We start from the raw sequence: 55,321 nt of genomic DNA on the forward strand, positions 1-55,321 counted from the left end.
AAAATGAATGAATCTTCATACTACATGTTCTTCTTGTGATATTTGGACTTTGTTCCCATAATATTTCTTTAATATTCAACATTCCCAAAGCTACTGTAATTCTAGATTTAGTTGGTTTATCATTATATTACAACTTTATGGCAACTTCTTTAATATTTCAACTTAGGTTAATTGGCGACTCCAAATTGTCCATAGGTATGAATGTGAGTGTGAATGGTTGTTTGTCTATATGTGCCCTGTGATTGGCTGGCCACCAGTCCAGGGTGTACCCCGCCTCTCGCCTGAAGACAGCTGGGATAGGCTCCAGCACACCCCGCGACCCTTGTGAGGGTAATCAGTAGAAAATGAATGAATAAATGAATATTAGTACTACGTTCTCTACATCGGTTCTCATCAAAATGAAGATCTCAATATAACTTGCTGCAAAATATAATACAAATATAATATGTAGAATTGCAATACTACTATCAATTTTCTGCCTGTTCTTCCTCATAGTTGATTGACCTAAAGGGGACCGGCCCCCTACCAACTAAGTGGGCTTGTTCTTATGGCCTGCAGGCAGGGCAGCTGCTCATTTCACTGCTAATGTTGTGACACTGACATCACTTTAATGAGACAGCACTAATGAGTGCTGACAGCTCAGCCGGCACACCGCTCACTGCTTTTATATGCCCAGGCAACAGTGGCAGAGGTCGACCTCTACTGGCTAATTAGCAGTATTACATACAATTCTGTCCACTAGAGGGCAGTATTGTATCATAAATAGTCTGTATTGGCTGTTCGGATGACGTCTATCCATTAGTAATTATGCTCAAAACAAGAGTTGCCAGAGTGGAATTAATCAAGTTAATCTCAACTACATATATAGTGGGGTGGGGTGGGACCCCCTGGGGGGGGGCCACAGAGCTTTGGGTACAAGTTAAATGTAAAATTAGATGTTGTGTTTACAAGTAAGGCTGGTGAACGTCACCATAAGCCTTTAATGTCACAGACAGGAGAAAAAAGGTGTGCTTGATTTGCTCACCTGCACCAAACAGTTAATCTCACCTCATTGGAGTTTTTTTTTTAATTAGTGGTTATTTTAGCTATTTTTGATTTTATAAAATTTATTGGTATTTAGGACTGTCAAATGATTACATTTTTTTAAATCAGATTAATCAGTTTTCAAATAATTCATCATGATTAATCACCTTGTCTGAAATATGCCCATTTTTACCTTACATTTTTAAAATCAGATTAATCCATTTTCAAATTAATTAATCATGATTAGTCACCATGTCTGAAATATGCCAATTTTTACCTGATTTTTATTGAAAAAAGGACAAGTTATAGGGCAGGATTATGTATTTTTGTATGTATTAACAGCGCCAAAATTTATAATTCTTGCTTGAAGTCAGCTGGGATAGGCTCCAGCACACCGGTATGCGGCACAGAAGATGGATGGATGGTTCCTTTAATAGCAGATTATTTGAATCATACTTGAACTGTTCTATGTTTTCCTTTTAATTGTGGTAATTGTTTTAATTCTGTGAAGCACTTTGTGTTGCATGTCTTTGCAGGAAAAGTGCTATACAAATAAAGTTCATTTGGTTTGATTTGATTTTATGAGCAATGATGAGTTGCATTCAAAAAACCACGTCATGTAAGATGAATTCCCATGTTTTTAGTGAATTCTATGAGATTTCTCAGCATCATTAAAAGCAGTAAAATGTACTGAGCATTAAGGGTTACAAACTGAGTGACAAGACTATCCACTTGTTGTTTTTATTTGCATTTCTGTTTTAGACCGGGGTCATTAACCTTTTTGAAACAGTGCGTTACTTCTTGGGTGCTGATGAATGCGAACGGCTACCAGTTTGATACGCTTCTCAAATAGCCTATTGACTCAATTTGCCTTTAACTATCTGTTATTATGAATAATTATATTTATCTAAACTACTGCAATGCTTATAAAGCTAGCAGTTAGCTAACATAACATCTCCGCTATGAGAAGTACACTAAACACACTGAAGTAGCATGCTAACAATATCCATTAGTGGCAACGCTAGCGAGGCTAACTTAGCTCCACAGTTAGCCAGCAGATCGGCGGCTGAATCCCAACACACTCCAATATCAAGGTGCAGACTGCGTTAAGCATCGAAGGAATGAAAAACAACCAGGTTACTCACGTTTTTAAGCGCACACTGTTCGTTGAACATCAAATGTTACGACAACGCTGAAGACCTGCACGGCTGCCGTGGTGCATTCAGGTGCCCGGCTCGTGTCGTAAATGGGAGCTGCGTTTAATCGTGTTCCCTTTAAGCAGGGGGGATGTATTTTTTTTTTGTAATTTCATTTTACATTGTGCTATATAGTTGTACGTATAGCAACAGTTTGACCCTTGAATAAAGTATTTATATTTATTTTATTTAAAATGTGTTTAAAATCATAGACATTATTGTCTGTCATAAAAAAATACATTGTAATTTGTATTTAAATTGCTCTCTACCATGTTAAAACAATATAGAATAGACTTGTTTATTTTTTAACCTCTTTGCATCAGGAAATAAAGTCAACTTGAACAAACAACAACAATAACTTCATCTCCAGCTGCCATCCCAGGAATGGTTTGTACCGTCCTTGCCGAAATAAATGAATTCATTTACATAACAATAACAACAAATCCACTCTGTACTGTTCTTTGACCTTCACCGACTCCACATTGACAACATCCCCTCCAGAGGATAGAACGTTTGCATGTTTATGAGCGTACTTATGTGTCTTCTCCTTTGTGAGTCAAGCGACCAATATTTGAAATTATGAATCATGACATGACCAAGCACACTCGCACATGTATGTATGTATGTATATATGTTTGTATGTATGTGTGAGTAAAGTTTACCCTACAGACAGTCCCGGCAATCACAAACACGCCATAATAATATGAGACGACAGCCTCTGAATTTGTGCACGAGCCAGTTGGAGCCGCAACCAGGCGTGTTTTCATCCAGCCACGGGCGTGAGTCATCCATCGCTGCTCTGCAAATGCATTTGCTTTGGTGCACACACCAAGCGCCTTCCTCGATTCCTGGATGATTTACAGGGAATTTACATTCCTGGGGTTTTTTTTCCGGTATGAGGTACATTATTTAAAAAAAAAACAAAAAAACTTAAAAACCTTAAACTGTATTATGGAAAGCAGGAAGTGAACAAATATTGACAGTTACTACGGTACCCATTATGTCATTGTATGGTCATATCACCTCGTACTTTGGTACGAGGTGCATTATTAAAAAACAAAAACAAAAAAAACCTTAAACTGTATTATGGAAAGCAGGAAGTGAACAAATATTGACAGTTACTACGGTACCCATTATGTCATTGTATGGTCATATCACCTCGTACCAAAGTACGAGGTGCATTATTTAAAAAAAAAAACACAAAAAAAAACCTTAAACTGTATTATGGAAAGCAGGAAGTGAACAAATAAGCGGTAGAAGTGGTAGAAAATGAATGAATGAATGAAAAACTTTAGTGTGTTTGAAACAAGTCAAACCATGACCATGATGCCAATTTGTAATTTTGCACAAAAAATCCAAAGAAAAAGCAAAATATATACAAAATCAGTTACATAAACAGTTACTATGGTACCCATTATGTCATTGTAGGATCACATCACCTCGTACTTCGGTATGAGGTACATTATTTAAAAACAAAAAAAAAACCTTAAACTGTATTATGGAAAGCAGGAAGTGAACAAATGTAACAGTTACTGATTGTAAAAGTACCAGATGGATGGGGTAGGATTTTATCAGCTTTGCTTCTTCCTACTCCTTTTGGACATGTGGAACTGTGAACTGATTATGTGATGCATTCAATTGTAATCTGATGCATGTTCAAATGAAATGAAACTATTACCATTACCATTTTTTTAGTAAAAACACCAGAATAAGCCCATCCATCAATCTTCTATCCTGCTTAATGAAGACCTTAGAGTGACAGGTGATCTGGATGCTTTCCCAACTTGACGTTCAGGAGATACCCTGCACTACAATGGCGCTTTGAAATAAATCGCCAGCGCAGAAAATAATGCAAACACTTGGGAATTACTAAAAAACTACATACAAGTGGAAGTGGAAGGCAACATCATCAGCCTAGTATCAAAAAATACATGCTGCTCTTCAAATCAAATCAAACTTCAAATCACAAAAGAGGGACAATTCTTCAGCAGGACGAAACTCCCTCTCACACCTCAGCCTCCACAATAAGATCCTGATTGTGAAGAAGGTCAAGATGCTCCAGGATTGGCTAACCAGACACCAGACATGAACATTACTGAGCCTGTTGACTTTATGTTCTGCTTGTGTTTTTAAAGATAAATCTCATTACCACATTTTTTAAAGAAGATTTTAACATTCATTTTAACTTAAATTGTGAGTAGTTACTGAGGAACCGATGAAGAACCAACAAGGAACTCATGACTAAGCCACATACATTTAGAGTGGTTACTGAGAAACTGATGAAGAGCCAATGAGGAACTAGTGACTAAGCCACATAAATTTAGAGTGGTTACTGTGGAACCGATGAAGAGCCAACGAGGAACTAGTGATTAAGCCACATACATTTAGAGTGGTTACTGAGGAACTGATGAAGAGCTGATGAGGAACTAATGACCAAGCTACATAAATTTAGAGTAGCTACTGTGGAACTGATGAAGAACCAATGAGTAGCTCATGACTAAGCCACATAAATTTAGAGTGGTTACTGTGGAGCTGATGAAGAACCAATGGGGAACTCATGACTAAGCCACATACATTTAGAGTAGTTACTGAGGAACTCATAAAAAACCAATCAAGAACTCAATGACTAAGCGACATAAATTTAGAGTGGTTACTGAGGAATTGATGAAGAACCAACAAGGAAGTCATGACTAAGCCACACCAATTTTGAGTAGTTACTGAGGAACCGATGAAGAAACAATGAGGAACTCATGGCTAAGCCACACAAATTTTGAGTAGTTACTGAGGAACCGATGAAGAAACAATGAGGAACTCATGGCTGAGCCACATACATTTAGAGTTGTTACTGAGGAACTGATGAAGAACCAATGAGGAACTCATGGCTAAGCCACGTACATTTAGAGTTGTTACTGAGGAATTGATGAAGAACCACTGAGGAACTAATGACTAAGCAATTTCAATTTAGAGTGGTTACTGAGGAACTGATGAAGAACCAACAAGCAACTCATGACTAAGCCGCACAAATTATGAGTAGTTACTGAGGAACCAATGAAGAACCAATGAGGAATTCATGGCTGAGCCACATACATTTAGAGTAGTTACTGAGGAACTGATGAAGAGCTAATAAGGAACTCATGACTAAGCCACATACATTTAGAGTGGTTACTGAGGAACTGACAAAGAACCAATGAGAAACCCGGGACTAAGTCACATAAATTTAGAGTAGTTACTGAGGAACTGGTGAAGAACCAACGAAGAACTTGTGACTAAGTGACATAAATTTAGAGTAGTTACTGAGGAACTGATGAAGAGCTAATGAGGAACTCACGACTAAGCCACATACATTTAGAGTGGTTACTGAGGAACTGATGAAGAACCAACAAGCAACTCATAACTAAGCCACACAAATTATGAGTAGTTACTGAGGAACCGATGAAGAACCAATGAGGAACTCATGACTAAGCCACATCAATTTAGAGTAGTTACTGAGGTACTGATGTAGAACCAATGAGGAACTCATGACTAAGCCACACACTGTACATTTAGAGTAGTTACAGAGGAAGTAATCATAAACTAATGAGGAACTTATGAGTACAGGTAGTTACTAAGGAACTAATAAACAGTATAATAATAGGAACTAATGAGTAGTATTTAGGATTAGGTAGGTTTGTTACTCATTAACTGTAATATTGTGTACTTTGTTGTGAAGTATCAGTGTTATTATTTACTGTTCCTACAACTTGGACAAGCGACAAGGCCCTGTATATACGTATATGCAGTACATGTGAACTGTACTGTAGTATGTAGAAATACACTGCTGTAGTCCTTCACCTGATTGTAAATGAAGTTGGACTTTAATAATTCTCACTGCTGTGTAAAGGGCACACTTTATTAAAAAAAAAGCCCCTCACTGTGGAATTCAATTAAGCATCTCCTTGCCAATTTATCATGTGTGATAATGTGTTGGTGTCCGGGCAGCTGATCTGTATGCTGCATTTCTAATGAGAAGGTCTTTATTTTATCCCGCTCAAATGAACAGAGTGAGATCTCCTTCAATTAAAAAGCAGATATTACGCCCATACTTTTAATTTGAGCCGTGGACCTAATCAGAAGCAAATGTTATATTTTTGGGTGGGAGTGAATGAGTAATTTCAACTTGTGCTCGTTTTGCTGCTCGCTCTCAACATGCTAATGGGAGGTTTGAAGGATCTGAGCAGATTGGTGGTCATTTGTGATGAATGAGACTAATCAGTTCTCGATGAAGAAACGTCGCTGATTATACAAGAAGCTATTGGACTAATGTAAGGAGCGTATGCAGCAGGCCTCACATGGACCCACCAGGGTCAAATTGCTTCAAAACAGATTTAGAGTACTTACTGAGGAACTGATGAAGAACCAATGAGAAACCTGTGACTAAGGCACATAAATTTAGAGTAGTTACTGAGGAACCAATGAAGAACCAATGAGGAACCCATGACTAAGCCACATAAATTTAGAGTAGTTATTGAGGAACTGATGAAGAACCAATGAAAAACCTGTGACTAAGTCACATACATTTAGAGTAGTTACTGAGGAACCAATGAGGAACTCATGACTAAGCCATATACATTTAGAGTAGTTACTGAGGAACCGATGAAGAACCAATGAGGAACTCAATGACTAAGCCACATAAATTTAGAGTGGTTATTGAGAAACCGATGAAGAACCAATGAGGAACTCATGACTAAGCCACATAAATATAGAGTAGTTACTGAGGAACCGAGGAAGAACCAATGAGGAATTCATGACTAAGCCACATAAATTTAGAGTAGTTACTGGGGAACCAATGAGGAACTCATGACTAAGCCACATAAATTTAGAGTAATTACTGAGGAACCAATGAAGAACCAATGAGAAACCTGTGACTAAGTTACATAAATTTAGAGTAGTTACTGAGGAACCGATGAAGAACCACTGAGGAACTCATGACTAAGCCACATAAATTTTGAGTGGTTACCGGGAAACTGATGAAGAACCAATGAGAAACCTGTGACCAAGTCACATAAATTTAGAGTAGTTACTGAGGAACCAATGAGGAACTCATGACTAAGCCACATAAATTTAGAGTAGTTACTGAGGAACCGATGAAGAACCAATGAGGAACTCAATGACTAAGCCACATAAATTTAGAGTGGTTACTGAGGAACCAATGAAGAACCAATAAGGAACCTGTTACTAAGTCACATAAATTTTGAGTAGTTACTGAGGAACCGATGAAGAACCAATAAGAAACCTGTTACTAAGTCACATAAATTTTGAGTAGTTACTGAGGAACCGATGAAGAACCAATGAGGAAGTTATGACTAAACCACATAAATTTAGAGTGGTTACTGTGGAACCGATGAAGAACCAACGAGGAACTTGTGCCATGATGTCAGGTTGGATGTTAAGTTCAAATTTAATACTTTGGATGGAACGGGCGGGCCGTATTCAAACACTTGGCGGTCCGGATGTGGCCCCCGTGGCCGTAGTTTGCCCACCCCTGTTCTAAAGCATTCTGCTGTGATGTGAAGAGACAGGAAGGGAAAGTCTTGGCTTGTTGACCAGTCAGCATCTGTGCCGATTGGCGGTGAGTGCAACATGATTCCTTATTATACAAACTGTAAGCGGAGCTCGCAGTCAACTTGGTCGCCATAGCCACACACACACACACACACACACACACACACACACACACACACACATGTTCCCTGGTGTCGCTGCATGGCAAATGAAACACCCACCCACCCACACCAGCTATCACAATTGTTTATGTCATAAAAAACCATCCTGCCCTCAGCAGCTATTTACATGCTGTACTGCTCATGCCAAAGGCTGCAACCGCTGATGCTCCGGCTATGCAAGATGGACGAGTCAGGATGAATTTAAAGTGACATTTACAGCAACGCTAATGTAGTGTGTCGCAGTGAGAGCTACTGTAGATGAGGCTTGAGTGTTAGGGCACTTTAACCCTTTGTGGCACAAGCAAAGATATTTGGTAACTTAATTCTGCATCAATATGTCAGCTGGCAAAATATACAATAGTTACTCTTTAAAGTATGGTAATGGTTTAATTTCATTTCAACATGGATCAGATTACAATTGAATGCATCACATAATCACTTCACAGTTCCACATGTCCAAAAGGAGTAGGAAGAAGCAAAGCTTATTAAATCCTACCCCTCCATCTGCTACTTTTACAATCAATAACTTACATTTGTTCACTTCCTGCTTTCCTAATATAATTCATTCATTTATTTTCTACCGTTTATCCTCACAAGGGTCGCGGGGGTGCTGGAGTCTATCCCAGCTGTCTTCAGGCAAGAGGCAGGGTCCACTCTGGACTGGTGGCCAGCCAATCACAGGGCACATATAGACAAACAACCATTCACACTCACATTCATACCTATGGACAATTTGGAGTCGCCAATTAACCTAAGTTGAAATATTAAAGAAGTTGCCATAAATGTGTAAAATAATGATAAACCAACTAAATCTAGAATTACAGTAGCTTTGGGAATGTTAAATATTAAAGAAATACTATGGGAACAAAGTCCAAATATTACAAGAAGAACATGTAGTATGAAGATTCATTCAGTTTCTGCCTCTTAGCCTCACAAGGGTCACAGGGGGTGCTGGAGCCTATCCCACCTGTCTTCAGGCAAGAGGCAGGGTACACCCTGGACTGGCGTACCAGCCAATCACAGGGCACATATAGACAAACAACCATTCACACTCACATTCATACCTATGGACAATTTGGTGTCACTAATTAACCTAGCATGTTTTAGGAATGTGGAAGGAAACCGGAGTATCCGGAGAAAACCCACGCATGCACGGGAAGAACATGCTAACTCCACACGGAGATGGCCGAGAGTGGAATTGAACCCGGGTCTCAGTTCCAAATGTGAAATTTGTAAATAGTTAATGGTATTATATTAGTAAATAAATAGTTATTTTCATATAAAACAACTATTTTTGCGTTGTTTATGCTGGAGCCTATCCCAGCTGTCTTCAGGCGAGAGGCGGGGTACACCCTGGACTGGTGGCCAGCCAATCACAGGGCACATATAGACAAACAACCATTCACACTCACATTCATACCTATGGACAATTTGGAGTCGCCGATTAACCTAGCATGTTTTTAGAATGTGGGAGGAAACCGGAGTACCCGGAGAACACGGGGAGAACATGCAAACTCCACACAGAGATGGCCGAGCGTGAAATTGAACTCAGGTCTCCTAGCTTGCGCGATAACCACTTGACAACCGTGCAGCTACTGATGCTTTTAAAAACGTATTTGAACAGGTTTAAAATGATATGCTCTGAAAATATTCAATTTATTAATATTGACTCCTACTAAAAAATTCACTTATCACGCAAGTCTGGAACCAATTAACCACGATATACGAGGGACGACCATATATGGTGTCCCTCATTACCACTTGATGGAGCCTACGTTTGAAAATACTGGATGGGGTTTCCCAGTTTACCAAAACTCTCATACATCATTGACGTGCTGTACAATCACACACGCTACTGTAAGTAATGAAAAACGTTCATTGGATTACGACTTAATGTGACGTCATATGTGACGTCAGCCAGTGCGTCTGCTGCTATTTTTTTTTCTTCCAGCCAAAACAATCTATTTTTAAAACAGGGGGGTTGCACCCTTCTGTGATGCGCTGACAGGAAAGACATCATCAGAAGTAGCAACACACACACACACACACACACACACACACACAAGAAGCTTGAAGCATTTTTGCTTTTCCGGGATGCCTTTCGCGTCAGTGCGTATTTGCGCATGAGTCCACCCAGCTGCGGTTTTGCGCATTTCCATTTATCGCTAAAACATGCATCGGACTCCGGTGTGTGGAGTCGCTATGACGGCCGGCAGCGGATCTATGGGTGCTTTTATGGAAAGAGTGGATATCTGAGGAGGCAACACCATGCACGCCGTGGACGTAGCTGCTTCCGTGTTGCTCTCCGCCATCATTGTGGTGTCGCTGCTGTCCAATCTTCTGGTGCTGATCTGCTTCCTCTACAACCCGGAGATCCGCAAGCAGGTCCCGGCTCTTTTCATACTCAACTTGACCTTCTGCAACCTGTTGCAGAGTGTCTCCAACATGCCGCTCACTTTGGTGGAGCTCCTCACAGAGGAGCACCGCAGGAGCCACGCAGCAGGAGGAGGAGGTTTCTGTCAAATCGTAGGCTTCCTGGACACTTTCCTCACCACAAATTCCATGCTGACAATGGCGGCTCTCAGCATCGACCGGTGGGTGGCGGTGGTCTTCCCGCTGAGCTACCACTCCAGGATAAGGCACCGGGACGCGGTGATGGCGCTGGGATACACTTGGGCGCACTCGCTGTGCTTCTCCACCGCCGCCTCCTGCCGCTCATGGGTGGGTTACCACCAGCTTTACGCGTCGTGTACCCTCCGGGGCGTCAGGGCAAAGGCCGGGGGGTTGAACTTTGTTATCTTCACCGTGGCTCTCCACACCTTCACCTTCCTTCTCGCCTTGGTGGCGATGTGTGTGACCTACCTGAAGGTGCTCAAAGTGGCCAGGTTCCACTGCAAGCGCATCGACGTGATCACCATGCAGACCTTGTTGCTGCTTGTGGACATTCACCCCAGGTAAAAGCACCTTTGGTGATGAAATGAGATGTTATGTTATATGGGAATTATTACATCAAAAGTTTGGAGACACTTCTTCATGCTTCTCAATGGCAAGGTGTCTTCAAACTTTTGATGGATTTCAAAAATTATTTGATGTCCATACTTGTAATATAGTTGTATTATTCAACAAGGCCTGCCATTGGCTGGTGACCAGTCCAGGATGTACCCCGCCTCTAGCTCGAAGTCAGCTGGGATAGGCTCCAGCCTACCGCCACAACCCTATAGTGAGGGCATAGAAGACGGATGGATGGATGAATATTCAACAAGGCCTGCCATTGGCTGGCGACCACTCCAGTCCAGGGTGTACCCCATCTCTCGCCCGAAGTTAGCTGGGATAGGCTCCAGCACCCCCGCGACCCTAAGCGTTAGAAAATGAATGAATGAATTTGATGTTGATACTTGTAATATAGTTGTATTATTCAACAAGGCCTGCCATTGGCTGGCGACCAGTCCAGGATGTACCCCGCCTCTAGCCCGAAGTCAGCTGGGATAGGCTCCAGCACCCCCGCGACCCTAAGTGGTAGAAAATGAATGAATGGATTTGATGTCGATACTTGTAATATAGTTGTATTATTCAACAAGGCCTGCCATTGGCTGGCGACTAGTCCAGGTGTACCCCGCCTCTAGCCCGAAGTCAGCTGGGATAGGCTCCAGCATACCGCAGCGACCCTATAGTGAGGATAAATGGCATAGAAGACAGCTGGATGGATGAATATTTAACAAAGCCTGCCATTGGCTGACGACCAGTCCAGGATGTACCACGCCTCTAGCCTGAAGCCACCTGGGATAGGCTCCAGCATACCGCCGCGACCCTATAGTGAGGATAAACAGCATAGAAGACAAATGGATGGATGAATATTCAACAAGCCCTGCCATTGGCTGGCGACCAGTATAGGTGTACCCCGCCTCTAGCCCGAAGTCAGCTGGGATAGGCTCCAGCATACCGCAGCGACTCTAAAGTGAGGATAAACGGCACAGAAAATGGATGGATTGATGAATATTCAACAAGGCCTGCCATTGGCTGGCAACCAGTCCAGGTTGTACCCCGCCTCTCGCCCGAAGTCAGCTGGGATAGGTTCCAGCATACCGCCACAACCCTACAGTGAGGATAACGGGCATAGAAGATGGATGGATGGATGAATATTCAACAAGTCCTGCCATTGGCTGGCGACCAGTATAGGTGTACCACGCCTCTTGCCCGAAGTCAGCTGGGATAGGCTCCAGCATACCGCAGCGACTCTTAAGTGAGTATAAACGGCACAGAAGACGGATGGATGGATCAATATTCAACAAGGCCTGCCATTGGCTGGCGACCAGTCCAGGGTGTACCCCGCCTCTCGCCTGAAGTCAGCTGGGATAGGCTCCAGCATACCGCAGCGACTCTAAAGTGAGGATAAACGGCACAGAAGACAGATGGATTGATGAATATTCAACAAGGCCTGCCATTGGCTAGCGACCGGTCCAGGGTGTACCCCGCCTCTAGCCCAAAGTCAGCTGGGATAGGCTCCAGCATACCCCAAAGACCCTATAGTGAGGATGAATGGCATAGAAGACGGATGGATAGATGGATGAATATTCAACAACAGAACTACACTGATTTGTTTTCCAGGTGACAACACTTGTTGCTAGGCAGATTCTGGGACTCGATGCCAACTTCTTTATGCAGAGGCCAATAGAAATGCCCTTTTTCAGCAGTGTGAATGTCAAACTACAGTAGACACAAACAGCAAATTAAAAAGTTGCAGCACTTGCCGGTTGACCGTCCAGTTTTGTCATCTGGCCATTAAACCCCAAATTTCCCAGCATTCCTTGCTTCATGACATGACTCTATGATGCATGTTTTTCTTGGCAGTGTGCGCCAGAAATGCTTGGATGAACAGAAACGAAGGAGGCAGAGGGCCACCAACAAGATCAGCACATTCATCGGCACGTTTGTGGTGTGCTTCACCCCGTATGTCATCACCAGGTGAGCATGCGTCCTTATAGTAGGGGGTTATTTATGCTAATAGATGGGCGGATGTGTGGATATTTGTTGGATTTTTATTTATTTTTTGGGTCTTAATTTGCCAAGAAAACACATTTATGATGTACAGTAAAATTAAAAATGTAATTAAATAAAAAAAATGTCTAACCTATTAGTAATTAGTAATTTTAGCATATATAAAAATATAATAATAATAATAATATTAAGGAATGGGGCTGCACGGCGATAAAGTGGTTAGCGCTCAGGCCTCACAGCTAGGAGACCCAAGTTCAATCCCAAATGATCAAATCAAATTGTCCATAGGTATGAATGTGAGTGTGAATGGTTGTTTGTCTATATGTGCCCTGTGATTGGCTGGCCACCAGTCCAGGGTGTACCCTGCCTCTCGCCCAAAGACAGCTGGGATAGGCTCCAGCATAAACAACACAAAAATGGTTGTTTTACATGAAAATAACAATTTATTTACTAATATAACACCATTAACTATTTACAAATTTCACATTTGGAACTGAGACCCGGGTTCAATTCCACCCTCGGCCATCTCTGTGTGGAGTTAGCATGTTCTACACGTGCACGCGTGGGTTTTCTCCGGGTACTCCGGTTTCCTCCCACATTCCAAAAACATGCTAGGTTAATTAGCGACTCCAAATTGTCCATAGGTATGAATGTGAGTGTGAATGGTTGTTTGTCTATATGTGCCCTGTGATTGGCTGGCCACCAGTCCAGGGTGTACCCCGCCTTACGCCCGAAGACAGCTGGGATAGGCTCCAGCACCCCCGCGACCCTCGTGAGGAAAAGCGGTAGAAAATGAATGAATGAATGAATAACAATATTAAGGAATGGGGCTGCACGGCGGTCAAGTGGTTAGCGCGCAGGCCTCACAGCTAGGAGACCCAAGTTCAATCCCAAATGATCAAATCAAATTGTCCATAGGTATGAATGTGAGTGTGAATGGTTGTTTGTCTATATGTGCCCTGTGATTGGCTGGCCACCAGTCCTGGGTGTACCCCGACTCTTTCCTGAAGACAGCTGGGATAGGCTCCAGCACCCCCCCCCCAGCGATCCTTGTGAGGATAAGCGGTAGTAAATGAATGAATGATAAGGAATGAATGAAGCAATACCCTGTAATTAACCAAAACATCTAAAAAAAAAAATCGGATAAAAATGATTTTAAAAATTCAAAAGCAAGGGTGTTCAAACTGCGGCCCGGGGAAAACCAAAAACACAACAGCAGAAACAGCTGTAATTTTACCAGAATAATGTCATAATATTAAAAAATCTTAGTAGCGTTTCAACGATATCACAAATCAACGTGACCCTTGCATCCTTGCATTTTTTTCAGCATGCTAACCTCGCTGGGAAAAGGTTGAAAATTCCAACATTTCTGCACTAGAAATGGTTCAAAGTGACCTTCCATGAAGGTTTCCATAGCCACGGACAAAGGTTCCCTGTAGGGCTCAATGATAATTAATGTGAATGTCGACCAAAGTTAACCGAGACTGAATCAACAGCGCCCCTGCTGGTATCAACCCAGAACTGCATTGAGAATTCTTCTGAATTGGTTAATCATTGCTTATCATCCATCCCGTCTCGCAGCCATTAAAATGACTTATTTAAGGAGGATTTCTTTCGTATTCCGTCATCTGAATGCCAATGTTGACAATCAGACATCACTCTTCTCGCTCATCGATTCTGTTGACTCTTAATCCCGGCCGACGAGCCTCCCTCCGCAAGTGTGGAGATGAGAGTCGTAGGCAGTGCCGAGAAAGCAAATGAGTGCGCTCTCATTAGTATTTCGCCCCATGCATTAGCGTCGCCGACCTGTGACAAGCTGCTAGATCCGTGGGATGGAAATAGCCGCACGGTGGCACGGAGGAGGATCCGTGTAATTAAGAGGACAGATTAGCCACCAAACAATGCTTTTGGTTGTTACTTTCACTTCGACACCAAGTGGGCTTGACATTTCCAGGCACCGAGATGACATTTCCGTGAAAATCGGCGCCGCCGGGAAGCTCATTTGCGTCTTCCACTGCGATTAAATCGATCTTACAACTGACTGCTTTTTTTCCCCTCTCATCATGTTTGACTTTTCCATCTCTGTCTTTGAGGTAGAATTGTAGAGCTCTTCACCACGGAGCCCATCAACCCTCACTGGGGGGTGCTGTCCAAATGTTTGGTCTACAGCAAAGCAGCCGGCGACCCCTTTGTGTACTCGCTGCTGCGACACCAGTACAGGAAAACCTGCAGCCTCCTGGCTCATAAAGTCCTCCACAGGAGTCAGAGGGACTCATTCTCCCCCGGGCCGGATGGGAACGCCAAGAGAAATGACATCCAAGAGGCCACCAACGCCCCCGGAGAGCATACGAGCATCCGGCAACAAGCCATCGCTTGTCCGATGAGGCAGAAACCATGATTGTATTCGTTCCTACTGAGAGCGTCTTGGTGTTTGCTTTTGAGGTCCAACGAGTGAAATATGATAATTTATTATGTTCATGTATTACTGTTTGATGCCGACTTGGCTCGGCGCTATTCTTTTTGTTACTGACCATTTCCCACAGGCTGTTTCTAGTGCCTGGTTCAAGAGTTGATATCATGATGTACTCGAACCCGCTGCTGGTTTCTTATTGGAAAATATATGTTGAGAAATTAGAAAAAAATACATAAAATATGTATTTTTTGGGCTGCACAGTGTTGAAGTGGTTAGCACGCAGGCCTCGCAGCTAGGAGACTCAAGTTCAATCCCACCCTCCGCCATCTCTGTGTGGAGTTTCACTAACCGGGAAATGTAGGCGAACTGATGCCCAATTTTTTTTTACTTATGCTAGCATTGTTTCTCATTTATTGCTGTTAATTGGTTCCAGACTTGGCTGCACGGTGGTCGAGTGGTTAGCACGCAGGCCTCGCAGCTAGGAGACTCAAGTTCAATTCCACCCTTGGCCATCTCTGTGTGGAGTTTCACTAACCGGGAAATTTAGACGAACTGATGCCCAATTTTTTTTTACTTATGCTAGCATTGTTTCTCATTTATTGCTGTTAATTGGTTCCAGACTTGGCTGCACGGTGGTCGAGTGGTTAGCACGCAGGCCTCGCAGCTAGGAGACTCAAGTTCAATTCCACCCTTGGCCATCTCTGTGTGGAGTTTCACTAACCGGGAAATTTAGACGAACTGATGCCCAATTTTTTTTTACTTATGCTAGCATTGTTTCTCATTTATTGCTGTTAATTGGTTCCAGACTTGGCTGCACGGTGGTCGAGTGGTTAGAATGAATGAATGAACTAATAATCAACAATATTCAACCACAAAACAGCAATCATTCAAGTAAATTATTATTACTAGTATTAGCCTGCTTATTGGCTTGCTTATTAGCCTGCTTTTGCCCTATTATATGAAATTTGTCAGATTTTTTTGGTAAAAAAAAAAAAAACACAATATAAATAAAAACAATAAAAAATATCAAATTATTTAGGGGGCTTAGGAACATTTTAGGGGGCTGAAGCCCCCTTAAAATAACTTAAAAATAACCCTGCTTTTATTATTTCTATTATGAAATTTGTCAGATTTTTTTGTAAAAAAAAAAAAATTATAGAAAAAAATCTAAAAAAAATATTAAATTATTTAGGGGGACTTAAAAACATTTTAGGGGGGCCGCCTAATGATGCCACTGAAGTTCAGTATCTTACCCAAGAATACTTCAACATGATCACAACTGGGCGGAGTATCGAACCCACAACCTTCAAGTTTGGAGACGACCACTCCACCAACGGAGCATCATCATACTTCTTCTTCTGATTATTACTACTAGTACTACTAGTACTACTAGTAGTAGTAGTAGTAGGCTAGTATTAGCCTGCTTATTGGTTTGCTTATTAGCCTATTTTGCCCTATTATATTAAATTTGTCAGAGATTTTTTTTGTTAAAAAAAATCAATTAAAAAAATAAAATAAAATAAAAAATCTATTGAAAAATCAATTAAAAATTATTAAAAAATCAATTAAAAATTAAAAAAAAATCTATTAAAAAATCAATTAAAAATATCAAATTAAGTCCCCCCTAAAGCCTCCCTAAAATAGGCCTAATGACGCCACTGCTTCCAAATGATGTCAGTTATTATCTGAAACATGAAAAAAAATATGATTTGTTTTCCAGACGGCCAACAAATTGGAGATCCGTGCTTTTCATGTGCTTTGCGTTCCATGTATGGCGTCACTCACAGGAAGCTGGAGCATTACCGTTACTAGTTAAACACGACTCGTGGGATCGCACTAAAACATCCCAACTGGATGTGCTGATTAAAATTGAAGCATAACCTCAATGAAAATCCCCCCCTGGCCGGATTAGACATGCTGTATGTGTTCGTGTGGGGGGGGGATAATGTAAAATGTGATGGCGATTAGGGACGGTATAGCGCATTGCGAATGACATAGGTTTGTATTATTATTATTATTATTATTATTATTATTATTATTATTATTATTATTATTATTATTATTATTATTATTATTATTATTATTTAATAATAATAATAATAATAATAATAATAATAATAATAATTATTATTATTATTATTATTATTATTATTATTATTATTATTATTATTATTATTATTATTATTATTATTATTAATATTATGGAGCTGTCTGGCATAGGAGTTCCAAGTGCCTTTCAGACAATGACTTTTATTGGCGTGTAGTTTTAGCAGCTCTATGTAAGGTTGGCCAAACGGGATCCAGCCATGTGCAATTGACGTTCTACCTCATGCCACATTTAGTGTGACATTAGGTGTGCAAAAACAAAGACTCAGTATTGGTAGCGCTGACGATGAGTTCAGGGTGTTATGTATCAAGGAGCGGTGTGGCAATGAAGCATTTAAGTTGCGTTTATCTTTGTATTTTTACCAAACTGTCCATGAGATGTGGAAAAATGTTTCAATAAATGCTGTGTAATGTGACGTTTTTGGATGTGTATGTTTATTTTATTGTATTTTATTTTCGGGTCCCAAGCAGGGAGGCCCAGCCTCTCGCCCAAAGACAGCTGGGATAGGCTCCAGCAACCCCCCTCCCACGACCCTCGTGAGGATAAGTGGTAGAAAATGAATGAATGAATTCTAACAGTCCGTCTGGAATTATTAGTCTAATTTTATTTGTAAAAGTGTCATACTATCAGCTACCAGGGGTGGGTAAACTACGGCCCGGGGGCCACATGCGGCCCACCAAGCGTTTGAATCCGGCCCGCCAGTTACTTATTAGTATTTAAAGTTTTAACATGATGTCTTATTCAGTAAAGAAATAAAAAACTGTAAAATTAAATTTTAAAAAATTTAAAAATTGTGTTTTTTTATTTTTAATTTTTTTTTAGTTTTTTCTTTTTATAATGTTATAACTCTGACCCCATTTATTCTAGTTAAAAAATAAATAAATATTTGAACTTTTTTCTTTCGATTCAGTAAAAAAATGTAAAATTAAATTTTGTACTTTGAGGGAAATGAGAACATCATTTCCCTCCCATTTATTCTAGTTTAAAAATAAATAAATATTTGAACTTTTTTCTTTAGATTCAGTAAAAAAAATGTAAAATTAAATTTTGTACTTTGAGGGAAATGAGAACATCATTTCCCTCAAACTATGAAATTTAATTTTACAAATTAAAAAATTTAAAATTAAATTTTGTACTTTGAGGGAAATGAGAATATCATTTCCCTCAAACTATGAAATTTAATTTTACATTTTTTTTTACTGAATCTAAAGAAAAAAGTTCAAATATTTATTTATTTATTTATTTAACTAGAATAAATGGGTCCAGAGTCATAATATTACAAAAAGAAAATTTACCAAGAAAATTTAGGAAGAAAGTTGAAATATTTGGAAAATTAAACAGCGGTAGAAAAAAAAACAATTTTTTCTTCTTTTTTTTTTTTACTGAATAAGACATCATGTTAAAAGTTGAAATACTCCAAAAGTAACTGGCGGGCCGGATTCAAACACTTGGTTGGCCGAATGTGGCCCGCGGGCCGTAGTTTACCCACCCCTGGTATAGAACATATTCCCTTCCCAAAAGCACATAACACCTTTTACTCTCCCACACTGATGATAAAAGAAAGGGAATAATGAATAGTCTTTGAGGAAGTCTTCCACCCACCTCCACTGCTGCTGATGCTGCTGATGACGATGATGATGCTGCTGATGATGATGATGATGTGGCAGCAGAACAAAGACGTTTCATAAAGCGATAACAAGCTCTCTGGATTGCCGAGCTGCTAAAAGGGAGAGTGAGAAAAAAAGAAAGATCTGAGGAAGATGCCAGCACTTTGAACTTCCATCATGGTGCGCATCAAGGTGCGCCTTTCACGTTCCCCGTGGAAGCGGGTGTGCAAGATGCGGCAAAGAAAACAACGTAATGGATGTGTCACTTATACGGCCCGTGTCTTTTTATTTTTGCAACCAAGGAGAAGTGAAGGCTGGCACTTCCTGATAAATCGTGGGAATGTCGGAGGCAAATGTCACGGTACTCCCGAAGGGCCTCCGGGCAGACAGCCATTACGGAGATCATAAAAGATCTTCTATTTCTGTTCAGGAATGCTTGTTTTTGCTGGAGGCTGTTTTTTTGTCGTATTTTTACATCCTTGTAGGCTTTTAGGCATCTTCCAATCAAAAGCGTTTCAACGTCAGCGTGTTTTTTTTAAGGTTTGCGATGACAATAATTCATTTGTCAAGCGCTCTGTTGTTGAATACAACTTGATTAGAACACTGCAAGCAAAAAGAAAACAAAAAAGAACCCTGCATAAACCACCCCCCGCCCCCCCCCATAGCGCAAGAACAGAAGTTTTTTTCCCACCATATTGAAAAATGAAAAGATGCAAGGGCCAATTTGATTTATGCATATATTTTAATTTCAATATTTGTGATCAATGAGAACGTGTTTTATTAGTCCTAACTTTGCTTTTTTTTTTTTTTACCAGTTTCTTCCGCTGTTTAATTTTAAAAATATTTCAACTTTCTTTCTAAATTTTTTGGGTAAATTTTCTTTTTGTAATATTATGACTCTGACCCCATTTCTGCTATTTAAAAAATGTATATATATTTGAACTTTTTTCTTTAGATACTGTATTGTTGCAAATTTTCTTTTTATTATGATTATTTTTCCCCAACCTAAAATTCCAGATATTATTCTCATAAAAATTGTTTAAAAAAGTGATTTTTTTTGCAATAATGTGACTTTATTTTCTTAATATTTTGATATTTTATGTATTTATAATATTATTTTATAATATTATTATATATATATATATATATATTATATATATATATATATTATATATTATTATATTATTATAATATATATATATATAATATATAGAATATAATATATATATATAATATATATTATTATATTATTATATTATATATATAATTAAAATTAATTATTAAAAATTATTTGAATATGTATATATTATATTATATATTAGATATTATATAAATTATTATTTGAAATTTTCTTTAGATACAGCAAATGTTGTTTTTATTATGAATATATTTCCCCAACCTAATATTCCAGATATTATTCTCATAAAAATTGTAAAAAAAAAGTGATTTTTCTTGCCATAATGTGACTTTATTTTCTTAATATTTTGATATTTTACATATTTATAATATTATTTTATCATATTTTTATTCTCATAAAACTACAGCCATTTTTTCCATTTAATTAAAAATAATAAAACAATTTTAAATATAACATATATATATATAACATATATAATATATATAACATAAATAATACAGAAAATAATAACTATATATAATATAAAATAAAAAATATATAATAATAAATAAATAAATAATGTATTTAAAAAACATTTTAAAAACTTACATTATATTAAGAAAGCAGGAAGTGAACAAATGTAACAGTTACTGATTGTAAAAGTACCAGATGGAGGGGTAGGATTTAATAAGCTTTGCTTCTTCCTACTCCTTTTGGACATGTGGAACTGTGAACTGATTATGTGATGCATTCAATTGTAATCTGATGCATGTTCAAATGAAATTAAACCATTACCATTACTTTATTTGTGTAAAGAAGACACTGCAGCCCAATAAAAACTAGCAGCGGGCCACCCTTTGGACACCCCTGCTCTATAATAACATCCATAGTCTATAGAAGGGCATCTTTCTGCTCTAAATCAACAGCAGGCTGTGACATCCTTTTTCATTACTTTTCTGTCATCCGCATGGAAGGCTATGTGAGATAAAAAGCATCCTGACATGAGACACCCATCAGACAATAATTGAGACCAGAGAGAGGCGGACATCTTGACTGACACACACACTTTTAAAAGGTGTTAAAAGCCAGATAAGCCTGGAAGGTAAAAAGCATCCGAGGATCTGAGAGGGACGAATATAGAATGGCGCAGCGGGGACGACCAATGGCTCCTTTTTTTTTTTTTTTTGTTTGTCTTGTTTTCTTTCATCAACAGCAAGCATACAATGTGGGCAGATTACAGGCCGCCATTGGGGAGGGATTGGGAATCTATCAAAGAGAAAGACCAACCGCTGGCTTTTTGTTTCAGTCGGGCCTGGAGCACAGAGCTTAGCAAAAATCCATCAGAACGGTTTGATTAGAAGACGTCTCGTCGCTGAAAGGAGGGCGGCGCTCGGATGTGAATAAGAAGCGCCGGGAGGTCAAATGAACGATTCAGTCGGGCTGCTGTGAAAACGACAATTACTAATCGTTGGGAGAAGACTTCAAGTGTGCAGAGCGGATGTCGGACAGGAAATCCGGGCTTTATTTAGTTTATTATTTTTATTTGTTTTATATTATAACAAATAAAAATATATATATATATAATATAATAAAATATTATTATATTATATTATATATTTTTGGTGTTTTTTGTTTTTTCATGACAAATAAAAAATAAAATAAAATATAATAAAATATTATTATATCATATTTTTTATTAGTTTTTTTAACAAATAAAAAATAAAATACAATATAATAAAATCTTATTATATCATATTTTTATTGGGTTTTTTTTAACAAATAAAAAATAAAATACAATATAATAAAATATTATTATATCTTATTTTTTATTTGTTATATTTATATTTATATTTATATTTATATTTATATTTATATTTATATTTATATTTATATTTATATTTATATTTATATTTATATTTATATTTATATTTATATTTATATTTATATTTATTATGTTATTTATTTTATATTTCAAACCATATAAAGCATTGATTTTAGCTCATCAGATTGTGTTGTTCAACTCATTTGTGGACCCTGGTTTGATCTCCAGGGGCACAATAATTTGTGCCCGACCAAATCTGCCTAGCAACACACTATTTTTACCGTTAAAATGCTACATCGGTACATGATTTCATCATATTTTTCTATTTATAGAGAGAAAAAACAAGCTATTGAGCCCCAAGATGGACAGGGGCACAATAATTTGTGCCCTACCAAATCTGCCTAGCAACACACTGTTTTTACCATTAAAATGCTACATCGGTACATGATTTCATTGTATTTTTCTATTTATGAAGAAAAAAACAACCTAAATAATATGCTGAGGTAGTACCTTGTTACCTCCATATATTTTCTAAATATTTTAAATTTCTTCCTAAATTTTCTTGGTAAATTTTCATTTTGTAATATTATGTCTTTGACCCCATTTATGCTATTTAAAAAAATGTATATATATTTGAACTTTTTTCTTTAGATACAGTATCATTTCCCACTTTTCCCCAAGCTAAAATTTCAGATATTATTCTAAAAAAATTGTGACTTTATTTTCTTAATATTTTGATTTTATTCTCATAAAACTACAGCTACTTTTTTCAATTTCTGTTGTTTTTATAATTTTCTAAATATTTCCACTTTCTTCCTTTTTTTTTAATTTTGACTCTTTTTGTCATAATGTGACTTTATTTTCTTAATATTTTGATTTTATTTTCATAAAACTACAGCTATTTTTTCCATTTTCTGCTGCTTTATAATTTTCTAAATATTTAAACTTCCTTTTTATTCTCTCTAAATTTTCTAATTAATATTGTAATATTTTGACTTTATTCCCATAATAAAATGCGATTTTTTTTCTTTAAATTTGTTGATGATACGGACCCCAGGAAGACTATTTTTTTGCCATGTATGTACTTTCATCCAGAGTCCTACGCATCTGAAGTGCACACAATCACAAAACTACCTCTCCTTGTCACTTTGGTCCACCTTTGACAATCGTGAAGACGGCTGGCCATCAATTCCGCCCGGCGACGGCCAATCAGCCGAGCTTGATGACTATTTCTCTCGCCTCATGATCATCCGCCAATCAGCTTATAAATGCCAGAGCTCTCGCCAACCGCTGGGTAACAATCAGCAGACAATCGTCCTCGCTCAGTGACCCCGAGAGGGAAAATGGCGCCTTAACAGAAGTCTCAAATGACAAACTCCGTTGAGTCCCGTGTAGTTAAAGTGCAGATCAGGGATGATGAGTTTTAGGTCTCAGGTCACAAGATCTGAACGTTAATCAACACCTTTGCAATCTTACTAGCCAAAAACACGATATATGAAAACTACACATTAATTATGTTTTCATCTCTCGAAGGGAAATGATTGTGTGCCAATCTGGATAATCAGGAAAATTACCACCACGACTATGAGCATCAAACCCCTGGTGCCCTCCAGGCCGCCCCTTTTGGATGGAATCGCACTTAATGCATCATTTCTACACTCATCAGCCTCTCATTACATCTTACACAAGAACTAGCTAAATAACAGGTTCGCTTTTGATTGACACAGCTCTTCATTTATTAATAGAAGTTTATTATTGTGCAGCGGAACCTTGGTTAGCGTCATCGGTTTCGCCCAGAAAGTCCGACCAAACAGATGTTTTCCATAAGGAATCATGTCAATTCGACGAGGAATCTTAACTCAAATGTTTAAGATGGAGAAAGACAAAAAGAAAAATCAGAGTGTTTGAGAAAAAAATGTAAAATTCACACGTTAAAAAAGTCATAAATTTACAAGAAAAAGTAATTAATTAACGATTAAAAAGTCATAATATTATGAGAATAAGGTGTAAAAAAATGTACAAAAAATGGGCAAATTTACGATATTAAGTTGCAAATTTACGACTATATCCTCATAATATTACAAGAAAAAAGTGGTACATTTTTAAGAAAAAATGTACATAAAATTATGAGAATAAAGTGGTAAGTCTACCAAAAAATAATAAATTAACGATTAAAAGTAGGAAAATTTACAGGAAAAAAGTCGTAAATTTCCGATATTAAGTTGTAAATTTACTGCATTATTGGTTACAAGAAAAACGTTGTCATATGATGAGAATAAGTTTGTAAATGTATAAGGAAAATTGTAAATTTACTTATCATATAAGTAAAATAAAATTTAAATTTAATTATTAAAAATAATTTATATAAAATAAAATAAATAAAAAATTATATAAAATAAAATTTAATTATCGTAAATTTACGATAATAATATCGTAATATTACAAAACTATGGTCGTAAATTAGCCAGAAAAAACGTTAAAATTAAAAAGTTGTGAATTAAAAACATATAATATTACGAGAATACAGATAAAGTGGTACATTTCTGAGAAAATGTGTACATTTCAGAGAAAAAAAATGAGAATAAAATGGTAAATTTACAAAAAAAAAGTAATAAAATAACGAGAAAAAGGTCCCGATAATATGAGAATAAGGCTGTAAATTTACGACAACAAAGTTGCAAATGTACCACATATTATGAGAAGTGGTAAATGGCGGTAAGTGGTACATTTTCAAGAATAAAGTGGTAAAATTATGGTAAAAAAAAAGGTGTACAAGCACGGGTTTTAAGCCAATTCAAGAATGCAATAATACGTTTTTTTAATGAATGTAATTGTACTTTACAAAAGACTTTTTGTGATACCTGTTCCGTTCAAGTTGACCTGTATGCAAACGTAACTCAGAATTACTACGCTGGTCGGGTACCTGAATGTGTCACGGCAGCCCTTTAGCTTCGGGAGTCGTTGTATCCACACGGACTTTGATGCTATAAATAACTGTGTGCGTCTACAAACGTGAGTAACTCTTATATTCACTTCTTTTTAATATTAGACGCCGTTTGATTTGTATCATTGTGTTCTTTAGTGTCATGTGCTTTTTACATCCAACCACCAAGCTATTTGCTAACTGCCTGGCTAGTTAGCCTTGTTAGCATCGCCACCGGATGTGGTGCTGTTCACGTTGCTAACTAATGTGCGCTGTCGTAGGCCTTGTGCTTATGTTTAGTTTCGCTAGTTAGCCTTGTTAGCATCGCCACCGGATGTGGTGATGTTAATGATACCAACTAATGTGTACTGTAGTAGGCCTTGTGCTTATGTTTAGTCTCGCTAGCTAGCCTTGTTAGCATCGCCACCGGATGTGGTGATGTTAATGATACTAACTAATGTGTACTGTAGTAGGCCTTGTGCTTATGTTTAGTTTCGCTAGCTAGCCTTGTTAGCATCGCCGCCGGATGTGTTGCTGTTAATGATACTAACTAATGTGTACTGTAGTAGGCATTGTGCTTATGTTTAGTTTCATTGTATCCACTTTATAAGCTCATAATTGTTTATGCTCACTAGCATTGTCTTGTGTGCTTGTTCCCTCTTAGAAAACCACACACACACGCACTTACACCCTCTGACATACTAGCATCCCGCCATGCACGCCCGCCTAGCTGTGTCACGTGGCTATAAATAAATAAAAGAAGACATCAATGTGAATGTGGACAATTCCTCCTTGCTACTGAGCTCACCTTTACACAATTGCTGTCCTGACCCGACACCCTGGAGTGATTTCTGACCAGTACCACACCCAATGAATTTAATTCCCTTAATTCAGTCCTGATTGACCGATTGTCTTTTTTTTTTCATGTGTCTTCCTCCCGTAAGACGTCATCGTCCCTCCACAGGAAGGCGGTGTTGTTTAGCACAGCGGCCAGCTTCCTGTTAAAAGGTTGGTAAAACTCCCGAAGGAGATTCCTGGTGGACGGCAGCATGGGGCCGAGGTTCCTGTCGCCTAACCGCCGGGCATTGGACGGCGGGTTTTTAGTCAGCTCAGCCGCCACTTTTGGAGATACAGGAGCTAAGGAGAAAAGGAGAAATAATTTGACAGTATAGTTCTCTTGTTAGATGTTAATGCTAGGGCTGTCAAAAGCTAATGTGCTAATAATTGATTGGAGCCCGGCTTAATACCGTAACCTTTGACCTACATGCATTCAGAAAGGAGAACACACTCTCCAACGTCCCCTGAAGGTTTGCAGAGTAGTCCTCCAGGCGGAGAACCAAGATCTGCTCCCTGGGGAAAACGTTCAACCAGTCCAGCAGGTAAACAACGTAGAGCCCCGGGTTTAGATGCACCTGTGGGGATAAAGGAAACACTTTGAATCATTCACAGAGCACAAAAAGCTACGGAAGCCTGTCTGAAAAATATTCCAATGGTAAGTCATCACTTTGAGATAAAAACTCAAAATTATGTAATTACTAAAAAGTCATAATTGTGTGATACAGAAGTCATAATATGATATAAAGTCATAATTACGATTTCAAGTCATAATTTTGAGACAATAAATTAGCATTATGAGATAAAAAAGTCATAATTGTGAGATAAAAAACTCAAAATTGTGAGATAAGGAAATCATAATTCTCATATAAAATAATTTTGACACAAAAAAATTACATTATGAGATACAAAGTCATAATTATGAGATAACAAAGTCAGAATTACGGTATACAGTCATAATTATGATATACAAAACAATAAAAATGAGATAAAAGTCATAAGTATGTGATAAGGAAGTCATAATTATGAAGTCTTAATTATGAGATTAAAAACTCCAAATTATTACATAAAAAGTCATAATTATGAGATAACAAAGTCAGAATTACGATATAGTCAATTTTGAGACCAAAAATTAACATTATGAGATAAATAAGTATGATTATGAGATACAAAACAATAGAAATGAGATAAAAAGTCATAATTATGTGATAAGGAAGTCATAATTATAATATGAAGTCTTAATTATGAGATAAAAAGTGATAATTATGAGATAAAAACTCAAAATTATTACATAAAAAGTTATAATTATGAGCTGACAAAGTCAGAATTACGGTATAAATTAATAATTTGGGGATCAACAGTATGAGATAAAAAGTCATAATTACAATACAAAGTCTTAATTATGAGATAAAACGTCATAATTATGAGATAAAACATCATAATTATGAGATAAAAACTCAACATTATTACATAAAAGTAATAATTATGAGATAAAGTCAGAATTACAATAAAGTCATAATTTTATGACCAAAAATTAACATTATTAGATTTAAAGTCATAGTTATGAGATACAAAATAATAAAAAAGATAAAAAGTCATAATTATGTGATAGGGAAGTCATAATTATAATATGAAGTCTTAATTATGAGATAAAAAGTCATAATTATGAGATAAGAAAGCAAGTCTTTCGTAAAGAAGTCAGCACATGCTCAGTTTGTACCTCATAATTTTGACTTTTTATCTCAATTATTAGTTTTAAACTCAGAAATATGACTTGTTATAATTTCATAATTTGGACTTTTTATCTGATAATTATAAATTACCTTTTTTTTCGGTGCCGGCAATGGGCACCCAGTCCTTCTCCTTTTTCTATGTCATGTCAGAGTGCAGATGACGCTAAATATTATTTATAAGTATTTATTTCAAGTTGAAACACTGGACTGTAAATATGCTCAAGCGGTACCGAGAGTCTAAATCCGCAAGGGGGCGCCGTTGCTCATGAGTAGCCAGTGACAAGAGTGTGTGAAGTAAAGGGCTGTTGCACAGTATGCTATTCAAATGTAGAGGCTGTGTAAAAACATAAGAAACATACATGCATTGATTTGGCCAGGCTGGGGCTGTACACACAGGTCCGAAGAGACTTCCCCAAAAGACAGGACTGGAAGAGCTGCACAGCTTCTACGACCTTCTGATGGAAGTCCTCAGCTGACTTGTTTACTGTCTTCATGAAATTGAAATACAGGTAGTCGGAATACAGCCTGAAGAAGAGGAGCAGAGATTGTCAGACAGTACATTTAACATGAGCATCTACCTGCTGGTCCAACCTCTCTGTCGGATCTCGTAGTATCGTGATGATTTTGGCACCAGGCTGAATCAGGTGGATGAAGTCCTGGACCAGGAAAGGGGGTTCTGTCTCCTCCTCTTTGCCGCTGAGATAGAACCACACTTGGTTGTCCCACATGGTGGATGCACTGGCTTCGCCTTTGAACGACAATGCAGTGGTCACATTTAGAACAGGCAGGTGAAACTCCACTGGCACACCAATAAGGTGCCTAGTGGCGTGCAGTGGCTCAAACTGCCTCCCAACTGGCTCGTGGTGGCCCGTAAAATTGAATTTGGCGGCAAGAAAATTGAAAAATGTTTAAAATCTTTGTCGCGCCAATTGCTTGATGCAAGTGTTCACCAAGTGGAACCAAATGTCACAAACAATCCACCTATTGGAATCCAGTGGAATGTAATGGCGCGAGCCAAGTTGCGCCAATGATGCTAGGAGTCCACTGGGTCAGCGCCAGTTCGCGCCATTTCACGCCATTTCGCGGCAATGCCATCTGCTCTGGCGCCCAATGTCACCAATAAGGTGCCTAGTGGCATGCAGTGGCTCCAACTGCCTCCCAACTGGCTCGTGGTGGCCCGTAAAATTGAGTTTGGCGGCAAGAATATTTAAAAATGTTTAAAATCTTCGTCGCGCCAATTGCTTGATGCAAGTGTCCACCAAGTGGAACCAAATGTCACAAACAATCCACCTATTGGAATCCAGTGGAATGTAATGGCGCGAGCCAAGTTGCGCCAATGATGCGGAGGATCAGGAGTCCACTGGGCCAGCGCCAGTTCGCACCAGTTCGCGCCAGTTCGTGCCAGTTCGCGCCAGTTCGCGGCAATGCAATCTGCTGTGGCGCCCAATGTCACCAATAAGGTGCCTAGTGGCATGCATTGGCTCCAACTGTCAGTTTGCCGAATAACAACAACATGGCAACAGGCCGAGCGAACATTAATTCGGCTACAGGCCAATCACATAATCTTCGGCACTAACTGGCACCAACTGGCTCCGGCCCAGTAGACTCTTAGCATAAGCAACAGCATAACAAGCAGTTCTGATTGATTGATGGATGTTCAGTCAAAGTGACAAAGATCACACGTTCGTCCACACAAAGCCACGTTCACCTGTGTTCACCTGTTATGAGCTGCAGAGGGGACGACTTTCCGCTGCTTGATGCTTGGATTTTTTGGGCTGCCAAGTCAAACAGATCCAGGTAGTCTTCCACTGGGGAACTTTTCATGAAGAACTTTTGGTAGTTGATGTAACCTGGATTACATCAGAAGACCCAAAGCAGAGACAGGAATTTGACATCATGAAATATAAGTCTTAAAACCGGCTGCATGGTAGTCGAGTGGTTAGCGCTCAGACCTCACAGCTAGGAGACCCGAGTTCAATCCCACCCTCGACCGTGGATTTTCTGCGGGTACTCCGGTTTCCTCCCAGATTCCAAAAACATGCTTGGTTAATTGGCGACTACAAATTGTCCATAGGTATGAATGTGAGTGTGAATGGTTGTTTGTCTATATGTGCCCTGTGATTGGCTGGCCACCAGTCCAGGGTGTACCCCGACTCTCGCCCGAAGACAGCTGGGATAGGCTCCAGCACACCCCACGACCCTCGTGATGATAAGCGGTAGAAAATGAATGAATGAAAGTCTAAAACCGGTTGAACGCTGGTCAAGTGGTTAGCATGCAGACCTTGCATTCAATCCCACCCTCGGCTGTGGGTTTTCTCCGGGTACTCTGGTTTCCTCCCAGATTCCAAAAACATGCTCGGTTAATTGGCGACTCCAAATTGTGAGTGTGAATGGTTGTTTGTCTACATGTGCCCTGTGATTGGCTGGCCACCAGTCCAGGGTGTACCCCGCCTCTTGCCCGAAGATAGCTGGGATAGACTCCAGCACCCCCGGGACCCTCGTGAGGATAAGCGGTAGAAAATGAATGAATGAATGCTAACCAAAGAACTGTATGGAATCTACATTGCCAGTATGGGGACCAATTATGCTCGGCCCTTTGTATTGAGTTGTGAGATCTTCCAGAATCTGCACCTATTCCTTGGAAAAGTTAAGGTTTTATGATAGCCACAGTTGAAATCTAGTTTATTTCCAATGATAACCGTCACATGTCTTGATGCCTTACCAAAGCGTTTCCTGGTCCACCAGTGCGGCTCCTTCATGACCAGAAAATTGAGCTCGGGATGCTGCGTCAGCCTGAAGAACAAGTCTGTCGTGCCGCACTTGGGTTGGCCGACGATGTAAAAATAAGGCAGGCAGCGAAGGCGGAGAAGTTTTCCGTCTTGTCGGTGCAGCTGCTGGCGGAAGTTGGACCGTAGCGTTTCACACGTGTTGCTGAAGCTCTTGGAATACATGGCGAAGTAGTTATTCCTGTACGGATCATCAGTGGTTTTTCCCGAAAACTCCTCATACCAACAAGGGCTTTTGATCCCTGGCAGGAAGCTGCGTGGAATCACAGAGAACAACTGTGGACAAAATGAGAATCATAATGTTAGATTTCATAAAAACAGGATGAACTATAGTGACTTACATGAGGGTCCGTCTTGATGATGTCCTTCTCATCAGGAAGCTTCCTGGGTGGATACTCTAATTTGGACTGGATCCTCCTCACCAGCTTCTTCATGTCTACTGAAGTCTTTTGTGAGGAGACCTCTACCACCGTTGTCGTCGCTGCTGTCGTTGTTGTCGTTGCTGTGCTGTTGGTGGTCGGGACGTTGACAACGTGATGCTGAAAGGGCGGAGGGGTCAGCAGTGGTTTCTTGTCCCACATCAGGGCGTAGGAAGCCATGATGATGAAGGTCAGAGTCAAACCCAGCAAGAAGATAGTTTGGACTTTGGACAAATCCACTCTGGCTGACTTGACGTGGACATTTCCTGCTGTACTTGTGGGCCTGGTGTCCAAATGTGTCCTGAATAGTGTTTTGACTGTATGGCTGTAGGAGACAGACGGGGGGTCCAACTGGGTGCTCCCGTTATCCTTAAATCCCGATATTGACATGTTGACATGAAGTTGGGAGAAGCTCATTGGCTGGCCTTACGTCCTTCAGTCATTCTGTAGATTGGAAGCACTTTGTCAAGTCACCTTTGTCACCTTTCAAGATCACTGTCATCCACTCTAAGCGTACCCCAACAATGGACAGCGATAGAAAGTATTGCTCTTTTGAACTCATATTGTTTTGAGAAGCCAAACTTTTAATTGGCCCCACCAACTCACCAGAACTACGTTCCGACCAGTGGAGGGGGGTAAGTCACAACTGATGCACTACACTGCTGAAGGGGAAGTCATCAGCTTCCTGTCAAACAATCCAACTATTCAGCTGCGGAGACCCCATTACCTTAGCCCTTTCTGAAGGAATGAAGACTCTCACCAAAATGAACAAGGTCAAGTTCTCACGAGCGAACCATAACAACAGCAACAACAGCTGCAAAAAACACGAGGAAGGAGGAAGAGAGGAAGAGCTCAAGAGAGGAAGTCGGTTGCATCGGATGCGGCTGGAGGGACCCAGCAGAGGTGGATAAACCTGCGTTTCATTCAGGTTTTCAGTTAATAATGTGAGAAGACTATAAAGCATATTGGCTTTGTTTGGCTTAAAATTTTCATTTTCATTTTGTAAAACATTGGTGGCTTCTAATATAGCGAGTAGTACATTTAAACATTTACACTGCATGTATGTGATCGGTATCGGAGTATTTCAGTCATGGATTATCGGTATCGGCAGCATAAAATCCTGATCAGAAAATCCCTAATAATAATAACTTTTAATTTATAAAATAATATAAAAATGTAAATAAATAAGTTAAGCGCAAGTTAAATAAATAGAAAAATAGAAAAATTTTAAAATAGAAAAATATAAATTTATAAAATCATAATTAAATGGGACGAAGAAGTAAAAAAACAAACCAAAGTGATTTAGTCTCTTCTTTTTTGTTACTCTCTTAATAGGCAAACATAGAAAAAGCCAAGAACATTCTTACATTTGTGCTACCCAACAGAGGTATTTGAACCCAGCCTACACGCCCATGAAGCAGTCATGCTAACCACTACTCCACCCATTATTCAAGCATTTCAATTTTAATCTATGGTTATCCGGCTATTATTTTTCCATGTCGCTAATCCTCACTGGGGTCGTGAGGGTATGCTGGAGCCTACAACTGACTCTGGGTGAGATAGCAGGGCACGTAATTAAGCTAATTGCTTCTCCGGTTTGAGAATCAATAAACAGATATAATTGAAATTCAGTTTTTTGGCTTTTTTTGCGCTAGTCATTAATTAAATTTGTCAAAAAAACATAATGTAACATGCTAGCATACATAGCGTCTCATGTCGGATAAAAATAAGCATTGAAAATAATCATTGAAATAGATGACAGAAATGACATTATTAAACAAACAATGATGATGTGTTTAGCGAGTAATCAAAAAACTTACAGTGGCGTTGAGCGCTCAGCTGGCCAGACATGATCAATCAAGTGCATGTTGAGCGTGGAGCGTCTTGATGAGTCTGACAAACGTTGTTCAGTAGTTAGCCAGCATGAATGAATGAATAGCCTGCACGATGCTAGAACAGGTTTGCTTTAGAACAGCTTAGTTTGGTATCTCCTGCTGTTCAAGTAGCATTGTATCGTTAAATGTATGATTAAAACCACCCAACGCAACACCTTATTGGTTGGCCACCGTCCAGTGGGACCGGCGTTATGAATCTACGCTTGTATGATGCAAGAAAGACTTTTTAGTCGTTTAGCAACCCTAAATTGCTAGGTGTTTATCTTCTGCGGATAATTGAACTGCACCTTTTGGTAATGAGCCAATGCCAGGGTTGAGTCAGGGTTTTCGCTCCTTTCACCCCAGTCACTGTTTTTGTGTCCTTGGGCAAGGCACTGCTCACACTGGTGCAGACTTGGCAGCAATGTTTTTCGTCCGTGTAACCTAGAGCGGCTGTGACTACGGACGTAGAGAATCACCAACAGTGTCTAAATGAGGAGTCTAAATGAATAATGGCTTCCGTGATTATTATGAATCGCTGCTATTTTTATTTTACTGCGTTGTTACTCATCAGGACTTGAGCAGCAGCATTCTTTTCTTTTCTTCAGTTTTACAGCTCGTTGAAGAGCCCGGTGAGAAAGTTGTTACAGTAGTCCAGTCTGCCAGAGACGGAAAGGCAAGGATTATTCATTCATTCATTCATTTTCTACCGTTTATCCTCACGAGGGTCGTGGGGGGTGCTGCAGCCTATTCCAGCTGTCTTCAGGCGAGAGGCTGGTGGCCAGCCAATCACAGGGCACATATAGACAAACAACCATTCACACTCACATTCATACCTATGGACAATTTGGAGTCGCCAATTAACCTAAGTTGAAATATTAAAGAAGTTGCCATAAATTTGTAAAATAATGATAAACCAACTAAATCTATAATTACTGTAGCTTTGGGAATGTTAAATATTAAAGAATGTATATCATCAGTTGACGGAGGCGGTTTATTTGGTGTCTAATAGTGGCAGTTTTATTGTCAACAACTGTCATTGAACTCACCAGATCATCATCAGGCTTAATGATTGTCCTGTAAGAAGGCGGAACGCCACATCACGGGTACGGTAAATATACCACGGGGTAGATTTCTTTGGGTGTCTGCTGTCGGGAAATATGTAAATTTGTTTTTGCACTTATAAAACGTCCATTAATGTGTCCAGTATCCCGTTTGATTTTACCGAACAGTCCGAAAGAAATAAATAGCACAATCAAAAGCTGTCACATTCATCCATCCAGAGCTTCATTGACTGTCTTTTTAAGTTCCCCCTACAGGAAGTCATTGTCGCCCCACAGGAAGGCCTTGTTGTCCAGCACAGCGGCCAACTTGTGGTTGAAAGGCTGGTGAAACTCCCACAGGAGCTTCCTGGTGGACGCCAGCATGGGGCCGAGGTCCCTGTCGGCCGGACGCCGGGTATTGGACGACGGACTTTTAGTCAGCACCGCCTCCTCTTGTTGAGATAGCGGACCTAAGGAGACGATGGCACACGTTGTGGGGTAAAGTACAGTTCTTTTGGTCAATGCTGATACCTAAACGTTTACGTTTGACCTACCCGTGTTCAGAAAGGAGAACACTTTCTTAAACGTCCCTTGAAGGTTAGCGGCGTAGTCTTCCAAGCGGAGGACAAGGATCTGCTCCCTTGGGAAAACACTCAACCAGTCCAGCAGGAAGACGATATAAAGACCCAGGTTTAGCCTCACCTGTGGGGATAAAACAACAAACAATATCCCAATGATAAGTCATGATTAGGAGATAAAATTATGAGATATAGTCATAATGATTAGACAGAAAGTCAAAATTCCGAGATACAAAGTCAAAATTCCGAGAAATAAAGTCATTATTATAACATTAAAAGTCAAATAATTCACCAGATAAGAAGTCAAAATTACGAGTTATGACTGAGATAAGTTATAACTATGAGATAAAATGTCAGAATTACAAGATACTCATAATTATGAGATAAAAAGTCAAAATTATGAGATTAAAAAGTCAATTATGAAATAAGAAGTCAAAATTACGAGTTATGACTATGAGATAAAATGTCAGAATTACCAGATAAAGTCATAATTATGAGATAAAAAGTCATAATTATGAGATAAGAAGTCAAAATTACGAGTTATGACTATGAGATAAGTTATAACTATGAGATAAAATGTCAGAATTATGAGATAAAATGTCAGAATTATGAGATAAAAAGTCATAATTATGAGATAAAAAGTCAAAATTATGAGATAAGAAGTCAAAATTACGGGTTATGACTATGAGATAAGTTATAACTATGAGATAAAATGTCAGAATTACAAGATCAAGTCATAATTATGAGATAAAAAGTCAAAATTCCGAGTTATGAATATGACATAAGTTATAACTATGAGATAAAATGTCAGAATTACCAGTCATAATTATGAGATAAGAAGTCAAAATTACGGGTTATGACTATGAGAAGTTATGACTATGAGATAAAATGTCAGGATTACAAGATAAAGTCATAATTATGAGCTAAAAAGTCAAAATTGTGGGATAAAAATTCATAATTATGAGATAAGAAGTCAAAATTACGAGTTATGACTATGAGATAAAATGTCAGAATTACCAGATAAAGTCATAATTATGAGATAAGTCAAAATTACGAGTTATGACTATGAGATGAGTTATAACTATGAGATAAAATGTCAGAATTACGAGATAAAGTCATAATTATGAAATAAAAAGTCAAAATTGTGGGATAAAAATTCATAATTATGAGATAAGAAGTCAAAATTACGAGTTATGACTATGAGATAAAATGTCAGAATTACCAGATAAAGTCATAATTATAAGATTAAAAAGTCAGAATACTACATAAGTCAAAATTACGAGATGAAAAGTCACGATTATGAGATGAAAAGTCAAAATTACGAGTTCAAAGTTATACTATGAGATCAAAATTACCACATATGTCAAAATTACGAGTTAAAAAGTTCTAACTATGAGATCACTATGAGGTGTAATCATCACTTCTGATTAATTGCTCCCAATTTGCCTGGTTTTAATATATAATATACATATTTGGATAGCTGGCCTAAATCTGCCTTCATATTTCACGTATTGTTTTGAAGTTGAAGTGAATGTGTAATCTGTGCTTAGAGTGAAAATCCGCAAGAGGGCGCCATAGCTACAAAGTATACAGTGACAGAGTGAAGCAAAGGCTTAGCAGACTGCATTTCAATAACTGCAGCACTGGGGGGTCCGCTACTGAAAAAATCAAGGCACTAATTTTCTTAAAAAAATAAAATCAAATTAAAAAAAAATTAAACTTTAATTGCAACTTTATTCTGTTTCTCATATAATATTGTTTCTTTAAATATTATACTTAAAATAAAATAAATTAAAATAAAAAAAAAAAAAATAATGCTTTTTCCATTGTGGCCAAGGACCAATAAAAACAGTAATAACTGGCCCCCGGGCCGCACTTTGGACATACATGCTGTCGAAAAAAAGTACAAAGCATACCGGCATGGAGTTGGACAGGTTGGTGCTGTACACGCAGGATCGAAGCGACCTCCCCAAAAGACAGGACTGAAAGAGCTGCACAGATTCCACCACCTTCTGATGGAAGTCCTCTGCTGACTTGTTGGCCATCTTGAAGTACAAGTAGTCGGAATACAGCCTGAAGAGGACGAGGAGAGAAGGTCAGACTCTAAAGGTAACACGTCTTGTCTGCCGGTCCCACCTCTCTGCAGGATCTCGTAGCATGATGATGATTTTGGCACCGGGCTGGACCGTGTGGATGAAGTCCTGGGCCAGGAAGGGGGGGTCTGTCTCCTCCCACTTGTCATGGTTATAGCTCCACGCTTGGTTGTCCCACATGGTGGATGCGCTGGCTTCACCTTATTATTTAACAAATAATAATAATAATATTAGTAGTACAACAAAATGTGACAAATAACTCAGCGTATAGTCGTCCCTCGTTTATCACGATATCCCTGAAGTAGGATTCTATATTAATAAATCAAATATGTTCATAGTAACAGCTTAGAAAAGCTGTTTACAATCTTGAAATAAATACCATCTTGAAGATTATCAGAGCCCTCTGTACATAAAATAACACCCCTATAGTCACCTTTACATTTGTGCTAAACAACATAGGAGATATAATCGAGAGGGCACAAGTATAGAAATAGATATGATCACTTTTTCTCGTATTTCTGTCCCTAAGGGAGGGGGGGCATGACAGTAAATAATTGAGAACCACTGATTTAGGCCAAGAATATATAATAATAATAATTACATAAAATATAATAATAATAATAATGTAATAATTACAATAATATTAATGTAATAATTATACTATAATAATAAAATAAAAAATAAATAATAATAATTATAATAAAATAGTATAATTATATGTATTTATTTAATTATAAAATTATAATAAAAATAAATAATAAATGTTCTTAATGACCATGAAACAGTAATGCTCTCCATTTAGTCTGAACATAGATATCAGTTTCGTATTTCTGTCCCTAAAGGGGGGGGCCGGGGGGGTCATGAAAGAAAATAATTGAGAACCACTGATTTAGGCCAAGAATATATAATAATAATAATAATAATAATAATTACATAAAATATTATTATTATAATAATGTAATAATTACAATAATATTAATATAATTATAATATAATAAAAATATAAAAATAAATATAATAAAATAGTGTAATTATATGTATTTATTTAATTATAAAATTATAATAAAAATAAATAATAAATGTTTTTAATGACCACGAAACTAAACTCCATTTAGTCTGAAAATAGATATCAGTTTCGTATTTCTGTCCTTAAAGGGGGGGGGGGGGTCATGACAGAAAATAATTGAGAACCACTGATTTAGGCCAAGAATATATATTAATAATAATTATAATAAAAAAAGATTATAATGACTATAATTATATAATAATATAATAATAATAATATAATTATATTATTATTATTATTATAAAAGAGTATAATTGTATTTATTTATTTAATTATAAAATTACAATAAAAAATAATACATTTTTAAATGACTAATAATAGGCCACATTCAACCACGAAACAGCAATAACTGATTCATGATTGTGACCGTAGCCAACTAGCCAAAAACTGACCAGAACTCATCTGACAGGACGAAATGGGGCAAAAGTCGCTGCTGATGGGGATGCCATACAACCTCATGTCAAAAAAACAAAAAAAAAAACAGCTTTTTATTAACTCTAAGTTTATTTGTGTCTTCTGGACAACGTTGAGTCAACCTGAGTCAACCACATGCACGGAACATTAAATTCCACCTTTACCGCAGCGTATTCATAAACATATGATTCCATTTCCATCTGCTTCTACACGTGCATCGCCAGATCTAGTAAATCTCGTCAAAAAAGATGTCTGGCGGTAAAAAAAAAAACAGCGTGCCAAATAGTTGTGAAACCTGAGAGGTGCGTGGATGTTCAGGAAATGTGACAAAGCCAACAGTTTCTTCCGCTGGATGCGTGATGTCCTCAAACACACCACCACCACCCGCGCAAAGCCGCTTTCACACGCGTTCACCTGTGATGACCTGCAGAGGGCGGCGGTCTCCTGGGGAATTCCCACTGCTTGACGCTTGGATGGTTTGGGCTGCCAAGTCAAACAGATCCAGGTAATTGTCCAGCGGGAATCTTTCCTGTAAGCCCTCTTTGAAGCGGATGTAACCTGGAAAACCAGAAGACGTTTAATATCAATAGATAAACTCAACGCTGGAATTTAGCAAAAAAAAGGTCTGAAAGGCATTATTTCAGGTGATATGTCAGTGTGTATTGCTTTTTCTTTGGCTTTTTAGTGCGTGATAACCGCATACAGTTATCACAGTTATCAGTTATACTTCATAAAGTGCCCCATTGAATATTCTGTTGGATTATAGCGGCACATGTAGACAAGAGATTGGAATATTCCTTTCCATAGATACCATTGTTTTCGGAAAAGTCATTCGGAAAGATTCCATTCGGAAAGAGAAAAACTCATTCATTCATTTTCTACCGATTATCCTCACGAGGGTCGCGGGGGGGGGGGGGGGGGGGGTGCGCTGGAGCCTAGCCCAGCTGTCTTCGGGCGAGAGGCGGGGTACACCCTGGACTGGTGGCCAGCCAATCACAGGGCACATATAGACAAACAACCATTCACACTCACATTCATACCTATGGACAATTTGGAGTCGCCAATTAACCTAAGTTGAAATATTAAAGAAGTTGCCATAAATTTGTAAAATAATGATAAACCAACTAAATCTGGAATTACAGTAGCTTTGGGAATGTTAAATATTAAAGAAATACTATGGGAACAAAGTCCAAATATTACAAGAAGAACATGTAGTATGAAGATTCATTCATTTTCTGCCTCACGAGGGTCGCAGGGGGTGCTGGAGCCTATCCCAGCAGTCTTTGGGCGAGAGGCGGTGTACACCCTGGACTGGTGGCCAGCCAATCACAGGGCACATATAGACAAACAACCATTCACACTCACATTCATACCTATGGACAATTTGGAGTTGCCAATTAACCTAATTAATTGATTAACCTGAATGTGAGTGTGAATGGTTGTTTGTCTATATGTGCCCTGTGATTGGCTGGCCACCAGTCCAGGGTGTACCCCCGCCTCTCGCCCGAAGACAGCTGGGATAGGCTCCAGCACCCCCCGCGACCCTCGTGAGGAAAAGCGGTAGAAAATGAATTAATTAACCTAATTAATTAACCAATTAACCTAGCATGTTTTTGGAATGTGGGAGGAAACCGGAATACCCCGGGAGAAAACCCACGCATGCACGGGGAGAACATGCAAACTCCACACAGAGATGGCCGAGCGTGGGATTGAACTCGGATCTCCTAACTGTGAGGTCTGCGCGCTAACCACTCGACCACCGTGCAGCCTGGGAAAACCTTAAAATATTCCGAATATGAAACAGGCTTCAAAGAAATTTCTGTCCCAAGTGCTTCTCCGAAAAGTGCCATCCTCCCAGAATTCCTTTGGTCGCATCACGTGAAGGCTCTGTTGTGTTTGTTGTGCCCGTAGACCGCGTTGACTTACCAAAGCGTTTCCTGGTCCACCAGTGCGGCTCCTTCATGACGTTAAAGCGGAGCTCGGGATGCACCTGCAGCCTTCGGAACAAGTCGGTCGTGCCGCACTTGGGTTGGCCGACGATGTAATAATAAGGCAGGCAGCGCAGGCGGAACAGCTTGTCGTCCTGTTGGTGCAGGCGCTGGTGGAAGTTGGACGTCAGCTGGTCGCACACATTCTTAAAAGTCATTGAACGCACCACGAAGAGGTTACTAGCGTACGGATTGTCGTCGGTTTTGCCCAGGAACTCCTGGTACCAACAGGGGCTTTTGATACCCGGCAGGAAGTGGCGAGGAATCAAGGAGAACAACTGCGGACAGAGAGAGTCATATCATGTATGAGATATAAGATAAGATATATAAGTATACTTATATACTCATATTCTTTGACTTGACATTTTACATAACACCTGTGCTTACAAATGATAAAAACAAGTTTTGTGTTAGCATTTTTAGCTTTCTGGAACGGATTCATTGATTGATTTGGTTCGAGCCGAACTGGAACTGACATCCATTTTTGTAAACTTCCCTTCCCATCCGTCTATAAATGTTCTCCGTTGGATTTAGATCCGGGGAACACGCAAGATGGTGCAAAATGGTGACCATATTCCTCTGGAAGAAGTCCTTTGTCAGACGGGTGTTGTCATGACCACATAGACGAGGACCTTCAGTCATGAGGGATGCCCCCCTGCAACATCTCCATATAGCTGGATGCCACTTGACGCCCCTGCACGACCTGAAGATTTTTGCCATGTGGAAAAACATCTCAGGTGGGATCTCCTTGTCAGGCCAGTATCACATGGTTATTGGACTCAACACCGGTAATATAATGGTAAACAAAAAAAATCTAGAATTACAGTAGCTTTGGAAATGTTAAATATTAAAGAAATATTATGGGAACAAAGTCCAAATATTACAAGAAGAACATGTAGTATGAAAATTCATTCATTCATTTTCTACCGCTTTTCCTCACAAGGGTTGCGGGGTTGCTGGAGCCTATCCCAGCTGTCTTCAGACGAGAGGCGGGGTACACCCTGGACTGGTGGCCAGCCAATCACAGGGCACATATAGACAAACAACCATTCACACTCACATTCATACCTATGGACAATTTGGAGTCGCTAATTAACCGAGCATGTTTTTGGAATGTGGGAGGAAACCGGAGTACCCGGAGAAAACCCACGCATGCACGGGGAGAACATGCAAACTCCACACAGAGATGGCCGAGGCTGGAATTGAACCCGGGTCTCAGTTCCAAATGTTCCAAAGAAAGGAACAATGCTAGCGTTAGTAAAAATAATCGTGCATCAGTTAGTGAAACTCCACACAGAGATGGCCGAGGGTAGAATTGAACTCGGGGCTCCTAGTAGCTGTGAGGTCTGCACGCTAACCACTTGTCCACCGTGCAGCCCCAATTATTATCAAACCATCTTTTTATTTTTTTTTATTTTTTTTACTTTGTTGATATTTATATCATCTGATTTTTTTAATTGTCCCTTGAGATTTTCTAAAAATACAAAAACAAGAAAAAAACAAAACAACAAAATTGGAAGAAATATACGTTATTTTCCAACAATATACAAAATATTAAGAGTGTAAATATTACAGATATTAATAGCATAAAGTTGAAAAATGAAAGCAAAAAAGTCATAATATGACAAAGAAAACAGAAAAAAAATTTAATTGTTGGAAAATTATTTTTTTTTTTAATATTTTTTTAATATGACCATTTGTTCTCTGAACAAAAATCAGTGGTATCATCCGCAAATAATACCAGTTTTAAGTCTTTGGTGACTTTGACTAAATGTTCTACTACGTAAAATCTCCTTATGATCTAACAGTATATCCAAATGTATATTCATAAAAACATGACTCACATGAGGGTCCGTCCTGATGATGTCCTTCTCATCAGGAAGCTTCCTGGGTGGGTATTCCAATGTGGACTGGATCATCCTCACCAGCTGCTTCATGTCGACTGAAGTCCTTTGTGACGAGACCCCCGCCACCGCCGCCGCTGTTGTGGTGTTGGCGGTCATCGAGACATCAACAACGCTGAGCTGATAAGGCGGAGGCGTCAGCAGTCCCTTCTTGTCCCACATCAGGACGTAAGAAGCCATAATGAGGAAGGTCAGAGTCAAACCCAGCAAGAAGATAGTTTGGACTTTGGGGAAGTTCACCCTGGATAATTTATGCGCATTTTCAGGCGTATTTGTGTCCCTCGCGTCTTGAAGTGTCCTGAAGTGTGTTTTTCCGTCATATCCGACCAGAGTAGAGCTGTAGGGGACATAGCCAGGGTGCAACTGAGTCGTTCTGCCATGTTTGTAGTCCGATAGTGACATGCTGACATGAAGTAGGCATGAGAAGGGAGACGCCCACCTTTCAGTCTCTCTGTGAAGTGGAAACACTTGTTAAAGCAGAGAATATTTCTTTCACGCCAGTTTCTTTTCATAGTCACGTCGCGTGTGAATTTGAAGCTTCCTACTTTTAGCACAAATCGCCTCAAAAGTGTGTAATGTGTGTGTGTGCGTGTGGTCTGTTGTTGTTTTAACATAGAGACGAGCTCCACCGTGAGACTCTGGAGGTCAGAATAATAGTTACTCTGTAATTCAACCCTAAGAACACAACATTAATTCTCTGAGAACTAAAAGGAGGGACGCTTGAGAGCTTTTTTTTAAATTTGGGAACCCAGGAGGATAATTGTGCGGATTATGAATGAACAGACTGGGTATTGATACAGGTGCACATGATTTGTTGATATGGATTTCCTGACAGATATATATATCAGTGTATATACCGTATTTTCTGGACTATAAGTCGCTCCGGAGTATAAGTCGCACAAGATCAAAAATGCATAATTAGGTAGAAAAAAACATACATAAGTCGCACTGGAGTATAAGTCGCATTTGACCAAAAAATGCATAATTAGGTAGAAAAAAACGTACATAAGTCGCACTGGAGTATAAGTCGCACAAGACCAAAAATGCATAATTAGGTAGAAAAAAACACACATAAGTCGCACTGGAGTATAAGTCGCATTTGACCAAAAATGCATAATTAGGTAGAAAAAAACAAACATAAGTCGCACTGGAGTATAAGTCGCATTTGACCAAAAATGCATAATTAGATAGAAAAAACATACATAAGTCGCACTGGAGTATAAGTCGCATTTGACCAAAAATGCATAATAATGTAGAAAAAAACATACATAAGTCGCACTGGAGTATAAGTTGCACAAGGCCAAAAATGCATAATTAGGTAGAAAAAAACATACATAAGTCGCACTGGAGTATAAGTCGCATTTGACCAAAAATGCATAATTAGGTACAAAAAAAACATACATAAGTCACACTGGAGTACAAGTCGCACAAGACCAAAAATGCATAATTAGATAGAAAAAACATACATAAGTCGCACTGGAGTATAAGTCGCATTTGACCAAAAATGCATAATTAGGTAGAAAAAAACATACATAAGTCGCACTGGAATATAAGTCGCATTTGACCAAAAATGCATAATTAGGTAAAAAAATAAAAACATACATAAGTCACACTGGAGTCCAAGTCGCACAAGACCAAAAATGCATGATTAGGTAGAAAAAAACATACATAAGTCGCACTGGAGTATAAGTCGCATTTGACAAAAATGCATAATTAGGTACAAAAAAAAACATACCTAAGTCGCACTGCTGTACAAGTCGCACAAGACCAAAAATGCATGATTAGGTAGAAAAAACATACATAAGTCGCACTGGAGTATGAGTCGCATTTGACCAAAAATGCATAATTATGTAGAAAAAAACATACATAAGTCGCACTGGAGTATAAGTCGCATTTGACCAAAAATGCATAATTAGGTAGAAAAAAAACATACATAAGTCGCACTGGAGTATAAGTGGCATTTTTTGCGGGTAATTTATTTGAACTACTTGACCAAAACAGACATTACGTCCTCTTGGAAGGCAAGTTCTAACAATAAAAGAATAGAGAACAGGCTGAATAGGTGTAAGATATGCTAACACAATGCTTATTCAGATACACAAAAAATAAACATGAACAGAAAAGATGTCCAGCGTTTATGTAACATAAACACTTTTTTCATTTATAAGTCGCTCTGGAGTATAAGTCGCAGGAACAGCCAACCTATGAAAAAAAGTGCCACTTATAGTCCGGAAAATACGCTTTACTTCTCCGAAACTTAAGCCAAAAACTTACCACTTCCACACAGAATGGGAGTAGAACTCCATGACGTCATGCACTGTTACGATGATGTGACATAAGCTACTGTCTCAGTGTTTTAACATAGAGACGAGCTCCACCGTGAGACTCTGGAGGTCAGAATAATAGTTACTCTGTAATTCAACCCTAAGAACACAACATTAATTCTCTGAGAACTAAAAGGAGGGACGCTTGAGAGCTTTTTTTTTTAATTTTGTGAACCCAGGAGGATAATTGTGCAGATCATGAATGAACAGACTGGGTATTGATACAGGTGCACATGATTTGTTGATATGGATTTCCTGCCAGATATAAAAGTAAGAACATGGGAACGGTTCTAACATGTTGTGCTTGTCCCCCGTGTGACAATGTACAGATCCTTGGCCTGTTCTGTTACTGCGTTTCTGTGTTTATCGTGGCGTAAATACACCGTGACCTCCCGCCACCGTGACTGCAGTTGTTGGGAAGAAGGCGAAAAAACAGCCACTTAAGGAAGTCCCAGCATCTGTGTTGATGGCAAAGTTAAACAATCACAGACAGGGGGGGGGGGGTCGCTAACTCGGGCAGACAACAATTGTTTCCTGCTGCCGAACGTGGACTTTCACACTTGGCAGCAAATCCACATGAAACTTCCCTTATTGTGCGGAATGGACTATTTCATAACGGTCGTATGTGTCCTAAATGTGACAAAAATGTATTATCACCCTCAACACTTATAGCTAGATAGCTTTGTATTAATACAGGCTTCACTACACTTCTTAAAATAACACCTAAAAGCTAAAAGTCAGCTCAAACCGTTTTAGCTGTAAGTTCGACTCTTTAGGAAATCATTTTTGCGCTGTTTTATTTGACATACGTATGCCATAATTTACACTGTACAAGTGCAGCTTATTAGCATTAAAGCTACAAACACATAAAACAGCATGTTGTCGGTCAGGCTCACGAAAAGCGCTTTTAAACTGTCGAAAATTCCAACATCGACGCTACAATACTTCCATATTTCCTGTGGTACCTCTGGATTCAATATTAAAATGCAAAAAACAAACAAAAAAACAATATTAAAATGCAATATTAAATATTGTGCCCAGTAGACATGAAACAACTGTTTCATAACTGATTATCATAACTGATATATATATATCAGTATATATACTGTATTTTCTGGAATATAAGTCGCTCCGAAGTATAAGTCGCACAAGGCCAAAAATGCATAATTAGGTAGAAAAAAACATACATAAGTCGCACTAGAATATAAGTCGCATTTTTTGCGGGTAATTTATTTTAATTACTTGACCAAAACAGACATTACGTCCTCTTGGAAGGCAAGTTCTAACAATAAAAAAATAAACAAGCTGAATAGGTGTAAGATATGCTTACACAATGGTTATTTAGCTACACAAAAAATAAACATGAACAGAAAAGGTGTCCAGTGTTTATGGAACATAAGCACTTTTTTCATTTATAAGTCGCTCTGGAGTATAAGTCGCAGGAACAGCCAACCTATGAAAAAAAGTGCGACTTATAGTCCGGAAAATACGGTATATAAATATATATACACATAATTTACTTCTCCGAAACGTAAGACAAAAAGTTACCACTTCCACACAGAATGGGAGGAGAACTTCATGACTTAATGCACTGTTAAGAACATATGACATAAGCTACTGTCTCAATGTTTTGTGTCATTACTGCTGTCTAGTGACCAGAATACTACATACTGTATCACTTGTACATCAATATGTTATATGTCACAGCTGAGATGCAGTATTTTGTGTTTTTTCGTCAACTATAAAAGCCATCTTTGTGTCTCTACACGAGTTGGTTTAAAAAAAACGTAAACACGTTTCAGCGCTTAACTAAATTCAAAGGCGTTTACGTCAGTGATGAATGATGTTCTTCTAACCTGTTCAACAACCGCAGTCAAACAAAACAACCGACTTGGAAAAAGTCATATCAAACCTCCTGGGTAAATATGGCCTCCGTCTAGACCTGCCAAGCCAAGCCAAGGGAAGCCCACCTTGACATATGGAGCGCAGCTGTGCGCCTCCGTTACACTGTGTATTTGCACACGCGTGTACAATGTGTATACATGTGCACGTGTATGTTTTCCTTATAGTGAGGGGCTGTTTGCTTTCGCTGCACTTTAAGGCCAATGTGACATTAATAACAAGCAGACAGCAGCTGAAGACGGTTCCTACCGTGCAGGGTGTGAGGAAGAGGTGAGGAAGAGGCGGTATAATTACAGGTACCACAAGGGGTCATCCCAGGTTTATTATGGCTATTTCGGGAGGCCAATGGAGCGTTACTGTAAACCACTTTATTTGGAGAACGTGAGGGTGCCGCAAATGTTGAAATTAATGTCGTAGACTGCAGCCAAGCGGTCCTGGCCAGCTTGAACTGTACGCCTGGTTCGGAATTTTACGTTTAAATTATTGTTAAATTCATTCATTCATTCATTTTCTACCGCTTATCCTCACAAGGGTCGCTGGGGTGCTGGAGCCTATCCCAGCTATCTTCGGGCAAGAGGCGGGGTACACCCTAGGACTCTGGTTTCTCCAGATAAGCAGTAGAAAATGAATGAATAAACTAATGTTTGTTAGCGGCCGAGTGGTTAGCATGCAGGTCACACAGCTAGGAGACCCGAGTTCGATTCCACCCTCGGCCATCTCTGTGTGGAGTTTGCATGTTGTCCCCGTGCATGCGTGGGTTTTCTCCGGGTACTCCGGTTTCCTCCCACATTCCAAAAACATGCTAGATTAATTGGCGACTCCAAATTGTCCATAGGTATGAATGTGAGTGTGAATGGTTGTTTGTCTATATGTGCCCTGTGATTGGCTGGCCACCAGTCCAGGGTGTACCCCGCCTCTCGAACTGAAGACAGCTGGAATAGGCTCCAGCAACCCCTGCGACCCTTGAGAGGAAAAGCGGTAGAAAATGAGTGAATGAATGAATCTTCATACTACATGTTCTTCTTGTAATATTTGGACTTTTTTCCCATAATATTTCTTTAATTTTTAACATTCCCAAAGCTACTGTAATTCTAGATTTAGTTGGTTTAATTAATCTTCATACTACATGTTCTTCTTGTAATATTTTATTAACCTGGCATGTTTTTGGAATGTGGGAGGAAACCGGAGTCCCAGGGTGTACCCCGCCTCTCGCCCGAAGATAGCTGGGATAGGCTCCAGCACCCCCGCGACCCTCGTGAGGATAAGCGGTAGAAAATGAATGAATCTTCATACTACATGTTCTTCTTGTAATATTTTATTAACCGAGCATGTTTTTGGAATGTGGGAGGAGAATGTGCTGGAGCCTATCTCATCTGTCTTTGGGCAAGAGGCGGGGTACACCCTGGACTGGTGGCCAGCCAATCACAGGGCACATGTAGACAAACAACCATTCACACTCACATTCATACCGATGGAAAATTTGGAGTCGCCAATTAACCTAGCTTGTTTTTGGAATGTGGGAGTGGTGGTGGTTATTCAACCTAATTAACCATTGCCTAATAATTGTGATCACGTCACAGCGCACTCGGCTGCTGATTGTGTTGACAAGTCCCAGATGATCTCTGTTGTCAACATTCTTATTGTGTAAGACAGAAGAACCCTGACAGTAATCCAGTTTGCCTACATGACATGTAGCAGCTTGATCACCTTTTTTTTTTTCTCCTCTGATTCCGCAAGTTACACACACACACAGGAAGTGAGGACATGTGAATGCACCAAGCATCAGGCGCCGCTATAAAGCTGATATCATGAAATATTTATTTTCTGAAGCCATTCGCTAAAGTCATTGAGGCCGGTCAAGACGAGCCGGTCTGATGGACAGCATGCATGTGGTTTTCAGAGCACGGAAAGTTCCTGTTTCATATTTATAAAATGTCAATCAAACAGTTCAGGCATTGAGGAGTATACGACGGCGGAATACGTTTGAATAAAAAACCATACGGGATGGTGCCTTCACTAAAACAAGTTAGAAACACAGCACCACACGAAGAAGAAGGGAAAACCATTAGCAATGGGGAAAATGACGACTGCAGATAAGAATGAAACTTTTTTTTTTTTTTTTTTTACTTAGAAAGGACGCCATGTTGTAATCTCACATAACAGCAACTTGAAATAGAAAGTCGGAGACGCTGCCAGAACACTCGAGTCGTCCTCCCACATTCCCGATGCTACAGCACAAATTCTTCTCTCCCACTCCGAGTGGTGGACCCCCAGTTGAAACAATCTGATATGATACTTCTCTGTCATTACTCCTCCTCATACTTTCAGCCTTACCTCAACCATGTGAAGAATGCCAAAAGAAGCAAAAGGATTTGGACATCTCATGATGTTTTACTCCACTGTTTCATGGTGACAGTTTTGGGATGACCTAAAGCCTTCCTGCTTCACTCCAGGGAGTGTGTGGAACTTAGACCTTTACACATCGGCACCCTTCGTCCTTGCAGTTTGGCCCAGTTGGAGAGGCACTCCTCAATATCATGAATGTCTCTATACCAGGAGAAGCTACACATAGAAATGTGAGCAAAAAAAACACCTCTCAAGTTGAACAGACATGCCCTGACATATGTAGTTATGAAATCCATTTGATTTATTTCCAAAATCTTTTTTTTTTAATTTTTAATTTTTTTTTTTTTTTACATTTTTCACTTATTTTTTTCCAGTTTTAGTTTAAAAAAATGCAAAATTCATTGCATTTATTGATGCAATATATCAATGGACAATTTCGCCCACTAATTCAGAAATGGATGTAGCTAGCTAATATGACACCCTTATTTATTTCCAAAATCTTTTTTTTTTTTTTACATTTTTCACTTATTTTTACCAGTTTTAGTTAGTAAAATGCTAAATTCCTTGCATTTATTGATGCAAAATATCAATGGACAATTTCGCCCACTAATTCAGAAATGTAGCTAGCTAATGTGACGCCCTTATTTATTTCCAAAATCTTTTTTTTATTTTAATTTTAATTTTTACATTTTTCCACTTATTTTTACCAGTTTTAATAAATAAAATGCAAAAATCCTTACATTTATTGACGCAATATATCAATGGACAATTTCGCCCACTAATTCAGAAATGAATGTAGCTAGCTAATGTGACACCCTTATTTATTTCCAAAAATTTTTTTCCCTACATTTTTCACTTACTTTTACCAGTTTTAGTTAATAAAACGCAAAAATCCTTACATTCATTGATGTAATACATCAATGCACAATTTCGCCCACTAATTCAGAAATGGATGTAGCAAGCTAATGTGACAACCTTATTTATTTCCCCAATTTTTTTTTTATTTTATCTTTTTTTTTTTTTACATTTTTCACTTATTTTTACCAGTTTTAATAAATAAAATGCAAATATCCTTACATTTATTGATGCAATACATCAATGGACAATTTCGCCCACTAATTCAGAAATGGATGTAGCTAGCTAATGTGACACCCTTATATTGTAGCTCGACAGGAAGTGCTGTTATTGTCCCGGAGGTGTTGGTGTTACACTCAATGATGGCCAGTCAAGAGAATAAATGTGCCTCCAGTCTTTTAGTTCACACTTGGTGCACGAATAAAGTTTTTTCTCATCTTTTTTTTCCCCCCACCTGCATGTAGTCATCGGCCATTGTAGAACACGCCATACATTATAAATTACATTATATACTCGTGCAGCCTGATTCGCACACATACAACCACACTAGCATGCTAAACTAAGCTAACCCGGTAACGGTAGCTTCCATTCACGCGCCAGAAGAGGAGGTTCCGCTAACTTTGGCCGGTGTTTATCACCATTCCAACACGTTCAGTTGGTTCAACACTACAAAAGAATGAAACTCTTCCGGTCTGGGCGGGCCTCTACCCTATAGGCTACTGGTATGGGGCACCATCCCCCAATCACGACGAGAATGTGCTGCATCGTTGTGTATTGGAAGCGTTGTCCAACATGAAAAGTGCTTTGCTGTTTTGCTATTTTGTATTTTGTATCAATCCCACGCTAGCTACACCGAGGTCAGCTATGTCAACCACTACACCACCAACGGCCATACTATTCTATGCAACACCACAGAGTCGTAAAAGCCATATGCGGAATTAAGACCCCCACTCAAATGTAAACAATAAGTCAGATTAGAGTAAACAGAAACAATCAGAAGCGTAAATATTAACTTACTGTACCTGTTAATGCTAACGTTTATGCTTCAGTGTCCACTCGTCCAACTGTTTCATAATGAGGGAGAAGATTTAACTTATCTTGTAGGATTACAACCCATCACACACATACACACTTAAAGGGCTTTCACAAAAAAAAATCAAGGATTTTGGAGTACTTATCTCACTACTGGTAAGCTTTTTCTAAACAACTTTTTTTACTCTCTAATGTCCTGATCCATGCATGCTCTATAGAAAATGAATTACTGGTCATTTATGTAACATAACGATGATTAATATTGAATTAAGTTGATCAGAAATACTTGAAATACTTGTTGCAAGTATTACCATATCTGTGACCCCAAAATAGATAGTTAAAGCCGGATTGCCTGACCTCACCACGACTTTCAATATATTACAATATATAGTTAATACAGTTAATATAGTTAATTTGCTTTTGTCAAATTATTACATACATATCTGTAGATGTATTTTATCCATGTGTATAGCCTGAGAATCAACGTACTGGAGGATACAATTGTATTTTATCTATTAGAACTTTTTTGTGTAACTTTGTTGTAAATGTAAACAAAACAAGCTAGCAAAAAACATTAGCATAAATTGTGTTTCGTCTCAGATTAAAATATACAGTTCATTAAAAGAGGTTACAGTGTTTTAAAATACCTAATATGATCTATTTAATAGAATTAGGTGACATTTATGATTTGGTTAGGCAGTAAATAAAACATTTATGATTCGGTTAGGAAGTAAACAAAACAACACTCACAGTCGAGTCGGATGCTATCATATCCAGTTGGCCAGACATGATCAATCAATCACACGATCCATGCTAATCCAGTGAGAAATAAAAGACAGCACAGGTGTCTCGTCTGCCTGCGTGGAGTAAAAAGTCCGCGGAGTGCGTGTCGAGCGTGGGCTGCGTTCATGGTCGGCTTTTACAGCACGAATGAGTGACTTTCCTCTGCCTCCATCCGAGTAGGGAGGGAGGGGAGGGGAGGGCGCTCATCCTCCTACTAGCGCTCCTCTTTTCTCATGTTAGCTCGATGAGGGCTGAGTTAAGATACAGCGACGCCATGACAGTGACCAAACTCACTGAATTAGTCAAATGCATACAAATTGAGCAGAACGTCCGCCATGTTGGTAAGCAAGCAAACAAGCCAGCTGGGCGGGGCGAGTCACACAAAGTCCATTCATAAATATTTTTGTAGTTAGAGCTTGTAAAAAGTGTTTATCACTTTGTACCATTATTAGAGCCCTGTAGATATGAAATAGCACCCCTATGGTTAACTTTGGACTCCTCAATAAATTATTTGGTTTAAATCCTCTGTTTTATTTATTTGTCAGCTTTATGTTATAGGTGAAAAGGGGTATTATTAGTATGTTGCTATTTTTCCTAATTTTTGGAAATTTTATTTTTTTTTAGTTTTTTGGTTTTTTTGTTTTTTTTCCAAATATATCAAGTTTGTCCTTAAATAATCTTATTTTTGGAATATTTCCATAATATTTTGACTTTATTCCCCTTACTTTTCCCCACCCTAACTTTCCAAAACTTATATCTTTATTAGGTTTATTTTGTTTATCATAATATTAATTCATTCATTCATTTTCTACCGCTTATCCTCACGAGGGTCGTGTGGTCATGCTGGAGCCTATCCCAGTTGTCTTAGGGCGAAAGGCGGGGTACACCCTGGACTGGTGGCCAGCCAATCCCAGGGCACATATATAGTCAAACAACCATTCACACTCACATTCATACCTATGGACAATTTGGAGTCGTCAATTAACCTAGCATGTTTTTGGAATGTGGGAGGAAACCAGAGTACCCGGAAAAAAACCCACGCATGCACGGGATGAACATGCAAACTCCATACAGAGATGGCCGAGGGCGGAATCGAACTTGCGTCTCATAAAGATTAGGTTGTTGTGATGATGATTCATTCTGGTAATGGGAATCAGAAGACTTTCACAAGTGTCTGCCTAAAGGAGCTTGAGCGCAGGTTTCTACATGATCGCTCGGTTGAGTCCTCGAAATTCTTTCATCTCTCCATTTCCTGCTCCGTGCAAAACTTGAAACATTGTCAACAAGCTGTCAGTTGCCATTTGGAGGTTGGGAATGAACAACATTTTCCATATAGCAGATCATAGAGAATAAAAATAATTGAAACCGTCACCATCATAAAAGTGTGCAGGCCGTATTTATACAACATTTCAACATTCTTAACCAACTGGAAAATGTAAAAATAATAAAAAATGGCCAAAGTACCTTTGCTGTGTCACTTTTTAATATGCTTAATTGGTGGACAAGTTATTTTTAAGATGTCAACAAAACCCAACCCTCACTATGAATGTTACAATGGTAATGGTAATTTTTATTTCATTTGAACATGCATCAGATTACAATTGAATGCATCCCATAATCAGTTCACAGTTCCACATGTCCAAAAGGAGTAGGAAGAAGCAAAGCTTATTAAATCCTACCCCTCCATCTGGTACTTTTACAATCAGTAACTGGTACATTTGTTCACTTCCTGCTTTCCAAATATAGTTTAAGGTTGTTTTTTTTGTCACATACCGAAGTACGAGGTGATATGACCATAAAACAGGGGTGGGCAAACTACGGCCCGGGGGCCACATCCGGCCCGGCAGTATTCTTTTAACATACAAGCTGGCAACATGACTTGCAAGTCGGATGTCTTATTCAGTAAAAAAAAAAAGTACAATTTTATTTTATTTTATTTTATTTTATAATAAATATAATTTAAAAAAATATGTTATTATTATTTTTTATTTATATATATTTTAATGATTTTTTTATAATTAAAAAATACAAAAAAATTTATAATTGTTTTTTAAAAAAAAGTTTATTTTAAATTTTTTGTTTGTTTTTAATTTTTTTTATTTTTTTGTCACGTACCAAAGTACGGGGTGATATGACCATCCAATGACATAATGGGTACCATAGTAAGTGTGACAAGTATTGGATGATGTTTTTTAGCTAATTGGTTATTTTTAGCCTGATGCATTATTTTAGCTGTTTGAAGATGAACTATATCAGCAAGTTTAAGTATTTTTATTTTAGAAATAACGTCGTATAGTTCATTTTAGTCTTTTTTTAAAAGAAAAAATGAGACTGACGTTCAAATCTGTAGCTGACACATATCACAGATGCTTTTTTATTTCAACTGTACCTCATGAAGTATGAGATAAAACAGTTTTTTTTAGAACCAAATAGCAGTCAAGGGACTGAGAGAGGAACTAATGGTCTTCTAATCAAGTCCGACTTAAAGGGAGTCCTTGGACTGGCTGAGGAATTCCATGCCAATCTGCATTGGATCATCTCCATCCCTCTAATGGCCGGAATTAGAAGAGCATTTAGGTGAAGTCATTAGGCGGAACGAGCCCGGCGTCCAATATTGCTATAGCGACAGCAGATGTTTGTGTTTGTCATCATAGAAGCTGTCGGCTGCAGCTGCTAACAGCTGCTAACAGCTGCTCGCTGCAGAACGTAATGACATTGTTGCCGTATTGTTGCTATTGCACACTTTGCATTCATAAATAAACTATAAATAAACTATAAAACCGTTTCAGACAGCACTTGTGTGGAAGAGGGGTGGCCCGGCGGCCATTTGCAGCCTGTGGCTGTTTTTTTATTGGCCCGCAGCGCAAAATAGAATTTTACTAGAAAACGGAAAAACAAACTAAATCTACCGCTTGCCATAAAGCTGTAATATAATGATAAACCAACTAAATCTAGAATTACAGTAGCTATGGGAATGTTAAATATTAAAGAAATATTATGGGAACAAAGTCCAAATATTACAAGAAGAACATGTAGTATGAAGATTCATTCATTCATTCATTTTCTACCGCTTATCCTCACAAGGGTCGCGGGGGTTGCTGGAGCCTATCCCAGCTGTCTTCGGGCGAGAACATGCAAACTGGTGGGATTGAACTCGGGTCTAAATCTGCAGTCATTTTACAAAAATAGTGTCAAAATATTAAGAATCTTCATCATCTTTATGAGACGCAAGTTCAATTCCACCCTCGGCCATCACTGTGTGGAGTTTGCATGTTCTCCCCGTGCATGCGTGGGTTTTCTCCAGGTACTCCGGTTTCCTCCCACATTCCAAAAACATGCTAGGTTAATTAGCGACTCCAAATTGTCCATAGGTATGAATGTGAGTGTGAATGGTTGTTTGTCTATATGTGCCCTGTGATTGGCTCACCACCAGTCCAGGTTGTACCCCGCCTCTCGCCCCAAAGACAGCTGGGATAGGCTCCAGCACCCCCGCGACCCTCTTGAGGATAAGCGGTAGAAAATGAATGAATCTTCATGCTACATGTTGTTCTTGTAATATTCGGATTTTATTCCCACAATATTTCTTTAATATTTAACATTCCCAAAGCTACTGTAATTCTAGATTTAGTTGGTTTATCATTATATTACAACTTTATGGCAACTTCTTTAATATTTCAACTTAGGTTAATTAGCGACTCCAAATTGTCCATAGGTATGAATGTGAGTGTGAATGGTTGTTTGTCTATATGTGCCCTGTGATTGGCTGGCCACCAGTCCAAGGTGTACCCCGACAGCTGGGATAGGCTCCAGCACCCCCTGCGACCCTCTTGAGGCTAAGCGGAAGAAAATGAGTGAATCTTCATACTACATGTTCTTCTTGTAATATTCGGATTTTATTCCCATAATATTTCTTTAATATTTAACATTCCCAAAGCTACTGTAATTCTAGATTTAGATGGTTTATCATTATATTACAATTTTATGGCAACTTCTTTAATATTTAGTATGAATGTGAGTGTGAATGGTTGTTTGTCTATATGTGCCCTGTGATTGGCTGGCCACCAGTCCAGGGTGTACTCTGCCTCTTGTCCGAAGACAGCTGGGATAGGCTCCAGCACTCCCCGCCACCCTCGTGAGGATAAGCGGTAGAAAATGAATGAATGAATCATCTTTATGTGGGCTCTCATTCCAAATCATTAGCATTCTTGCTTTGACTTATTGTAAGACAACAATATGAAAAACTGAAAAAGATGCAGTAAAAATAATAATTTAAAAAAAATGTATGTAAACATAATTTTGACCTCATCTACCCTCCTTTGGTGTATATTAGTCCAAATCAGTTCAGTCACATTGGCTGACATTTTTATTAGCAGACTTCAGACGAATCCTATGATGTCTCCAAAGGAAACCAGTCCGGGTTTCCATGTGGTGATTAGACTGTA

At 38.8% G+C, this 55,321-nt stretch overlaps 3 protein-coding genes across 5 annotated transcripts; 1 reads left to right on the top strand and 2 right to left on the bottom strand.

Annotated features, from left to right (window-relative positions):
* Positions 1–9,910: 9,910 nt before the first annotated feature.
* LOC131107974 (G-protein coupled receptor 26-like) lies at positions 9,911–17,318 on the top strand. The gene is made up of 3 exons (XM_058058517.1): positions 9,911–10,875; positions 12,770–12,883; positions 15,014–17,318. Exons 1-3 carry the CDS (start codon positions 10,190–10,192, stop codon positions 15,312–15,314), a joined length of 1,101 nt encoding a protein of 366 aa, XP_057914500.1. The 5' UTR covers positions 9,911–10,189; the 3' UTR covers positions 15,315–17,318.
* A 1,750-nt stretch (positions 17,319–19,068) lies between these two features.
* LOC131107945 (carbohydrate sulfotransferase 15-like) lies at positions 19,069–33,302 on the bottom strand. Of its 3 annotated transcripts, none has more exons than XR_009120366.1 (8): positions 30,600–33,302; positions 30,195–30,534; positions 29,191–29,322; positions 28,064–28,220; positions 27,832–27,997; positions 26,170–26,317; positions 25,714–26,042; positions 19,069–19,153 (listed from the first exon to the last, which is right to left on the bottom strand). XR_009120366.1 is itself a non-coding variant. In XM_058058471.1 (8 exons), exons 2-8 carry the CDS (start codon positions 31,092–31,094, stop codon positions 25,828–25,830), a joined length of 1,653 nt encoding a protein of 550 aa, XP_057914454.1. In that variant the 5' UTR covers positions 31,095–31,121; positions 32,498–33,302; the 3' UTR covers positions 24,537–25,827. The 3 variants fall into 3 exon arrangements, 1 of the variants encoding a protein (XP_057914454.1); XR_009120367.1 differs by having other exon boundaries at positions 19,069–19,156; XM_058058471.1 differs by lacking the exon at positions 19,069–19,153 and having other exon boundaries at positions 24,537–26,042; positions 30,600–31,121; positions 32,498–33,302.
* A 200-nt stretch (positions 33,303–33,502) lies between these two features.
* LOC131107946 (carbohydrate sulfotransferase 15-like) lies at positions 33,503–51,075 on the bottom strand. Its single transcript, XM_058058472.1, has 8 exons — positions 50,847–51,075; positions 41,578–42,088; positions 39,672–40,011; positions 38,160–38,303; positions 36,309–36,465; positions 36,089–36,245; positions 34,149–34,296; positions 33,503–34,064 (listed from the first exon to the last, which is right to left on the bottom strand). The coding sequence occupies exons 2-8, from the start codon at positions 42,037–42,039 to the stop codon at positions 33,865–33,867; spliced, it is 1,608 nt and encodes a 535-aa protein (XP_057914455.1). The 5' UTR covers positions 42,040–42,088; positions 50,847–51,075; the 3' UTR covers positions 33,503–33,864.
* Positions 51,076–55,321: the final 4,246 nt, after the last annotated feature.

Source organism: Doryrhamphus excisus, chromosome 20 (assembly GCF_030265055.1).
Source record: "Doryrhamphus excisus isolate RoL2022-K1 chromosome 20, RoL_Dexc_1.0, whole genome shotgun sequence".
Lineage (NCBI taxonomy): Eukaryota > Metazoa > Chordata > Actinopteri > Syngnathiformes > Syngnathidae > Doryrhamphus > Doryrhamphus excisus.

Excerpts from the sequence above, each read along its gene's own strand:
- LOC131107974 (XM_058058517.1), top strand. The coding sequence starts at position 10,190 with ATGCACGCCGTGGACGTAGCTGCTTCCGTGTTGCTCTCCGCCATCATT. Across the intron at positions 10,876-12,769 it reads CTTGTGGACATTCACCCCAG|TGTGCGCCAGAAATGCTTGG; the intron begins GTAAAAGCACCT and ends TTTTCTTGGCAG. Across the intron at positions 12,884-15,013 it reads ACCCCGTATGTCATCACCAG|AATTGTAGAGCTCTTCACCA; the intron begins GTGAGCATGCGT and ends TCTTTGAGGTAG.
- LOC131107946 (XM_058058472.1), bottom strand. The coding sequence starts at position 42,039 with ATGTCACTATCGGACTACAAACATGGCAGAACGACTCAGTTGCACCCT. Across the intron at positions 38,304-39,671 it reads GTGGACCAGGAAACGCTTTG|GTTACATCCGCTTCAAAGAG; the intron begins GTAAGTCAACGC and ends CTGGTTTTCCAG. Across the intron at positions 36,246-36,308 it reads CTACGAGATCCTGCAGAGAG|GCTGTATTCCGACTACTTGT; the intron begins GTGGGACCGGCA and ends CGTCCTCTTCAG.
- LOC131107945 (XM_058058471.1), bottom strand. The coding sequence starts at position 31,094 with ATGAGCTTCTCCCAACTTCATGTCAACATGTCAATATCGGGATTTAAG. Across the intron at positions 30,535-30,599 it reads TCATCAAGACGGACCCTCAT|TTGTTCTCTGTGATTCCACG; the intron begins GTAAGTCACTAT and ends TTTTGTCCACAG. Across the intron at positions 26,043-26,169 it reads GTTCTCCTTTCTGAATGCAT|CTCCTGTATCTCCAAAAGTG; the intron begins GTAGGTCAAAGG and ends TTTTCTCCTTAG.